Source organism: Amphiura filiformis, chromosome 14, assembly GCF_039555335.1.
Source record: "Amphiura filiformis chromosome 14, Afil_fr2py, whole genome shotgun sequence".
Classification (NCBI taxonomy): Eukaryota; Metazoa; Echinodermata; class Ophiuroidea; order Amphilepidida; family Amphiuridae; genus Amphiura; species Amphiura filiformis.
This window is the reverse complement of record NC_092641.1, coordinates 57,077,333-57,138,280: the sequence shown is the minus strand read 5'-3', so window position 1 is coordinate 57,138,280 and position 60,948 is coordinate 57,077,333. Positions and strand designations below refer to the sequence as shown.

At 36.6% G+C, this 60,948-nt stretch overlaps 1 protein-coding gene across 5 annotated transcripts; it reads left to right on the top strand.

Annotated features, from left to right (window-relative positions):
• The first annotated feature begins 245 nt into the window (after positions 1-245).
• On the top strand, positions 246-41,434 carry LOC140170347 (uncharacterized). 5 transcript variants are annotated; one of them, XM_072193714.1, is made up of 5 exons: positions 246-480; positions 2,644-2,880; positions 3,516-3,661; positions 38,854-39,085; positions 41,191-41,404. In XM_072193714.1, the coding sequence occupies exons 2-5, from the start codon at positions 2,647-2,649 to the stop codon at positions 41,371-41,373; spliced, it is 795 nt and encodes a 264-aa protein (XP_072049815.1). In that variant the 5' UTR covers positions 246-480; positions 2,644-2,646; the 3' UTR covers positions 41,374-41,404. The 5 variants fall into 5 exon arrangements, with proteins under 5 accessions (XP_072049815.1, XP_072049818.1, XP_072049816.1 ...); XM_072193717.1 differs by lacking the exons at positions 2,644-2,880; positions 3,516-3,661; positions 38,854-39,085; positions 41,191-41,404 and adding exons at positions 14,647-14,892; positions 16,290-16,435; positions 18,114-18,330; positions 20,277-23,186 and having other exon boundaries at positions 248-480; XM_072193715.1 differs by lacking the exons at positions 38,854-39,085; positions 41,191-41,404 and adding exons at positions 6,048-6,261; positions 8,490-9,911 and having other exon boundaries at positions 256-480.
• The last annotated feature ends 19,514 nt before the right edge of the window (positions 41,435-60,948 follow it).

Below are 60,948 nucleotides of genomic sequence, written 5' to 3'. Positions count from 1 at the left end.
GAAGTAGGACCATTCACGTGCCATTTTGAGGCTATCCATCAAATGGATTAGGAGCAAAATAATCTCCATTGAAGAACATTGTAGTGGAGAAATGCGTAATCAACCTTACTCTGGACAACCCGCGCATAATGTTCGCAGTGCATCTTGGGGATATCCACAGAGCCCTATATTGGAATATCGGATCCGTAATGTGTAATGAACTATAGTAGTGTTGTTGTTAATCTAACCATAACAAAAAAGAGAAAAAAAGAACAGAACATAACATTTCAGTGTGTAACAACTCACAAATTGGTAGCCATTAACTTAATACTACATGGGTGCGTTGCCTTCGGTAATGTCGTTGTTATTCATTGAAGAGCGTATTGAAGCATCGGAAGAAAACCAGAACGAGTGAATTGTGCACTTTGTTACGGTATAGGCCCTATAGCTGGTTGATTTCTCATTTTACATGTTTTAAGGTTTACAGTTAAACTGAATTAGGTAAGTTTATACAAAATCTTGTTTTAACGATATAATAAGAATTCACTTGGATCTGACTAGCCACATAGATCAAGGCCCCATGCAACGCCATGCAGTCATGCTATATCATAGATCTTGTCAATTTTAGAAAACCATGGGTATACCTGGAAACTATTACGTTTCGCTCCCTGAAAATAATTGATCAAAAATGAATTCCCTACTGAGGTTAATATCTGCCAATGAATTGACCACGTCCCCAGGCTGTCATTATAGCTAGAGGCAGTATTATGACACAAGTGGGTCAATGAGTTACATAAAGATGACCTTGTGTGGTATTTAGTTCCCAGGAAGTGAATTTTGCCTGAGGCAATTTGTGGTTAAATGTTGATCCCTCACTATAAGAGTTATTACCGTCCATTTGGTTGAAAAAGGATGTGAGACATGATCAATTCTGTTCAGGCATTGAAACCTAATGGCATTTTGTTGTTATCTCCAAATAAACATCCGTACAATCCCCTAAAAAAGGAGAAAAAGAAAGTTAGGGAAGAATTGTTGATTTGTATAAAACAAAAATGGCCACTTATGCAGGGCTCAAAACTCAAAACCATACAATTGTATTGCTCTCATCCTAAGGATTTAGAAAAAAAAGTGTATTTTCGATGCATAATTCTTGAGTCAAATGTCAACTTTTCAGCTCCCAAGAGGTAAAAACATCAAAAATGCTCTGATATTGATAAAAAATATTTGTTTGGAAACATCTTTTAACCAAAGAATAGTTTGCCCTATCTCAGGTATTTTGATTACAGTGGTATGAGACTCAACTGTAAAATATCGCCGATAGCACATAATAAACACTTCAACACTTGTATTTCTTTACTTTACACGTACAAATATAGGAGGTGTTGCTTAAGACTAACACATCAGCACGTTTATATTTTGGCAACAACTTCTAACATTCCAACGTATTTATATTGCTGATTATGTAAACACAGTCGAGTGTTTATCATTTCTTATCAAAAGTACCCTTGTAAACGTACTGTAGTGGAAGCAACTCCTTTTATACTTGTACGTGTAAAGTACAGAAATATTAAGTGTTATTAGTGATTTTTTACAGTGTAGTCCTAGTGGCAAATTGGAGTCACAATCCTAGCACATTCCGTAAGTGTATTTTTTTAAAAGAAATGTTCACATCTTCAAGTATAGTATGATCTCGTGTAAAAACAAACGTGTTTGTGTGACTATCGGGTAAAAAGAAACGATATTAGGAACTACAACCAACCTTGTTCGATCTTTGGATCGACCGTCGATGCTGCTTCAATACTTGTAATGAATGAACTATCAACTAATTAATCAGAATTAATGATAAATTTGTATTGATCAATTATCATTACATGCATAGATTGATACATGAAAATCATAACTAAAAACAGTCAATTAAATGATTTTATACATAACAAGGATCGACCAAGCATCGATAGTCGATCGCATATGGAAAGGTTTCTATACAAAAACGATTCTCTTATAAACCATCTATGCACAGTTTCCACCTCGATACACCTGAGCACACATTTTCGTCCAAGAGCTGCCAAGCAAGTAGTGAATTGTCTACACACAGCCTTTGATTACAGTACACTGTTCAGTGCATAGCATCGTAAGAGCTGTGGAGCTTCTAGTTGGAAAATGGGCCTGTGTAATTGGTTTTTGTCGAAACCTCAAATGTACCCTTCATTCAATCAGAATTTCTTTTTATATCAAACGAAAAACCATTTTTGTCATTAGGTCAACAGATAACGCAATTAAATGTTATAGCAAGGCGGCAAATGTGGTAAATCTGTTAAAAACTACCTATCCAAGCACAATTTTTGACCAAAAAGTCAAAACCTCAAGTATTCCTTACAATATTTTTGAAATCTTATGTCATTAAATGAAAAACCACATTTTTTATATTGTTCATAATATGGCGTCATTAGAATGAGCAATGGCCAATTCTCTTTAAACTGCCAATCTTATGCAAAAAGTTACTATTCGCCTGTTTTGTCATATTGTTGTAAATTCAAAGAACTATAACTTTGCTAAAGAGCGCTTAAAATTGATATGAAAGATCGAACTAATTTGTTTCTATGGCCTTATGGAGCCTACAGTAATTTATCTCAGGTGAACATCTCATGCTTTACCTGTTTACAGACGATGAATTCAAACAGGCGTCAACTCGCAATCAACTCATCGCCCAATAGTGAGCCAAATGGTATGCAGTGTCGTGTGATACTTCTATGCACTTGTGTCATTAGTTTGGTCATCATTTTGTTAGTGGTCATAGCTGGTTTAATAATTGGACTGGCTAATGGGAGCAGTGGATCTACGGGATCAGGATCAGGAAGTGGTGGGAGTCAAACAGGAACTGTGCGTCTCAATCCTCAACAGGTAAATATGTATAGCTTGCCATGAACATTGAATGGTTGGCTATTTTGCGTAGGGTTTTCCCATTGAGAAAAAGGATTAGCGTTGTTCTTGTTATTATTCTTCTTCCCAATTTTGTTATTGGGCCAAATGTCACATTTATACGATTAACAATTTATCAATGGCATTGAAATGAAATGATCATTCTTTAGTTAAGTTTCATACCCATTGTCTTCATCAAGATTTATCAATTTCATTAGCATTTACCCACAAATTATAAGATGTTTATTTCAAGTGCGAGTAAAAATTTCTGTCAATTGTATGTTCCCGGCTCGGATCACTTGCACTCACTAAACAGGTATACGAAAGGATGAAAGAAATTATGACTTCTTATAATCTTTGAAAAGGTTCTTGGCTGTCATGTATGTAGAACCCTCAAGAGAGAAGGGTTCTTGAAAATTGAAGACCCCAAATGGTTGTCCCTTTTTAGTAGCCTATTCAGGTCTAAAATGCTTCTTTGTAGCCTTTCTAGAACCATTTTCTGTTCTTTTCAGAACCATTAATGGTTCCAATTACAGAACAGTTCAAGAACCGCTTTAGATTCTACTTAGAACCCTTTTTCTAAGAGGGTGTCATCAATATTTTACATTGTCTTTTAGATGGCAAATTTGGAAGCTAACTATGCTCGCTTAATTGCTGATATGGGAGGTGTGTTCAGACCAGAATTATTAAGTGAACCAGAATTCTACACACGTGACCTGATTGGTGGTTTCACAGCAGAACAAGAACAGCAATTTTTGTCAAGGTAAATTTGGTTAGCTGTAGTTTGCAATCTCACTTTTGTAATAATAAAAAAAATCAATTTTGACTGCTGATATGACGGAAACTTACACGAGATCCAACAATCAGTTATTTTGGTGAAAGACAGATTTCACACCATAAAAGATGGCCGATGGATATCAAAGTTTCACGGGGAATAACTCGCTGAATACATGAAGAGAAATAGACAGATAACAAAGTATAACTTCACCATAATCTTTAATTCCGCATCATCAAATATAAACAGTCTCACAACATAAGTTATGGATTGCGTACGCTTGCGGTGTTTCTCCTTCGAAAGTTGGTCATCGAATACGCACCTTTGTTACATAACCATTAAGGTATAGGACATTTTTTTTTTTTGATATAGCCCCCATATGAAATTTATTTAATTATGTTTGTACTCTCTCAGCTAGCATTGTGTGTGAATTTTACATCCGAACTAAGTGCTATTCTTTTTTATGGGAATTTTAGTGTCTAAAATGGCTCAAAATGAGGGTTTTCAATATTGCCGTCCATTTCTAATCATCACCCCCATAGACTTTACATGTAAAATAAAAAGGCTCATAAAAATTTAATAGCACCTAGTTCTGATGTAAAATTCACACAAAATGCTTTTTGAGTGATTACAAAGATAATTAAATACTTTTCATGCGGGGGCTATGTGGATTTTTTTTTTTAATGTATTCCTTGTACAATGAAATTTCACAATAAAAATATCCATTGGAAACAAAGGTGTACGAAGATTCGTCGTCAGTCGGGATCGATGAGAGAAAGACCGCGGAGCGATATATTTAAATAATTGATTAATCAAAAGAAAATAGCGTCATAACACTGATAATCTGTTAATACTACCGTATTCTATAAGCCCCCTCTAATAAACGCCCACCATTTTTTTGAACCAAGCTGTTCCATAAATGCTGTAAAAATACCATACAGTACCCGTATTTCCGAACATACAATCCCCAATTTCAAGATATTCATGTTTGCGGCCATAGTTATTGACAGTGTTTACAGTATTTGTAGAAATGACATTTTTCACTCAGTACGCCAGTGACCATCTTCTATTATTATGCATGGTCGATCGATCTGTGTTGAAATCAGCATAATTCAGAAATTAGCCTTTTTGCTTTGAAATTAATTTTGTCGGTCAAATAATATGCAAATATTGAATGTTTATGAGTTCAATGGTAAGAATATTTACATGAAGTGAAATATGGACTGTTCCATTTAACTTGGCTTTGCCGAGTTGAATGGAAATATATGTTTCCATTGAACGAATAACAACATTCAATATTTGTTTTATAAAACTCATAAATAAGTTTCCGTGCTTCCACTTAACTTTATAAATCATCAGAAAAACTAAATAAATTAAAAGATATCTAAATACACCCATATCTAAATTGGCGAGCCGAGGTGGATACCTCGCGCTTCTGTCACGTTGCTATGGTAGCTCCGCGTCCGTGCAATGGAAAAATGACCATTATCAAAGACCGAATTGAAAAGACTAGTTTGCGTCTGACGTCAGAGCAAAGGTGCGACGTGATTGGTTACTGACCTGCGCAGTACGGCATTTTCGGTGTAGTTGACAGGATGTCATACGCAAACTAGTCTTTTTTAATGTGGTCTTGAATTATATTGCACGGACGCGGAGTCTATAGTCCTTTTGCAGTTGGCAGCTAAAAATAGCAGAATATAGCAAAATAGTAGTTGGCCAATCAAATTAGTAGAAACTTCGTAGGAGTTACAAATTCAGTTTTCAATTTTAATGTCGTATAAAAACATGCTGGTGTTAATATTTGGCATGAAATTGTATCTTTTACTGTAGGAATTTTGATTTTAGATAGGCCTTAATTTCGCCCGTGAGGTGTTTTTTTTGGAATTAACTTTTTAGCATTTTAAACTAATATAGTTTTCTACAAAATATTTTCCCCACTTCTAAAGGCACATTGTGTGGGTATGTAGTTTCGTCAGAATATCTGTTTTGATTTCACCTTTTCTAATTGCGACTGCCAAAATGTCCAACTCAGTACTTAATTTCTAATATAACCAGCAGAAATAATCGTTATTTATTATTGTGGCTTGTAAAATCATCTATCTATGGGTGCATGACCAAATTGGTAGTCGGAATTGAAAAATGGTGCAATCAAAACCGACATTCTGACAAAACTATGATATATATAGCATATCATGATGTGCTTTAGAAATTGGGGAAATATCTTTCATTAGCGAAATATGTTACTTTGAAAAGCAAAATATTTGACCTAAAAAGAACATCACGGGGCAAGTTGAAGCCTGTGAATATCGAAAATCTTACACTAGAAGCCTAAATTTCATACCTAAGTTTAACACCAGTTTAATACTTCTTGCAGTTGCGGTAATCCGGATGTATTCCGACCACGCAGTAACTTAAACGCTATACCGGAAGGTGACACTTCCTTCGGGATCTTTACAAGCTTTGTCACTCAAAGGGTGCAAATCCCATTTAATCGTCGGAAAAGGCAAACCAGCCGCGTTTGTCCCGGTACAGCTTCCCAGAACACCAATCTGGTAACAGTTACCGGACAAGCGGCACAACTGTTCCATGTAAGCTCGTATTGTTTACTCTGTTCGTTTAATTTATGTGCGTGTTTCGTTTGTTGGATTTTTGATTTGTTTTGTTTAGTTTATTAGATTGTCGTTGATGACTGTCTATTGTTTTTGAACAATCCCACAATTTATTTCTTTTTTCTTCTTCTGTCAATCTGCTTCTTCTCCCACAAGCAACATCGTACAGTAACGCCCCTTGCACACGTGCATTGTTGTTACTGTTTGCTTTTGGGGTGTTCACAGATTTATGGTCAAATGTCATTAAGGGGTCACTACTTCCGATTTAAGGCCCAAAAAAGTGATTTACGCTCAAAATGCTTCTTCTTCTATTACATAACACAGAGACGCCACTTACACACATGCATTGACATTAGCCAGTGTCTATGGGTGTGTACAGGTTTGGGGTCAAAGGTCCTTAAGAGGTCATATCCGAACTAAAACTAAATACCAACCATTTTTATTATCCAAGAAAAACACACCGCAGTTACGGTATGTTCACACATGAATTACATGAGTTACCAAGTGTATATGTGGTATTTTTTATATGAGGTCAAGGGTCATTAAGGAGCCACTTCCAGTAAAAACATAGCAGAGAGCCGGTTGTTGTTACCCAGTGTATATATGGTATAAGGGACACCTTCATAATGCATCTTCTGCAACAAACAACATAGCTGGGTGACGCCAATTACACCCAACTGCACACATGCAATGACATAAGCCAGTCTCTATAGTGGTGTTCACAGATTTGGGGTCAGAGGTCGGTTAGGGGTCACTTCCGGTCTAAAAACAAAAACCGTCAACAATTTTCAATTCAGTGCAACGACGTCACTTTTTACACACCAATTGGTCTGTGGGTGTTCATAGATTTGGGGTCAAAGGTGTTCAAAGATTTGGGGTCAAAGGAGTCGCTACCAGTCGGCTACAACAAACGACTGTCTTGTCCTGTCTAGTTGTTGTTTTTTGTTGTTGTGTTGTGGTTTTGGGGGTGTTTTTTGTTTATATGTTTGTTTTTTGTTTTTGTTTTTGTTTTTTGTTTTTGTTTTTTGTTTTTTGTTTTTTGTTTTTTGTTTTTTGTTTTTTGTTTTTGTTTGTTTTTGTTTTTGTTTGTTTGTTTGTTTGTTTGTTTGTGTGTTTGTTTGTTTGTTTGTTTTTTCCTGTGTTTTCGGTAAAGATGTACAGATGTAAGCCAATAGTTTTGCCAATAGGTTTTTCCAATTCCGGGTCCCAATAATAATTTTAGTCGCAGCCCGGAGCCACACTTTTTGTGCCAAATTACAGTTTATTTCTTTGCTGAGGCTACGTTATGTTTGGGATGCATATAAATTTAGGTGTATAAAGACTATGTTAGGATAATAGGTCACAAAGAATGGGTAACCTAACACAACAGCCCAAATCTGTTTGATTTGCAGATATAAACTAATCGTTCACCCAGATTCTAGAAATGAGTTAAAAGTTATAATCAAAAATTCAATTCTTTTTAACACTCCAAATCGATTCTTCAATGAGCTTTCCAGTACCGTTCGGGATTACCCCCAGATCGCGGGGTAATCCCGAACGAGGCCATTGTCTTTGTTTCATCATATCTTCTAACTATTATTAATTAATGTTAATGAGAACGTGCTTATAATTAATGTATTGCCCACTGTTCATATTGGTATGGTGACAGAGCATTTTCCATCATTGCTCTTTTTTATGGAATGGCTTGCCTACCCACATTCGTGACTCTGCCAATGTCCAAACGTTCAAAAAGAATCTGAAAACTCACCTATTCACCTAATGTTTCCTCCCTCTTGCATTTTTCCTTTTCCACGGCGCTTTGTTTTTTTTTTTTCCTTTAAAGGGGCTCTCTAAGTCTGTGTATTATGTATTATTTATGGTTTATTCTAGCTTACGTTGTTTTAATGTGTAGTAATAGGCTTAAATGAAAAGGTGTTCGGGATTACCCCACTCTCCCCTATAGTCTTCTCTTCATTTACTTACGTCATTCAGCCCGCTGCCTTGAAAATCAAATACTCTTCGAACGGGTGAGACCCGTACGAGGCCGCATTTTACCAACACTATTTCTCTTTTTTTTCAGGAGAAATACGAATAAAAAATTGTCAACTTGTAATGTAATAATTATTCTCTTCGAATGGAGTTAAACTTGTTTTGCAATAGATATGCCTTTTAAGCACATACGAGGCCGAGGACTCACTTTTCGTATTGCATTTTTATACAACTTTCAGTTAAACGATCACATCCAGTGGGTCTTCAATGAAGAGTGTTCCGGCAATTCATGTCAATCAGTTAGCTGTACTTGTTCAAAAATCGAACGTGAAGTATCCGCCCACGTATTTATTGTGGACACGGATACACCGTCCACTGATGCAGTGTGGAAGACAGTCACGATCTACAGCTGTTCGGCCACTATATAGTTGTTGGTTCTTTGCAATTCATAGGCTGAAGTGAACCACTTGGACGTACAGGTTGAGTCAAAAAGAAGTAAACTCGTGTTTGAGGGGCTGTAACTAGAGATCTATAAGGAATATGCTATAAATGAAAATATTATTGAAAAGAGCAAACTCTACACATCTAATTAAAAAAGAATTGATGCAATTGCTCACAACAAACTAAAGTCTCCTATGCACATTGAGTTTGTTCACATTCTTATATACTGCTCCCTTACATGGATGCTGATAAGCTGTGGGAAATTGGAGACGAAAAAAAACGACGAACTTCAGTGGGACTCTTAGTTTCATGATACTTCGTCGACAGAAACGTGTGATCTCGTGCTGTAATTTGTGGTGCCATGTTGTCATTTGGCCCGTTTCATTATAATGTACTGCAATGAGGTAAAATTCATATTGAAAAGAACCCTTTAACATGTAGGAAATATTGATCGAAACCACATCTGCCACGTAACTTTATTTGCATTTGAATATCGCGCCTTACTAATCAATATTATTAGCTACTTGGGAAGTGAAACCGTGTGCAGCTACAAAAATGGGTGGTTGTATTCAAATGACTATATTTTGAGTTTGCTGTGAGCAATTACAACCATTTTTTTTATTTAGACGTGCTGACTTTGCTTTTTCCAAAGATGTTTTCATTTTATGCAGATTCCTTACAGATGTCTATTTACAGCCCCTCAAACATGAGTTTACCTCTTTTGACTCAGCTTGTACCTACGACCCATGAATATGGAATATACAGTGCGCAAAAGAATTAAGGTATCAGTTATGTTCATCCCTAAATAAAGACAAATATGTCGAAATTAATATAAGCAGCCAATACCTGTACCTTTCAGCTCTGATTTAAAGCCATAATGTGTGATTTGCTCCACAGCAACGTCCTCTTTTTTTCGAATTTCTACTTTTTGCACCATTGTAATGGTGCTAATCAATGGAGACCACCGCGCTAGTTCTCTTGTTTGAGAAGGCTTTGTACAAATCAATAGGACATGCAATCGAGCAAACTGCAACTTTTGAATTTGCATCTTCCATGTTTGTTTTTTTTGGTTTTTTTTTTATCATCGTGTCTTTATTTCTTGAACAATTTTAACGAATGAGATCTTAGGATGTACAGGGGTAAACATAACTGGTAATATTTATTTTGCGCACTGTATATACAGAACATGTATACATAAATATCGGTTTATGTAAAAAGTATAATTATAAAGGGCATAAAACGATTTAATAATATTTATAAAGATTTTTGAAACTTGCTGCACAATATTCTTAACATTATGTTATTTTATGTGTTGACAAAAATATTTTACAATAACGTTTTGACAACAAATGACGTTCTTGTAATGTTTTTCTTTTAAAGCGTTTTGAAAAAGTTTTCACGACCTTTATATAACCCGGCATTTAAATGTTATAACACGTTTTGATCAAAACTAAAAACACATTTATAACAGGTTATAAAAATGCTGCATTGTATTATAGACTTGTGATTTAATATTCTATAGCCAGATAAATAAGTAATGTGGGTCTGAGCTGAATGGACTATGTTTTTTCTTTTCATATGATTATATTCTAAATAGTTAAATATATCACATTATCATCGGTCAATTTAAAAACATTTCGGTGAAAATGCAGTTAAATATAATGTGTTGCAAGAAAACAGCAATCGCAGCTGAGTGTATTGAACTTCCAGTTAGTGTATTGAAAACAAAACCTGAGTTTTACCTGACAACAAATCGAATTTTCTTGTAATGGCAACGTCATATGGGGTACTGAGCATGCGCAGATCGTAAAAACGTGTATGAATGGAAACGCTGCGGTATTTCATATCGTCGGGTGCATCACATACTGGTCTATCTTGAATTTTTGACTTTTTTGAGAAAATTGGTATATAGTTCTTTTTTACGGAGCTCTTCAAATACAACAAATTACAGACCTCAATTTTTCTTAGATAATTAGTTATAAAATGTTTAATTTAAACTATCTATGATTTTTCAAAATACGTATTTTCACATACTGACCTATCTCGAAAAAAACACGCATTTCTAGAAAATCGCAATTGAAAATCTTCGTATTAAGTTTACCTTTCTATAATTTAATTAGACTACGGATTTTCATGAAAGTGGTTTTAAATTAAAGCATATACTTAGCAGATTTATTTAAGTGGAATCTTTAATTATATTTACGTATGTAATATTGCTTAAAACTACACTTAAGTTGTAGTTCTGTGTCGATCTGTGAAATCGTTAATTTCCCGATATCGTATTGAAAGTGCATTACATACTGGTCTATCTCGAGATAGACCAGTATGTGATGCGTCTAAAGTCACATCATTGTTCGCGAAATCGAGATAGCCCCAAGATAGACCAGTATGAAACGAATTTTAAATACGATATCGGGAAATTAACTATTTCACATACAGAACTACAACTTTAGTGTAGTTTTAAGCAATACTGCATACATAAATATAATTCAAAATTCCACTTAAATAAATTTGTTAAGTATATGCTTTAATTTAAAACCACTTTCATTAAAATCCATAGTCTAATTAAATTATAGAAAGGTTAACTTAATACGAAGATTTTCAATTGCGATTTTTTCGAAATGCGTGTTTTTCGAGATAGACCAGTATGTGATGCGTCCGACGATATCGTTCAAGTGATATGCTTAGCTTGAGTCGCTCGGCCTATCTCGAACAAAATTTGCCATGCGTAGCTGTTGAAGAACGAGTGGTACTATCACGGCAATTTTTGACACGAAGATGTAGGGATGATGACGCTGTGCCCCACTAGATGAGATCAGAAGAAAAAATCCCTTTTTTGACGTATATTTCGTCACCTTGAGCATGTTGAGCTATATTTTGTCAATAGCAAGCCATTTTTCAGTACCCCTTTAAGACCTTCTTATTACATAGAGCTAATAAGCAGCTTGTCATAAATGAACAGCAGCAAAGGTGGGGTCAATTTTCAGACCCTCGTGCATTTGAACAAAATATTTGTTCCTTTTTCACGGACCAATGATAATGCTTCTATGCTATTTAATGTGTTAACTACTTGTCAGAATCGGTCAAAAAATCAAACATACTTCGCCCCCCCCCCTTCATAATACCAGATCCCTCTATTTGGCCCAGATACAGAAGTCGCATCAATTTCGAATAATATTTGACAAAAATAACAACGCTAGGAAAAAATATGTTCTCGATCTAATATTGTGGAAAATGTATTAGCAATAAATTTTAACATACATTTTGGTAATTCGGTCAAATTTCGGTCAAAAGGATGGGGCATGCAGCGCTACAGAAAAACTTGACTATGTACTGCACCCCGGCAATATGGGCTCTGAACCCACCACTGAATAGGGTTTGGGTTATGGCAGTAAGAGTTATAGTTAACCAAACAGAACGGGGGAGTGTCGAAGAATTGGGGGTCAACCGTAATATCGTGAACCTTTTGTATATGTGACTGAAGCGGAACAGGCTTTTTGTTGTATGACTGAACTCTATTCAGGAATACGGATCTAACACGGGTCAGTGATGTCAATAAAAGAGACACGAACTAGACAAGAATTGAATTATTTTCCAATATAAGATATATAAGGGATATCCCATAAACCATCACCAGTAAACAGTATAAGCAAATAATTATTACTCAAATGTTGAGTAAAAAGTGAACAGAGCAGCCAAATGAGTAACTTGAACTCAATTTTGATTAAATTGTACTCAGGTAAACATAATCAATATTGAGTTCCATTTGATTCATTTTATTGCTCTGTTTCCCTTTCCCCTCTATAAACTAGATAAAACATTTCGCTGTTCTCTTCTCCTATTTTCCTCCCTTTCCTCCTCGCGTTTACTTTCGTTTTCATCTGCCATGTTTCTTTCTCCTCTCTTCATTTTCTCTTTTTAACTGGCTATGCCACTGCCCGCTCAGATCGGGGGACTAACCGCTAAGGTATGTTAATCCGAAAATAAGGTTTGGTAGTTCGAACAAAGGGGTTTACTGTTCCGAAAAATAAAAAGGAATAATTCGAAAGTTAGAATTGGGCTTGAGGTTAGTGTTAGCGTTAGGTTTAGGGCTCTGGTTAGTGTGCGGGACTAATGAACTTCCGCACATTCGGCTCTTAGACTAGCGATACAGACCATTATCTGCCACAGCCTTTGACATAATATAAGACCAGTAAACTGGTGCGGAAGTAGGACCAGTCACGTGCCATTTTGAGGCTGTCTATCAAAAGAATTAGGAGCAAAATAATCTCCATTGAAGAACATTATTGTATAATGTTTGTCCACTTTTAAGTACGAAGTAAGGTACGCACATGTTACGCAAGCGTATCGTCCGTTGTGTGCGCCTAGCAGTGTGTTCATTCCTTTTGACATTTACGGCACGCAGATACGGGGTAGTTTACTGCGAACTTTACTTCGTACTTCAAACTACAGTTCAGAAATAGTTCAGCTTGCTTCAAAATTACGACTAGCCCCGGACAAAATGTTCGCATGCATCTTGGGGATAGGAAACAGGAATATCAGATCCGTAATGTGTATAAATGAACAATTGTTGTTGTGAATTTAACCTTAACATTAACAAAAAACCCAGAACATTTTAATACATGTAGGCAGCACAGCTCACAAATATCGGTAGCCATTAAAACTACAGTGTATTTGGTAATATCGTTGTAGTTCAAAGACAAATATTTTGAGGCATTGGCAGAAAGCAAGGACGAATGCATTGTCTACATCTCTACAGTGTATAGCTAGTCGATTTCTCGTTTTTAAGACTCCAAGACTCAAATAGGTAAGTTTGTACAAAATCTTGTTTTAACTATAATAATTCACTTGGATCTGACTAGAGCTGACAACCACGTAGACCACATCCCCATGCAATGCCATGCTATAGACTAGTCAATTCCATAAAAACAATGGGTGTGCCTGGACAAAATCGGATCATTGATGTTTTTTATTTTCAGTTTCTCTATAACTGCTACTTTGCATAAAACAAAAATGGCCATTTATACAGGGCTCAAAACTCAAAACCATGCCATTGTATAACTCACATCATAAGGAGTCAGATAAAGTATATTTCGAAAAGTCAACTTTTCAAAACTACTCTGATATTGAGAAATTGAGAAAATGATCTCAAAATGTTTCGCTTAGAAAATATTTAAACCAAGGAATAGTTTGCCCTAATATCTCAAGTGTTTTGTTTACATGGGTTTCAGACTGCCAATGTAAACAATCACTGATAACGATCACATTTCAACGCGTTTATTTCTTTACATTACACATACAAAATAATATGGGAGGCGTTGGTTACGATTAACACTATAACACGTTGCAAGGGTATATTGATAAAATTACTAACACTCCAGTACAGGCCTTGCAATCGCCACCAATCGCCTCAATTTCTAGTGAGCGAATTTCCACTCGCCATAGACACTAAATATCACTCGCTGTGAATCACCCAAACTTTCAATGCATTCGATTTGTCGTAATAAATTAGCATTAATCCCTGAAAACGAAAGAGAGGGTGTCAACAGTGCGTTAGTGTTTCATATTGGTATGAATGATCTCAGACCTAGAGAGTAATTCGACCACTACATACTACAAAGGTAAAAAAAGAAACGATATTAGGCACGAGAACCAAATTTGTTCGATCTTTGGATCGACCGTCGATGGTGCTTTGATGCTTGTAATGAATGAACTATCAACTAATCAGAATTACTGGTAAATTTGTATTGATCAATTATCATTACATGCATAGCTTCAATACATGTATATAATCATAATTAACAATCGTCAATTAATATTGATTCGTAAATATTAAGGATCGACCAAGCATCGATGGTCGATCGAAAGATCGAACTAATTAGTTTCTATGGCCTTATATAGCTTACAGTATTTGAATTATTTTAGATGATTAGTTCATGCTTTCCCTGCTTACAGATGATGTATTCAAACAGGCGTCAACTCGCAATCAACTCACCGGCCAATAGTGATCCAATTAGTAGTCGGTGTCGTGTGATAGTTCTGTTCACTTTGGTCATCAGTTTTGTCATTTTAGTGGGCATAGCTGGTTTAATTATTGCACTGACTAGTGTGAGTGATGCGACGGGGAGTGATGGTCCAACGGGATCAGGATCAGAAGGTGATGGGAGTCAACCTGGACCTGTGCGTCTCAATCCTCAACAGGTAAATATGTATATGTATAGCTTGCCAGGAACACCTAATGGTTGGCTATTTAGCGTAGGGTTTTCCAATTGTGAAAAAGGATTAGTGTTGTTCTAGTTATTGTTCTTCTTCCCAATTTTGTTATTGGGCCAAATGTCATTGGGAATATGGAATAAATCAGGTGGATCCAAAGCATTTGGAAAAGAAGCCTTTTCATAAACACCTGCAAATGGATGAAGAACTATCAATTTGATACAGCCTGTAAAGAACAAATCTGGTTTTGGTCATGCTGACCACATGAAATAATTGAATATATGAATACAAAAGCCACCTAAGTCCATACTTTGGCCAAATTGAGTTAAGCATGGGAAAGTGTTGCTATACATAGGCCTGTCATATGTATGAAAGAACAACTCAAATTCATCCTCTGTGTCTATTGAGCATGTGAAAAATAGCATGTATGAAAGAATCAACCGAAGTCCATGATTTGAGTCTTGTAACACATTGATTGAAATCCAGTATGTATAAAAGTCCACTTGTAACATCTTCATTGCTGGAGAGTGACTTTTGAAAAAAAATGGGTTTAATCAAGGAAAGTGTGTGGTTTATATTACATGGCAGAATGCTTATCAACATTATACATAACTGTGTGCTTTATTTTGTATTATCTTACTAGTGGTAATACCATTCCAACATTATTGTCTTGTATATGATTCAAAAAACCACCCAAGTCCAGAATTTAAAATGAACCCCACGAAGTCCCTGAAATGCTAATCGTCATACCTAATACAGTTTAACCCACCCATTTGCACGTACAACTCACCATATTGACCAGGTAAATCTAACTGAAGGAATTAAAATGATACACAGGTTTTACTCTCAAAATCACTTCCCATGGACTTGGGTGGGTTTTGGATTCATGTATTCAATTATAATATAGCATTTGGATGAAACTATGAGTACTTCTTCCATTCCTCAAATGCTTCCACACATTTATTCACTTAACAATTTATCAATGCCATTGAAATAAAATGATCTTTCTTTGGTTTAGTTTCATACCCATTGTCTTTATCAAGATTTAGCAATCTCATTAGCATTTAACCACATTATAAGATGTTTATTTCACACGCGAGTAAAAATTTCTGTCAAATGTGTGTGCCCGGCTCGGATCACTTGCACTCACTAAAGAGATATACGAAAGGATCCAAGAAATTATTACTTCTTATACACTTAGAAAAAGTTCTTGGATGTCATGTATGTAGAACCCGGAAGAGAAAAGGGTTCTTAAAAATTAAAAAATTCTTTGCAGAACCATTTAGGGTTCCACTTACAGGACAGCCACAGAACCGTTTTAGATTCTGTTTAGAACCGTTTTTCTTAGAGTGTAGGTGACGTCAATATTTTACATTCTCTTTTAGGTGGCAAATTTGGAAGCTAACTATGCTCAATTAATTGCTGATATGGGAGGTGTGTTCAGACCAGAATTATTAAGTGAACCAGAATTCTACACACGTGACCTGATTGGTGGTTTCACAGAAGAACAGGAACAGCAATTTTTGTCAAGGTAAATTTGGTTAGCTGCAGTTTGAAGCCTCACTTTTGTAAAAAGAATTCAGCCCTAATTTACAGTTTAAAAAATCTCAATTTTGACTGAGAAATGTGACGTCCATTACACTGTTAATACTAACGTATTCTATCTAAATAAAACCCCCTCTAATAAACGCCCACCATATTTTTGAACCAAACTGTTCCATAAATGCTGTAAAAATACCATACAGTACCCTTATTTCCGAGCATACGATCCACAATTTCAAGATATTCATGTGGGCGGCCATAGTTTACAGTATTTGTAGAAATTCCTTTTATTGTTTGTGGAGCACCGCACCACTCCAACAGCCGATACTCGCGACGTTTTTAACGGGTATACGTTGTATTGTTGGTCGAAGCAGCAAAAACAAATGTAGTTCACAGCATCTTGCGAATGGTAGTGAGGTTTAGCAAAAATTGCATTGCTCAATTCATAGCGAGCGTGTAGAAGAATTCAAATATCACAGATATACTTTTGTATGTCCTGTGGTTGAGTTATGTTGTAAAGAGGGCTGAAACAACAACACTTTTGTAAAACGTACATAACTCATTAACAACAATAAATTAAGCAAATTTTCAAAGTATATGGTTTGAAGAATGAACTTTTGCAAAACACCAAAGTGTTATTTTTCAATAATATATTGATTCAGATAATAAAAATCGAGAACGGGAATTATCATTGCAAAAAAGACATCTATTTAACGCCCCATATGCAACCATAGTATTTTGAGTTGTACGATCATTATGTTGGTGATAAATTAATTCCTAAAAAAGTTTCAAGCATAAACAAGTCCCCTGAACACGGCCATGTGGAAGAGCAATAATTTGGGATAATTGAACACGTTTTACCGTGTATAAATAAAATTGTGATAATAATAATAATAATAATAATAATAATAATAATAATAATAATAATAATAATAATAATAATAATAATAGTAATAGTAATAGTAATAATAATAATAATAATAATAATAATAATAATAATAATAATAATAATAATAATAATAAAATATACTTCATTATTATTTATATCAGGCTTTTGAGCGATACAATAAAACTGTATATTGTACAATATTTGCAAAATACCCGGATGCAATACAATATTTTTTTAAATATTGTACGCGTACGCGTGGTGACAGCGCAACGCGTCATGATACAACAGCAAAACATTATACAGACACCGTAACGGCTCACAGGAGATTTCGGACTGTACATGTATAAACAAGTAAAATCACAAACTTAATTCGCGTCAATTCTGGATGATGATAACCTTAGGAAATATAATCCACATCTACAAATAAACCTTTATAATTTATATAATTACGAAATTATCTTTGGAGAGTAAAGAGCAGAAAATAAGAAGGTCAAAGGGTAAGCTTACATTACTTTAGGCCTACACATTGGTTAAACCCGGTGGCTAGGTAAGCTTAAATTTTCATATCACCGCATAGCAAAAGCCTGATATAAATAATAATAATAACATTGAATGGCTTATTTTCGTGTGATACAAGAATATATTGCACTCGATAGAAAAATATTGCACTCGTCTTCGACTCACTCGTCTTCGACTCGTGCAATATTTTTCTATCTCGTGCAATATATTCTTGTATCACACTCAAAGCCATTCAATATTATATAAATACTTGTTGCAGTTGCGGTAATCCGGATGTCTTAGACGCCATACCTGAAGGTGACCGAGACACTGACACTTCCTTCGTGATCTTTACACGCTATGTCACTCAAAGGGTTCAAATCCCTTTTAATCGTCGGAAAAGGCAAGGTACCAGCCGCGTTTGTCCCGGCACACCTGACTCAAATACCAGGCTGGTACTAGCTACCGGACGATTGGCACAACTGATCCCTCAGATTGTAAGTTCGTATTGTTTACTGTGTTCGTTTAATATGTTTGCGTGTTTTGTTTATTTGTGTGGGTTTTGTTGTTGTTGTTGCTGTTGTTGTTTTTTGTTTTTGTTTTTGTTTGTTTTGGGGTAACTTTGCTTGTTAACGTGCACGGATGTAAGCAAATAGAATTGTCCAATTCCGGGTCCCAATAAAATTAAAACGATTTAACCGCAGCCCGGAGCCATAGGTTTTGTGCCGAATTATTACTGCTGAGGCTACGTTAATACAAAACATTTGAGCCGCATAGGTTCATTAGGGCTATGTCGGGACAATAGGTAACCTAATACAACATCCCAAACTTGTGACCTCGCAAGAAAACGTCATTTGAACCCATCTTGATATCCGGCAGTGTTGCCGATGCCTTAAAATATAGTTATAAGCAGTGAAAGCACAAATGCGTGGCGAATCAACAATCGACCTTCCAGTCCGCGCCAAATGTCCTGGGGTTTAAACAAATGTTACGTTTAGACAACGGAGGAACACGTCATTGATAAACCATCCAATGCGTACCTATTAATCGAAGGAACCTCAAAAACGTGCGGTTTTTGAGTCCCATTGTAGCATGCGTACAAACTCATTTACTCTCTTGCTTACTGCATATGACACAATGTTTGCTTGTTGTACTCTTGCGCATTTACTTCTGTCACCTCTAAATCCAAGATGGCGTCCAAATTGATCTTCACTTTGACATACTGCAATATTTTGATCATAACTTTCAATATCAATACATTATCATGACGCGATTGGTATAATTGAAAAGATAATTAATATGTCTACATTTTGATACCAAGGTTAACAGGGTACGCGAAACTTGACAGTAATAAATTGAGCCACAAATCCAAATTACAATGTTATACATTTACATTTTATTGCATATTTCCAAAAATATTTGAACTATCGAATTCAAAATAATATAAGTTTCCCATAGAAAACACACGGGCATTATTGAAATTGATTTAAAAATAAAAGTTCACAAGATGTGATCGTCATATTTTCCAGAATGAAACTTTATCGGTTTTGACCCTATTAAGGCGTCCGTCTACAGACCGGAAGGTCGTGGGTTCGATTCCCATGCCGGCACATTCCCTTCCTTTTTTCAAGTTGGGTTGTGTGCCGGTCGGGATTTGTATTTATTTGTTGTCATGTTTAATTGTAACACTTTGGGTTGGTAAACTGTTCATTCTTTCTTATTTAATATATTCAGTTTCCTCTCGTAGCGAGCAATCGTTCCCCGTTGTGTTTATTTGTTCTTGTGCAGGATGCGTATCCCTACTTTACGAACTATATTAGTTTGAAACTCTAAAAAGTTAACACTAGCAAAAGCTCATGGCAGGTGTTCGGGCCTATAATAATACAAAATCTTACACTATAATTTCATGGCTAATTTTTACACCAGGATTTTTTCAAAGGGAATATTCAAGAACTTTGTTTTTATGTGACATTACTGAAAAAAATTAAATTGTTGTTTTTATTTTACCACGAAAATTAATTTCACAGCAAAATGGTGTATCTCAGAATTGTGTCGATTTCAGTGGTCAGTACCGTCCTGAGTGTGACTTTTTGTCTGGAGAGTGGCAAAATCAAAATGTGGCCCATTGTGCATTTATAGTTCAGGATCGGCCCAGTGCTCCCGGGATATCAATAGTTTCATTCTATTTGAAATGAAAGTTGATACACATTTGGGTTCATTTCGTGCGAAATTTGCAATTTTATACCAAAATCAAGCTGTTTACCGTATGTGAATATTGCAACAGTATTAAGAACTTTTATCTATGAGCTGTTACGAGGAAAATCGCCCCTTGTTTATACTACCACTGCGCCACTGCGCCACGCCACTGCGGCCCTGTCTATTTCTGAAACATACAAGAGGCTGAGAATTCACTTTTCGTATTGCATTTTTATACCATTTTCAGAACGATTGGGTCTTCAATGAAAGGTGTTCATTCGGCGGTTCGTGTCAATCACGTAACTGTAGATGTTCAAAAATAGGGCGTGAAGTAGTCGCCGATGTATTCGTTATAAATCCACAGTCCACGACTTCAGAGCGGGCAATGGTTACGATCTATAGCTGTGCGGCCCTCGTATAGAGATGAAGTGCACCATTCGGACGTAATATAAGGCTTAATACACTACCCATGAATATATAATATACTTATATATACATTATATACATGTATACATCGGTTAGAGAGTATAGTGCCGCCGAGCCCGGGGGTAAAATGAACGCACGGGCCCCTTTGATCAGCGATGATGGGGCAAGACTTCATGCAGTATGGATTTCAAAACATTGTCTCCGGAGTATTTCTTCACCTAGAAGGCTCATTTAATTTAAGCTAATTTATTCTTTATTACTCATGTAAAGTGCTATTTTAAAATCATCTTTCTTTATTTTTTCATGACATTTTAAATGAAATGTACCAAGGGTGGTTGAGGATTAGGGGGAGGAGGATTAAGGGAGGGACTGTATAAAGTCTATGCAGAATCATAATTTTTCACTATATCATTTTTAATTTTGCAAACCTTAATGGAAATATTAATATTTGGTCTCATTTTAAAGAGAAAATGTTGCAGTCAGATATTATTCAATTGATTATACTATAACAAAACCCTAGGGAGAGCGAGTTGGCGCAGCGGTTGTTCCCTCGCCTTGCACCACTGAGGTCCTGGGTTCAAGCCCCGGCACGCCCAAAGACTCGTGATCACTTAGTTTATCCCGATTCCATGCGAGCTCTCCCAGGTTTTCTCCGGGATCTCCGGGATCTCCGGGATCTCCGGTTTCCTCCTGCTTCCAAAAATCGGTTATTAGTTGTTTGGTTATCAAACAATTCCTTTACCCAATGGAATTTGGGGAGCTGCACAGATAATTGGCGGATGTTACATGTAACCTCTAAGTGCGGATAGGTTTGCGCCAGGTTCGGCGACAACCAGCATAGTTGATGCGATCTGATTGTGATGATTCACTATGACAGCGAAATTACGAACCTCCGAGAGCTGGGAAAAGGCGCTATATAAATACCAAAATTAATTTTATTTTATTTATTTTATTGTTTAAGAAAATGCACGTCACGTGACCATCCTGTTTGTTGTTATGCAAGACTCGGTAATTTGAAGTGTGAAGTTGCACGATTTCATTGCATACGCATTTAAAAAAATCTTTTGAGCCATTCACCCTAGCATAGTAAGAGTATACATTTTTGGCAAGCTGCTGACTCTAGGAATCTAGAATTACATGTATGAATAGTATAATGTCTCACAAAATAGGCCCTAATATTTTCTTCTTTTTTTCAGTTTGAAGTTAAAATGATCAGGTATAACGCATTCAATTAGACAAAATACGCGCGAAGCTTACAAAAAATTGCAATTCGAACGTAGTGACTTTTGCTCCCGTGTTTGAACTTATTGGAAATTGCCAATTTTAAGCTAAATGATCAAATAATGAACATTGAAGGACACAATGCACGCGAAAATTTGAAATAATGTGTTTCCACGATTAAGCTGCACTCTCTTCATTTCTCATTATATCGAGGATGATCATTGTGGCAAAAGCAGAAAGTAACATAGTTCAAGTGAAATAGGCCTATATTTATTAGAAAGTGTGGGTCTTTGTTTTTACGGGCCCGCTAATTTTGTTTCGTTTTTGGCGGTAAAAGATCAAAGAAACTATTGGACCCGTAAAGGCAAAGAAAAGATACCGAAGTGGGCCCATAAAAAAGCAAAGAAAAGATGGGCCCGTAAATGGAAAAAGAAGGGACCTCAGAGGGCCCGTAAAAAGCAAAGAAGAGATGCCTTAATTGCAAGGTATCTTTCCGTCACCTTTTTACGGGCCCCTGAGGTCCCGTTTCCTTGTTTTTCACCTTACCAATAGTTAAGTATGTTTTCTTTACTTTTACGATCCCCCTTGGTCCCCGAGCACCGAGGTAACGCAAACCCTTCCCCCCCTCCCCTGCCGGCGGCACTGAAAGGGTATAAAGGGTATAAAACGATTTAATATTATTTTAAAAGGTTTTTGAAACTTGCAGCACGATATTCTTAACCTAATGTTATTTAAGTGTTCACAACTAAAAATATCTTATTTACAATAACATTTTGACAACATTTTTAAGTGACGTTCTTGTAATGTTTTTATCATTTAAAGCGTTTTGAAAACGTTTTCATGACCTAAACCAAAAACACATTTTATAATACGTTTATAACATTTAAAAAACATTGTTGTGCTTACCAGTCCGGTCCGACTGCCTGATCAGGAAATACTGCCGTATCAGCAAAATGGTATCCCACAATGCAATGCTCTATTTCTTTTAATATACCGTTATTTCTTGGTTTAGAGTAAAGAAGTAGGTAAAATATATAAATTTATCAATGGATGTACAATCAGTATTTTAGTTAAAATAAAGGTAATTTGCATATTTAAATCAAATTTTTAAAAAATCGTTAGAAATTGTTTTGTTATTTATATTATTTTCCTCCCTGTGGAATTGGGTTTTTTTTCGCCCGGTGAAAAATTGTCAACTTACATGTAGCTCATGTGTGTCAAAGTAAAATTTCCACCGATCTTTTATCAAATCACCATGAACAATTTAGTCTTTAGTCTGTCAAATTCGGAAGGGTTACCAAAGCCTGTGTTGCCTGCGAAGGCAACATACTGCCAAACTCGGCAGTATTTCCTGATCAGGCATTCGGACCGGACTGCTTACTATAAGACTGATTTACTGCAGTCAGTACAATAAATAAGGTAAGCAGTTTGTGAATCATGACCTTATAGTCAAGGTGAAGGTCGATTTCCAAATTCAAGGTAACCATGAATGAAACTAAAACCGATAAAAGCTACATATTCCAAAATTGTAACCTATTTATTGGTTTATAAACATGATGCATGTCATAAGTGCACTGCACATAGTCGGCTAGAACTTGCTTATGAGTGTAAAGTTGGGTATGACTATTGACATCTGAGGTATATTGAATAAGAATATAATACCTAGGTGCCCAGTGGGCATCCGTGCGCTTTCCGAAAAATTCAGGGTCAAAGTTTACACAGGGGTCAAAACTCAAAATTGTTCCGATTTGTTTCAAACCTATAGAGGCCCTGCATACTTTTATCGATTGACTCCAAACAAAGAATTTGAACAGGTGTCCTTCACCGTAATCACGACGCAGTGCAGTTCATTCAATCAAAATAATGTTGTCATCAACCTATTTGATCGTAGTGCATTTGTTATGTGTGTGAGACGAACTGTCGCGGTAGATTGCAATCATGCTTTTTTGAATGCATTTGAACCCTCATGGAGCCCAAATTTCCATCTGAAGCAAACCTTTTCGATAGTAACTTCAGATTGATTGGCCGGTTAAAATAAAGGTAGGTCAAACTTTATAGCTTTGAACCTAATAGATGCAATTTTGAGTTTTGCCCCTGTATAACCTTTGACCTCATAAAAAAAGGTGTCTACTCGACTAACATGGCGACAACCGTATTCAATCATGGTGAGTGCCGCGCGGACAATAGAGCTTTATACGGTAAACGTTGATGGAAACTGAAAATTTCAACTTTTGAATTTGTACCTTCCATCGGTTTTAGTTTCACAACTTGCTTATTCCTGTATCACTTGCCATATCTCAAATTAAAGAAAACCTCCATGCGGTCATTATAGTTGTTTTTTGAAATTGATCTTCACTTTAGCTATGAAGTCATGAGGTCAAAGGTTATACAGGGGCAAAACAATAAATTGCAGAAGTGAATTGCTGTTTTCTTTCTTGATAATGATATGGGCAGGGAAGTGCCACTAGGTATGGGCTACTAACTTTTGTATAGTCTATATTTTTTATTGCATGATGCAGTGAGTCATCAAATGATTTATTGCGTGATGCAGTGAATCATCAAATGATGTATTGCGTGATACAGTGAACCATCAAATGATGTATTGCATGATGTTATGAGTCAACAAATGATTTAATGCATAATGCAGTGTATCATCAAATGATTTATTGCATGATGCAGTGAATCATCAAATGATTTATTGCGTGATGCAGTGAGTCATCAAATGATTTAATGCATAATGCAGTGAATCATCAAATGATTTATTGCGTGATGCAGTGAATCATCAAATGATGTATTGCATGATATGAATCATCAAATGATTTATTGCATGATGCAGTGAGTCATCAAATGATTTATTGCATGATGTTATGAGTCATCAAATGATTTATTGCATGATACAGTGAGTCATCATATGATTTGAATTATTGCATGATGCAGTGAGTCATTGAATGATTATTGCATGATTCAGTGAATCATCAAATGATTTATTGCATTATGCAGTAAGTCATCAAATGATTTATTGCGTGATGCAGTGAATCATCAAATGATGTATTGCGTGATGCAGTGAATCATCAAATGATGTATTGCATGATGTTATGAGTCAACAAATGATTTAATGCATAATGCAGCGAGTCATCAAATGATTTATTGCATTATGCAGTAAGTCATCAAATGATTTATTGCATTATGCAGTAAGTCATCAAATGATGTATTGCGTGATGCAGTGAATCATCAAATGATGTATTGCATGATGTTATGAGTCAACAAATGATTTAATGCATAATGCAGCGAGTCATCAAATGATTTATTGCATGATGCAGTGAGTCATTGCATGATTGTTGCATGATGCAGTGCTTTAAAAAAAAAGACCGTAAACACAGGTTGCGATACATGTTGTACTTAGGGAACAAACCAACATTTCGATGAAACGTCCTATAAACGAACGTGTTGACAAGTGTTGACAATTCAACGCGAAATATCAACTTAAGTACATCATCAAACTTTTGGTTTATTCCCTTATTAAAGTATTTTAGAAATGGGGGATTATTAATCAATTGCTTAATTAATACTTGTCTTTTGGCTACTTTTATTAATCGCCTGTTCAGTGTATGTATGTCGGGAAAAAATTATATGTTGTATTTGTCAGAATCACATTGATAATAAAATCTAAAGAAGCCATGACAAATGGTAGCATATTTTCAAATGTCTCGTCTTTTCAGCTTCATTAAAATTCCAACAGTAAACATTTGACATGTTCCATGTTTTATTTGGAATAGTTCACAAAATAAACTAAAGGTTAAGCTTTCAATGTTCTCCACCAGTTTCAATTTTATCAATACATTGCTTCTATGCGGGCACAATATTATACAGTCTTAAGACTCGATAGTCTGAAAATAAGCTTTGCTAGGCCGAAAAATAGGATCGCTAGTCTGAAAAATAACAAGGATTCGGTAATCCGAAAGTTAGAGTTAGGGTTAGGTTTAGGTATAGGGTAGGGTTAGGGGTACATACTGGCAATGTTTTTGGACTAGCGCGTCTTTACTCTCTCCACGCGGTTGTCGTCTACAGATGACAAATTCACAAATTTCAGAATTTCATGACTTTATTTGGTATCAGGATGAAAAATGCATTAGTACGAGTATAAACAAGCTTAGTATTGGCTCAGAGGCTCTTAAAAATATCTTGGACCAGAATCAAACTGTGTGCAGAATTCAAAAAATATAGTTGGTGCTTATTTTGAAAGCGGGTCTTGTGTGTTGAAAAAAATACCACTTTTTCCCACCAAAACCATACTTGGCATGTCTGTTATTTGGGATGAAAGAAGTAAAATAAGCTCAGGTGCCTTAGATTCAAGATGGCGGCCAAAATTCCACTAAAATTCCTAAAAACTCATTTTTACAGTCATAGAATATTAGGAAACTATTTCCTTTAACTTTAATATACAGTTATCGGTTGACATATGCGCCCAACAACTCACCATGTGACCCAAAATGACCCAACTCTCTATGACTACCTTTGAAAAATAAACGCAGCCAAATTAAAAAGTCGCCACGAGTTCCATCCCCATTTAATCAGAGTCTGATGAGTTTATGGCAAAATAATTTTAAGCGCTACAGAAAAACTTGATGTACTTCGCCCGGCAAGTGTTATTTCTTTCTGCAACCATAATGGGCCGCAATGCGATAACACATAGTACATACATGTAATTAATAGGCCTATGAGGCTAGATATAACACGAGTTTATTACCATTATTATTTCCTCTTACTTAATAAAATAAAAAGAAATCGATAGAATTAAAATTCTATAATGGTTTACTTGGGGTTCGAACCCACAACCTTTGTATCCATAGTCTAATGCCTACACGACTGTGCTATGATTCGTTGTGCCAGAAAGGTGTTTGTTTATGATACTTATTGATTACGGAATAAACTGCATACACACACTATACTATTACTAGTATAATAAATACGAATATAATCCTAACCCTAACCCTTACCCTAACTCTAACCCTAACCCTAACCCTAACCCTAACCCTAAACCCTAAACCCTAACCCTAACCCTAACCCTAACCCTAACCCTAACCCTAACCCTAACCCTAACCCTAACCCCCTAACCCCTAACCCTAACCATAAGACCCTAACCCTGACAATAATGAACCTTGCCTCGGACTATGCGGTTAGTGATATATTGCGGCCCATTATGGTTGCAGAAAGAAATTACGCGCCCGGCAATATGGGCCCTGAACCCACCACTGAATAGGGTTAGGGTTAGGGCAGTAAGGGCTATGGTTAGAGTTGGGTAAGGTTTACCAACAGAACGGGGGAGTGTCGAAGAACTGGCGGTCAACCGTAATATCCTGAACTTTTTTGTATATGTGACTGAAGCGGAACAGGCTTTTTGTTGTATGACTGAACTTTATTCAGGAATACAGATCTTTACACGGTTCAGTGATGTTAATAAAAGAGATACGAACTTGACCAGACTTGAATAACTTTCCAATATAAGTTATATAAGGGATATCCCATAATCCGTCACCAGCAAACAGTGCTTGAAATAAGCCATACACAGCAAATAATTATTACTCACCTGTTGAGTATAAAGGGAACAGAATAACACAATGAGTGAATTGAACTCAATTTTGATTAAATTGAACTCATATTGAGGAACAATTTAATCAATAATGAGGTCCATTTGATTCACTTCGTTGCTCCTTTTCACTCAACATTGAGTAATTTATACTATATATTTATTATTTAGAATGGTCATTCGGGCCATTAATTTTTAAATCTAGGGCCCCTAGTCAAATTGTAAAATTGTTGTCTTACACTGGTCAAAACATTCTAACACTACTGCAGTACCGCAAATAAACAATAAATACCGTACCTTCCCGTTTCCCTCCAACTAAATAAATAACTTCTACATAGCGATATTACGTAAGATCATCGCGTTTCACTCCTTTTATTCTTCTATCTTCCTCACTTTACTCCCCGATTTTTCTCTCGTTCCTTATCTTATGCAATATTTCTTCCTTCTTTCTTTATATTCTCAATTTTACTGGCTACGCCACTGCCCTTGGCCTGATCGCTAAGGCTTGTTGATCCGATAGTAAGGTTGGTTAGTCCGAAAAAAGGTTTTGCTATTCCGAAAAATAAAAAAAAGGTTTAAGGTTAGTGTCAGGTTTAGGGCGCTGCTTATTGGATCAGCATATGTAGACCATGCCACAGTGTTCGACATAATACCGTAAAAACTCGATAGTTAGCATATGTGCTTAATTACTATCGAGTGCTTTTGAAAACATGAAATTGTACCAAAGTCCGACGTTCTACCAACTGAGCTAATGGGGTTGAGACACGCATTTGCAGGTTTACTTGTTCGTATATAACTATGTGTATCGATGATTTGCTCAAAACCCTTTACACTTTTGTGGATGGGATCTTCATGTTTGCATGTAAGCGCTCGATTATTAAGCACATACTAGTATGCTAACTATCGAGTTTTTAAGAATGTTGTTAAAATAGTGTGGAAGAAGGACCATTCATGTGTCATTGTCAAATAATCTTCATTATTTTCTGAATATTGTAGTTGAAAAACGCATACACAGTCTTATCAAAATTAGGACGGGCGCTGGACAAACTTTTCGCAGTGCATCTTGGGAGATATCCACAGAGCCTTATAGGCCCGGCATATATGGTTCTATGGAATATAAGATCTGTAATCTGTACAGAACTAGTAGTAGTATATAGTTGTTGCTAATTTAACCATAAGAAAATCCATTTCAATAGTTATCACAAAATATTGGTAGCTATTAAGACTACATGGGTGCGTTGCCTTCGGTAATGTCGTTGTCATAAGCATCGGAAGCAAGAACGAATGTATTTTTAGTTCTGCACAGTGTATAGCTAGTCGATTTCTCGTTTTTCAGACTCCAAGTTAAACTCAAATAGGTAAGTTTTACAAAATCTTGTTTGAATTATAAGAATTCAATTGGATCTGATTATAGCCATGTAGACTAATTCCCCATGCAACGTCATGCTATATTAGCAGTCAAGTTAGCTCAATCGATAAGGCGTTCGACTATGGTGCGAGAGGTTGCGGGTTTGAACCCTGGTGGTGTCTAATATGCTCTCGTGGAAAAATTGAGTTAGCTTGAAATTCCCCTGGACAAGGAACTCACTGCTAATTTGTCTCGTTGTAACCCGTACGAAACTCGGGGAGCTGATCCTGGTTGCGATGGTTATTTGTGGTTCTAGGGTGTGCGCTCTTGAAGCAGCAAAGTCCCTGATTTGTTGTTTAATGGTTTATGGAATGATGTGGGCCATAGTGGTCAGCGAAAACCTGTAAAGTGTGCTGAGGCTTGTGGATAACGTCTAGGCGTTGTGCCTGTGCGTAGCGCACTATAAATCACTGCGCTTTTTTTTTATATATAGACTAGTCAGTTTAAGAAAAACAATGGGGATACCTGGACAACATTGGAACATTAATGTTTTTTGTTGTTTCTAAAAGATCTTCCCTACAATATATCAAAACAAGAAGAAAATAGAAAGTTACGGAAGAATTGCTAATTTTCATAAAAAGAAAATGTCTACATGTACTTGTACAGGAGGCGTTGCTTACAATAGTAACATTACAACACGTTTACAATGGTATTTGGTAACAATTATACAATCACTCCAACGTGTTTATATTGCTGATTATGTAAACACCTTGTAAACGTACCGAAGTGTAACCGTAAGCAATGCCCCCTACATTTTCCGTGTTAAGTACAAAAAAAACACTTCAACGTGTTTATTTTCGTGTTTATTTTTATGTTATCAGTGATTTTTTTACAGTGTAGCTCTAGTTGCTTATGGGAGTGAAAATCCTAACACATTCCGTTAGCCCGGGTCCGTAAGTGTATGTTTAAAAAGAAATCTCCAAATCTTCAAGTACATGTAATATGATCTTGTGTAAAAACAAACGTGTTTATGTGACTATCTGGAACAGTATTTGAATTATCATCATTCATCGCACCCATAATTGAGCGCAAGAAGACTGTAAGTCCACTTTTATTGGTTATTGAAGTTATTGGATGAAGACAAAAATTTTGACAATTTGTTTTGACACTTGGCCCCATCCCCATAGGATTCACGTGAGGGCTCAAGAGGGGTCAAAAATGAAAAATTGTCCAATGTCGTCAAGAGACATGTCAAATTACTTGTCTCATCACAACAATATATAATTGAAAATATGAATACAAAACCCACCCAAGTCCATACGTTGGCCAAATTGAGTTAAGCATGGGAAACTGTTGCTATACATAGGCCTGTCATATGTATGAAAGAACAATTCAAATTCATCACCTGTGTCTATTGAGCATGTGAGAAATAGCATGTATGAAAGAACCACCCAATTCCGTGATTGGAGTCTTGTAATACATTGATTGAAATCCAGTATGTATAAAAGTCCACTTGTAACACATTCATTGCTGGAGAGTGACTTTTGAAGAAAAAAAAAGGGTTTAATAAAGGAACGTGTGTGGTTTATATTAGGCTAATGAAAGTCAATGTTATGTTTAGCGTAACATTTTTTTCAAACCACAATGAGGCAACTTTTTCATTATTCATTATTCATTATTTTGCACCGTTTCATTAATTACAAAATAGCAGCCACTTCATCAACACTTGTCGCACTATATACCCTCCAATATTCTATTAAAACAACTCTAATCAACAGTAGGCCTTTCTTGAAGGCATATGAACCAACACATTTGTATTAAAAATATTTTTCACCATCCAGGTATTTATACCAGCTTTCTTACCAGTTATAAGGCCATAAATTGTTAAATGACTGTCCACATTATTGGTCCCAAACCAGCCCTCCTTGGGGTAATGGCCAATTATAGTTCAATTTGATAACAGAATCTTGTTTTTAGTTCTTTTTTATGTTGGAATAGGTTGATTTATCATTGGCATTTGTGCCTGTGTCCCCACTGGAAACTAATTGTGTACAAAATACAAAATAATGAACTGTTTTGGGATTTTGGCATCACAAACGCGGCCAGAAAATCCAAACGCGGGCGGGTGACGCTAAACATAACATTGACTTTCATTAGCCTTACATGGCAGAATGCTTATCAACATTATACATACCTGTGTGCTTTATTTTGTATTATCTTACTAGTGGTAATCTCATTCCAACGTTGTTGTCTTTGTATATGATTCAAAATGAACCCTACAAAGTCCCTGAAATGCTAATCGTCATACTTTATACAGTTTAATCCACTCATTTGCACGTAAAACTTACCATATTGACCAGGTAAATCTAACTTAAGGAATTAAAATGATACACATGTTTTTCTCTCAAAATCACTTCCCATGGACCTGGGTGGGTTTTGTATTCATGTATTCAATTTATCATACATTTTGGGCTCGGTTAATGAATTAGAGGGTCACTTCCGGTTAAATGTCAACTGAGGTCAAATTTTAAAACAACCTTCAAATTCAACAAACAAGGTGTCAAATTGCACATAGATTACCAATATGGTTAAATATTTCCAACATCTGGATTCAGTTTTGAGTTATAAGCTTTTGTTTCAATCCGAGAGTGATAAATCGATCAATACCGATCAATATTACAGATATTACTTGATTGATATACAAAATAATTCTTCTTGCCTATACTCATGTACCTGAGAAGTATCAACATTATGGCTTTTTTGTTTCCAAATTATCTTATTTTAAAAAGTTGAATATCTCAAAATGCCACTTACGGTCTTCTTCCGCTCAGGTCTTCAATTGAAGACCGAATTAAAAAGACTGGCTTGCGTATGACGTGCTGTCAAGCAGACCAAAAATGCCGTACTGCACATATTAGCAACCAATCATACCGCGCCTTTGCCCTGACGTCAGATGCAAACTAGTCTTTTATTATTTCATGTTTTACAGACGATGTATTCCAACAGGCGTCAACGCGCAAGCAACTCAACGGCCAATAGTGGTCCTATTGATAGACAGTGCCGCATGATAGTTCTGTGCACTTGTCTCATCAGTTTTGTCATAATTTTTGTACTGGGCATAGCTGGTTTAATTATTGGACTGGCTTGTGGGAATGGTGGATCAACGGGATCAGGATCAGGATCAGGATCAGAAGTTGATGGGAGTCAACCAGGACCTGTGCGTTTAAATCCTCAACAGGTAAATATGTTTAGTAGATGAGTTAATTTACGTATGAGCTAGACAAAAATGGAACACCAATGTTTTTGCTTGCTGGTGAACATCCTCCTGAACAACATATCCAAAAAGGGCACAGGGTAAATGTTAATTTGCATAATTATGGCCGCTAATGCAGGTCTCAAATTTCAAAATTGGGGGAATGTGGGTAAAAATCATCTAATTGTATTCCTCTCATTATTAGGATATAGAAAAAGTATAGTTTGATCAATCGCCGATGTATAGTTCTTGAGTTATAGGCATAAAGGTCAAATGTCAAATTTTGGTCTCCATCATTACCATGATTATGTACAGGGGTAAAAATAAATCAAAAATGATCCGATTTCGCTCAAAGTGGTCTCAAATTGTTCCGCTAGGAACAACATTTTAAACAAAGAATAGTTTGGTATATCTCAGGTATATTGATACCTGGGTAACATCACAAAATAGATCAAGATAAAATGATTCAATGGTCTATGAATTTGTTTCCCTGTTACCCTGTAACAAAACACCTGATACGGTTGATAGATGGAATCTAGAACTGTATTCATTTTTAAGCAAAGTTGAACACTGATGGCGCTATTTATCTGAAATCTTATTTGTATCAATACAAGGCGTACACGCTTGAATAATGGCATTAAACATCATAAAAATGAATAACATAATTATAGCAAAGAACGTTTCAAACTACTTTTCTATCATAAAATGAAGGGAATAACTCATATTATTGGGCTAAATTAATTTTAAATGTAATGTAAATAGCGCCCTCAATTTGCACACAAATGTATTATAAATTACCCCAAAAAGCAAGAAATATATGAAAAATTTGATAAAAAAGAAAATCTTAAGTTAGAAATAGTTAAAAAAATATATGTGTATATTATTATTAGCGTGTTAGCTGTTGGTATTGTAAAGGTCTAGAATTGAAAATTATGTAATGTTATGTTAGAAACATTAATAATCACATCAAACAACCGTGCTGAGATGTGGCAAAGTATTCTTTTGGTTAATTTCTTTTCCAAGCGAACAATTTGAGACCACTTTGAGCGAAATTGGAGCACTTTTTTTTTACCCCTGTAAATAATCAGAGAGACCAAAATTTGACATTTGACCTTTATGCTTATAACTCAAGAACTATACATCTGAGATAGGTCAAACTATACTTTGTCTGAATCTTAATAATGAGAGGAATACAATTAGATGATTTTTTTATCCATATTCCCCCAATTTTGATATTTGAGGCCTGCATTAGCGGCCATTTTGGAAATATGTAAATTACATTTTTTTTTTCATTTAACATATGTAAGGTTCCACATACAGGACCGCTCAAAATGTTTGGTTCTATTTACAACCATTTTTCTAAAAAAATATTTTACATTCTCTTTTAGGTGGCAAAATTTCAAGCTGACTATGATCGCTTAGTTGCTGATATGGGAGGTGTATTCAGACCAGAATTATTAAGAGAACCAGAATTCTACACACGTGACCTGATTGGTGGTCTCACAGCGGAACAAGAAAAGGAAATTTTGTCAAGGTAAATTTTATTAGCTGTAGAGTCCCAGCTAACAATTTTTCGTTGTTACAACGTTGTCTAAAAGTTATATAAAGTCGTACAAACGTAATATATGGACGTTGTAAGTACGTAAATCTGTGAACTCGTATTCGTGTCGTGAAAACGTTATTCCAGAACGTTAATGTAACGTCATTATGACGTTGTTTCGACGTCAAGTTGTGAACGTCGAAACAACGTCACTATGACGTTATATCAACGTCCGAAAATCACAACACGAATACGAGTTCACAAATTAACGTAATTACGACGTCCGTAGATTACGTTGTATCGGGTCAGACCATGACATTTACACGGCGTTGTAATAACGTACTTTATACGTCGAAACAACGTCATAAATTTGCGTACTAACGACGTCCGGAGATGACGTTGTATCTTGGTCAGTTCATGACTTTTAAACCACGTTTTAACCACGTGCTTTACACGTCGAGACAACGTGATTTTAATGTTTTAAAAGTCATTATATTAACATCCGGCAACAATGATGCTCAATCCCAAAAAGGGAGAGCGTATAAAAATTTAAAGTTTAGAACTTCAGGAATAGAAGTCGTTACTTTGAGTTTCACGCCTAAAGGCGATCGTCAAACGACACAATGAGAAAATGTTGGCTGGACAACAAACTCCTTGGAATGGAAGAATTTACATTCCATGGTGTCAATATCTAAACTATTTTTCAGATACATATATGTGTAACGTTTTATGAACGTATTATTCAAACGTTGTCACCAGGTCTGGTCAACGTCGAAACAACGTCATTACAACGTCATAATGATGTTATATCAACGTCCAAAAATCAACGTCGAAAATAACGTTGTCACTACACGAATACGAGTTCACAGATTTACGTATTTACAACGTAAATGACAACCTAAGTCCAACGTCCGCGAATGTCGTGAAAACGTAGTGTGTTAGCTGGGTGAAACCCCACTTTTGTAAAAAATTATACAAAATCATCCGTATTTAATTTGAAGGTCTATAGCCTATATGTGGGAATCAATTCGGTAAGTGCGAAAACAAATTTTAAAAAGCGCACTGATTTATAGTGCGCTACGCACAGGCACAACGCTTAGACGTTGATCCACAAGCCTCAGCACACTTTACAGGTTGTCGCTGACCACTACGGTCCCAAATCATTCCACAAACCATTAAACAACAATTCAGGGACTTTGCTGCTTCAAGAGCGCACACCCTAGACATTCCACAAATAACCATCGCAACCAGGATCAGCTCCCCGAGTTTCGTACGGGTTACAACGAGACAAATTAGCAGTAAGTTCCTTGTCCAGGAGAATTTCAAGCTAACTCAATTTTTCCACGAGAGCGTACTAGGCACCGCCAGGATTCGAACCCGCAACCTCTCGCACCATAGTCGAACGCCTTATCGATTGAGCTAACTTGACTGCTAACTTGACTTCTAATAAGACAACGCCACGTATGAAGATCATGTCATAAACATTTTGGTTTGATAAGTGCTTATTAACAATATTACTTATTAACAACATTTCTTGGTAAATACCACCACATTCATACTGTACTGGGAGATGCCGTGAAATTATGCTCAAGAATTTTCATACTGAAGCTGATTTTACTTTACTGTGTGCTAAATAATTCATAAGTGTAACTAAAATTGTGATGACCAAGTTTGATGTCAATCCGACAATCAATACTCAATTAATTGACCTCGAATGACCTTAAACATATTTGGCGCCCAATGATGATCACATCCGATAAGTTTCATAACAATCCAAAAATCTATACTCAGTTGACCTCGGACGACCATGACCTGACATTGTTCGTGCTTACATCCACCAAGTTTCATATCAATTAAACGGACCATCAGTAATGAGAACATGCACCCTGAACAACAAACCAAACATTAACTCCTATCCCCGTCAACTCTCTAATTCATTACTCCAAACGTTTGCCTTTTCCCAATCTTTACTGCAAAGAAACACTGCAATTTTATATTTTTAAAGTTGAATGGATAACATAATCAAAAAATATAATATGAAATAAAATAAAAAGAAAGTGGCGTCATAAGTTCAATTGGGATGTCACTAGGCGCGCGTGAGCAGAAAAGGTAGGAATCAACATTGATTTTATTTTTTATTACATAATTGAATTAATAAATCAGTAGCTACCTACCTATACTGCGCTAAAAAACGTATCCTTACACTTGGAAGAAAAATCCTAATTTTAAAACTACACCATATTTGGGTAAATTTATTTGTTTAATAGGTCCACTAAACTAATCCGGCACATTATGACACCCCATTGAATTCAATGTGATTTCAAGAAGCGAAGTTATAAGCATTTGATTAGACGAAGGTCCAATTTTAAAAGTGACAAACCTGGCCTATTCTAATCTAGTTTGAGAGTGGTGAATGGCTAATTTATGCGTGTCTTTAATTTAAAACAAAAGGAACAAAAGACACCTGAAACAAAAGAATTGACAAATAAAATGAAATTTATGAAACGTACAGGCAAGTAAAAACTGGAAAAAACTGATTTAAATAAAGCTTCATTGAAGAAACTGTGTTGTCTCTTTGTTGCGCTTGTTGGAATCTTTTTTTGCACCGTGTATAGGCCAGTTTGTCACTTAAAACTGGACCTTCGTCTATTCAACTGCTTGTAACTTTACTTCTTGAGGTCACATTAGATTTAATGCGGTGTTATAATGTGCAGGATAATGCATCTATGAAAAAAGTTTACCCTAATATTGTTTAGTTTTGAAATTGTGATTATTTTTCCAAGTGTAAGGATACTTTTTGGCACAGTATATTTATCAGTGTAGGTCAACTAGGGTACATTGTTAAAGGGACATAGCCCGATCGCTAATAGCCTCGTCCCAAGAACCCCAGATTTTACCGGAAGTGATATAAATTTTGGTATCAGAAGAACGATACTATTTTTTTTTCATTCACCCTGTGAAATGCAAGGGATCAAAGATATTTAGTTTGAATTATGAATGAAAAGGTGCGCCTTTTGGTCAACCAATTAATTGATACATAGTGTTCCTAATGGGCTAGAAAATTACATTTTTGTCTCTCATATCAAAATGCATTAAAACACCGACGTGAAACGTCACAGATGGGTGATATACAGTAAGTCAAACAATGAAGGTACCAGTTGTGTTCACCCCTGTATCATCATGATGCAGTCATGTCTACAGTAGAATTCATCTCGACCTTTGCAGGAATTAACCCCATTAAAAGCTATTAAACCAAGATAACACTCATTGAAACAGCTCAACTGATTAAATCGGATCTTCTCTGGTTGTGCACAAGTGTCTGTTTTCATGTGCGATATCGCAATAAAGCTGGTATTATAGCTTCAGTTGGGTAACCGATTATAAAGGAAACGAAAGGAAACAATGGTAGTGTACCTTTGTTCACGAAATGAGACAATTGCCTGCTTTTTGTAAAGCAGCATTCTTGAAAATGAGCAACATAATGATTGTTGACTTAACACGGTTTGGAAATAATTTCTTCATATTTTTGGTGTTATCTGTCGTTTACATATCCTTCCTAAAACACAAAAGTGCGACCCTCTCCAAACATCTAAATTAGCTAAAAATTTAGGACATGTTAAAAAATATATTTTCTAGAACTTTAGAAGAGTACTTTTAATATTGGCCGGTTATTTTTCACACAGCGACGTTAACTAGTCATATCCCCATACTTTTAACGTAGGGCTATTTGTAGAGGTTACGCGTCAATGGGAAAGAGCACTGTGTATTGTGTATAGGAAAACGGACAGTAACTGCAGTATGTATCCTAAATAAAGACAAATATGTCCAAATTAAAACAAGTAGCTAATACTTGTATCATCATACAGTTATTGTTGCCTATACTGTATACACATAACACAGAGGCACTCACAATAGGTAATTGACCTCTACTGGTAGCGCTGTGTTGTAGGTATAGGACGGCAACTTGTTTGCATCATATATCAAAAAGTATAAAACCTATAATTTTAGTACTTGCTCTATAGTGAGATTACTTAATCTTTTTAATGTGTCTGCATTTTTAACCCGATACAAGTTTTGGTAACGGGGGACCATACATTTTTGTGAGAAATGAAAACCAAAAATCTTGTCCAAAGACCTGGGTTTGCCGCAGTTGGAAGACGGGTGTCACGAAACTGTTTGAGGTACGAATCTACATCTACATCTACAAAATACTCAATAACGTTCCTAAAAGCAATATCTAATTGTATTTAGATACTTTAGATATCTAATTGAATTTAGTACTTTCTGTCAATCAAGGCTTGATCTATACTCTTTATGCCAGCCTTTAATTCATTAGCATGATTTCTTTTCTTCTGTCAATCTGCTTGGGATTTGCCATTTGGTCTAATATCCATCTCTGATTTAACACCTTATTTATTGAAATTGGTTGAAACAGTGATCTAATCTAACCTAATGAAGAAACGAAATCAAAAGTTGCACTTTTGTCTTATAATCAATGAAAGCACGATGCTACTGTAGTTATAACGTGCTAATGAATGGAAGCACGACGCTAGTTCTCTTGTTCACAAACACTTTGTGTACAGATCAATAGGACATAAATATGGACCAAAGTGCAACTTTTAAATTGACATCTGCCTTGGGTTTTTGGATTGCCGTGTCTTTAATCCTTGAACAATTTCAACGAATGAGGTCTTAAATTCTAGGAGATGCAGCTATTTGCTGCTGGTTCAAATTATGATATATCTGTCTTTGTTTAGGATATACAGGGGGTGAACATAACTGGTACCTTAATTTTTTGGCTTACTGTAGGTCATTCAATGAAGATGAAAACTTTATATAGTAAAATCGGGCCATGCCTCTTTAAATACTAACACTATAATGAACCCTAAAACTCCTCACAAGTGAATAAATGACAAGAAACTTATCAAATTTGATAAGATTTTATCAAAATGCATACGTTCGTGTCTTGAATAGGTTCTTATAAAAAATGACCAAAAATTTAATTTGAATAGTTTGTCTTCTCAGGGTATAACAGAACCTTTTCAAATTGAAATGGACAATCTTGTCAAAAATGAGTTGGAGTAAATAGCTACTTGTTAAATTTAGCTACTTGTTAAATTCATTTTGATAAAATTGTCGGTTCAAATTGACGGTATGTGCCTGTCCATAGGCACCCTCTTTTGAAGTCGACTATACCCGACAACCCCTTTTTTAAATAACGCTTTGTACCCGATAGGCCCTACTTCGCGACGCCGGTATTCACATACCCGTCACCTCTAAAGTTGAGTGCCCCCCCCTCGGTGTACATACGTGTAGCTAAGGGAGCGTAACCAAGCTGGCTGCGGAGGAGACGAAATGTAGAGTTGATGTGGAGATTGACGTCTATCATGTCTGTTGATCTGTTTTACCTTACTACCGGTATTCTAAAATATTTTAATACATGTTACAGTTGCGGTAATCCGGATGTCTTCCGTCCACGCAGTCAGTTAGACGCCATACCGGCAGGAGAGGGGCAACTGGGTACTTCTATCATTCCAGGTCTTGGTGGAGATTTGGCTCAAGAGACAGGTCGTCAGAAAAGGCAAGCTAACTCCCGCGTGTGTCCCGCAACAGCTTCAACAACGTATCTGGTCGCAGTTAGCGGAGGTAGCAACTCGTTGTCAGCGGCACAAATTGTCCATGTAAGTTCCTATTGTTTTCTTTACAAGCCTGGCCTTTAGGCCGGCTTGTATTGTTTTTGCCTGATTTCTTTTCTTCTGTCAATCTGCTTGGGGATTTGCCATTTGGTCTAATATCCATTTCGTTTACATCCATTTCGTCTAAACCCATTAGGCTGCGATCACATAGAAGTATACTCTATACGGTATTCGGTATTCGCTATACGAATTATGCTCATTCGATCAGGCTGAGTTCACATAGGAGTATGTGATCACAGCCTTAGGTCTATATCCACTACGTCCAAAAATCATTTGGTCCGGTAACCATTTGGTCCGATAACCATTTAGTCTAATAACCAATAAGTGGAGTGACCGAATACTTAGAGCACTGGACTATGAATCTCCTATTAATCGTTTTGTGGGTTCGAGTCCCCGCGCCCCGCCCCTTTGTGGTTGAATTTTCTTTTTTTCCTCTTTTTCTCATTTTATCTTCCTTTCTTTCCTCTTTTTTCTCCTTTTGTTTTTTTTTTAAATTTTTTAAATTTCTTTCTTCTTCTTTCTTTCTTTCTTTCCATCTTTCTTTTTTTTTTCCTTTCTTTCTTTCTTTCTTTCTTTCGTTCTTTTTTTTCTCTCTCTCTTTCTTTTTTTCCCTTTTTTTCTTGTTCTTTCTTTTTCATTTCTTTCTTTCATTTTATTTGATTGATTCGCTGTCTGCAGTGATTGATTGTTTTTAACTTTATATAATTCAGACATTTGTAGGCCTCGTTTTTCTTTAGTTCCTTTCGTTAAAGTTCTTTTGATCGCATCAATATCTTGTGTGGCCACCATTATTGGCCAGAACGGCTGTACATCGTCGTCGCATAGGCTGCTCCCAATCAGTCGTGTATTGGCCAGTTTGTCACTTTTAAAACTGGGCCTTTACGTCCAAGCAAATTACTTTGCTTCTTCAGGTCACATTGGATCCAATGAGGTGTCAAAATGTGCAAGATATCACTCTAAATTACAAGGATTAATTTTAAATCTGTAAGATTTAATTTTAAATCTAATACTTGATTGGTCCCTAATCACAACCCTTTAGGATTTATTTTTAATTCTTGAAATTTAGAGTGATAAGTGCATCTATTGAAAAAATAAATTAACCTAAATATGGTTTAGTTTTGAAATTAGGATTTTTCCAAATGTAAGGATGCCTTTTTGGCGCAGTGTAACTTCCACTGGACTGTTTGTGCAGAAGCTGTAAAAGACAGAAATGATAGAAAAGCCGGAAAAACAGGAAAGTGTGGAGTTACGAATTAGCGAGTTGATATGAACTTTTTAAGTTCCCATAAATTAACGATCTGTTAGATTGTCATTAAACTTGGTGGATGTGAACACCAAATTATTCAGGTCAAGTGAAGGTCATCACAGACCAACTGAATATTCGGATTGCCGTGAAATTGGGTGGATTTTAAAGTAAGCTGTATCAACTGAATAGGCCTATATTATATGAGCATCTTGCTTCCATGTATATGAAAAGATGAGATAGGCCTAGATGAGATGCCGTTTTGTTTTTCAAGAAGGTCACGTGATGTTATCAATGCCAGACGATTTGTATGGAGTTAGCGAAATCAAACCGGCGGCGGAAGAAGAGGTAACTTTAGTCGTAACCTTTGTAAACCCGGCCTTTTGCCATTAACCCTCCTGGATGAGCTAAATTCTTGGACGGGTGCCTTCATGAATTATACACTTAAATATGCCTTTAATAAAGGCTACGCTGATATGACACGGCACTAGAGTAGCATGCTTGGACTTTTTGTAGTCAAAGAAAACATTCGCCCAGTGAGCATTTAGTTCGATCTATTTTTACTGGGATATCTGCGCGCGAAGCGTGTGAAAAAATGTCAGTCTCATGCTATTTGAAGTGCAAGTTGATACACATTGGGCTCATTTCGCGCGAAGCTCGCGAAAGTTTACAATTTTATACCCAAATCAAGGTTTTTACTGAATGTGTGATTATATAAGTAGTACTAAGAACAATATTTTTTGCGCACATGCTCCTTCCCCCGACCCGAACTAAGGCCCGCTTTCTTTCTTAAACGTATCGAGGCCAATGATTAACTTTCCGTATCTTTTTTTTATACAATTTTCAGCTTAACAATCAGATCCAGTGGTCCTTCAATGAAGAGTGTTCTGGCGGCAGCTCGTGTACATCAGGTGGCAGCTGTAGTTGTACAAAACTCGCGCGTGAAGTATCCGCCTACGTGTTTATTGTAGGCACGGATGTTGCACAGTGGAAGACAGTCACGATCTACAGCTGTTCGGGCGTTAGCTAATTTACTTAAAGGGAGTCTCCGGCAATCATAACATTATGCCTTATATGTTAAAAAATAATTATCAAACACGAATCACATGGTTTTATTTAAAACAAACTCATATTGACCATAAAACGAATAAAAACAGTCGGCTCTCAACACGCGATAATCAAATTCCCACGCCGAAATGATCTAAGCGCAATGACGTAATGGTTTGTGCTCAATTGTCGTCAGCCTTCATTGTATTACTAGGACGTCATTGCACTCGGCGATTTCGGCGCCCGGGATGTTTGAATATTGCCTGTTGAGAGACAGATGTTTTTATTCGTTTTTATGGTCACTATGAGTGTTTTAAATAAAACCATGTGATTCGTGCTTGATAATTATTTTTCTTACATATTAGGCAAAATGTTGTGATTGCCAGAGACTTCCTTTAATTTCATTGTTGTATATCCAAAAGTTAACATGTTCCTAGTTTTACTATTTTTAAACAATAAGCCAGATGGGTATTAAAAATATTCGCAATGCATTGTGGGAGAGTTTTTGCAGTTGAATACGTTGAAATCCAACCTATTGAAGATTTTTTTTTTAAATATAGTTTAAATGTTTTACTAGAATTTAAAAAAATGAGAAAAAGCATCCATATTTTTTTTATCTCACAAAATATTTTAATGATAACATAATTACGGTAATAAATGAATGAATATAATTGACGACCGTGATTGATTGCTGACCTGCGCAGTATTGTCATTTTTGGTCTGGTTGACAGGACGCAAACTAGTCTTTTTAATTCGGTCTTAAAAACTACCAAAATTGTCCCGCAGTGCTTGCTTATTCTTAAGCTAATGTGGATAAGGCTTCACTGAGGCAATATAAATAAATTATTTTGATCTTTCGATCGACCATCGATGCTTGGTCGATCCTTATTATTTATGAAATCAATTGACTATTGTTAATGTTGGTAACATATGAATCTTAGTATGTGTTGATATTGACCAATATAAATATAGCATTAATTAACATTAATTAGTTGTTAGTTCATCAATAACAAGCATCGAAGCAGCATCAATGGTCGATCCAAATATCGAACAAATTAGGCTCTGGTGCCTTACTACCCATGATTATACAATAATTGCATACTAAAAAAGTATATATAAATGTCGGGTTACAAAAAGGGTATATAACAGGTATAAAACAGTTTTTGAAACGTGATGCAAAATATTCTTAATATTCCTTATTTCCAAACATTGGTCAAACGTAACCACTATGACCGCAAGAATGTATAGCAGCTATTTTAAACTGTTGCGATTTGGTAGTTCACAGCATCTTGGGAATGGTTGTGAGCTTTTACAAACATTTTTTTGATCATTTCATAGCGAGCGTGTAGAAGAATCCAAATATCACAGATATACTTTTGTAGGTCCTGTGGTTATTATGTTGTAAAGAGGGCTGAAACAACAACCCTTTTGTAAAACTCATTAACAACAATAAATCAAGCTAATATATTTCAAAGTATATGATTTGTGTTATTTTTCAATAATATATTGATTTAAATGTGTGTGTTTTTTTGGCTGCTTCGACCAACAATAGTTACCTCGGCAAATGATGGGAAATAAATAAGTTATGAAACTAAAACCACAATAGCTAATCTTAACTCTATAAGTTCAAAACATTATTTTCTAAGTTAAATATAATAAGTTCAATTCTTGATATGGGCTACTCATTTTTGTATAGTTTATTATATTTACTAATTACATTATGCAGTGAATCATCACATGACTTATTGCATGATGCAGCGATTCATCAAATTATTTATTGCATGATGCAGCGAGTCATCACATGATTTATTGCATAATGCAGCGAGTCATCACATCATTTGTTACATGATGCAGAGAGTCATCACATGATTTATTGCATGATGCCACGAGTCATCAAATCATTGGTTGCATGATGCAGCGATTCATCAAATTATTTATTGCATGATGCAGCGAGTCATCACAGCATTTGTTGCATGATGCAGAGAGTCATCGCATGATTTATTGCATGATGCAGTATATCATCACATCATTTTATTGATTGATACAGTGAATCATTAAATGATTTATACGCAATGCAGTTATCAGGCTTTATAAAATAGATACCATAAAAAACGGGTTGTGGTACCTGTTGTACTTTGGGAACAAACCAACAATTCGATGAAACGTCCTATAAACGAACGTGCTAACGTTAGGATGCTCATCCGGACTCCTCTTCCAATCTGAAACATAAGTGTGATAATCATGTGAAGTGTTGACAATTCCAACGCGAAGTATCAGCTTTTTGAGCATTTTCGTTTGTAGTACATCATCAAACTTTTGGTTTATTCCCTTATCAAAGCACAAAGTATTTTAGAAATGGGGATCATATACTAGTTACTTAAGTCTTTTGTACTTCTGTTATTAATCTCCTATTCAGTATAATAGTATATTGGAAAAAAATCATTGTTGTATTTGTCAGAATCGCATTGATAATAAACTGTAAAGAAGCCATGACAAATGGTAGCATATTTTCAAATGTCTGGTTTTTTCAGCTTTATCAAAATCCTTAAAATTTAAACATTTGAGATATTCCATGTTTTTTGAAATAGTTCACAAATAAACTAAAGATGGAGCTTTCGAAGTTTCAATGTTGTCATTACAAATTACTTCATCGTGGAATTCTAAGTTTCGCTAGTCCGAGAATAAGGTGTGCTTGCGCCAAAAAATAGCATTATCATGAAAGACAGGGATAAAAAAGACTAAATCGCGTCTGACGTCAGGGTAAAGGCGCGCCGTGTTTGGTTGCCGATCTGCGCATTGCGGCATTTTCTGTCCAGTTGTCAGAATTTTAGACGCAAACTAGTCTTTTCATCTCTGTCTTTCATTATTGTCCGAAACATAAAAAGGATTTGCTAATCCGGGAGTTAGGGTAGGGGATAGGGTAAGAGTTTGGGAATGATTTGGGGTTATGGTTATGGCGAGTTCTTCAAGTGACTTCTTTCTTCTTTTTCATCATGCAAGGTCCGCTATGCCCTGAAAAAATGATCGCCACCCACAAAGTAGGCCTACACTTAGAGATGTGACCAATTACCTGTGCTTCAACTTGTTTGGGTACATCTTAGCATCAATACTGCTTAGAATCAAAATTATTTGCACAATTCAAACAATAATTGGTTCTTATTTTACAAGGTGGGTCTTGGTGGTTCGGGATGTATTTTGGATTTGAAGGGTTAAGCTGAATTTATACTCGATCGCCGAGCGATTGCGATTAAACGCTTTTGAAAAGCGATGAGCAATCGCCGAATTTTGCGATGCATCGCCCGTCGCTTTTGCATTTATACTTATCACGGCGATAGCGATTGCAGACGACAATTAAAATGTTCTAAATGCCTCAAAATACATTTTTAAAACATCAATTGCTGTCAATAATTATTGCTTTGAATTAATTCATTATCAAAAGTTAATAATCGAGAAAGATAAATTAATTAGCAAAATAATAGATCCAGTTGGTTGGAAATGATTGGTTGACTCATTTACGTGTCAAGCGATATCGCTGGGAAGTTGAGATTTCTTCAACTTGCAAAAGCGACGTCGTTTTTGCCTCCGCGATTTGAACCGATTGATCGGCTTGACGCTCTGGAAATGTAAGTAAACACTGAGCATGCGTGAGAATCGCTTTTCTGCAAAAGCGATTGAGTATAAATTCAGCTTTACAAAGGGATCAAATTTAAATGTTAATCAATTTTGATTAAAAACCATACATAAGTGTTATCTCGTCATGAGGATTACAATAAGTATAGTTGCCTAAGTGTTATTTACAGCATTGCCTTGATGTTATTGCTGTTTTGATTCGCGAGTCAATAACGTCCTTACCCTTATCCCAGAGAAGATATATTACCCTCCCCAGAATCCTTTGCAACATGACACATCAACTCATTACATCATGTGACACTCCTGCTACTTTATACAGGATCCCGTTGTTTCAAGTTGAGAACAGACTGGCTAAACATGGGTCGATAAACAGAAATAAGCTTAGAAATAACCATATGTTGCAAGATGTGGATGTGCTCTGTACATTGAGGTACACGTTGCACTTGATATCAAATCAGTACAGAAAATTGATATTGACGAAATGCATTGTGGGAAGTGTAAGATATCTTCTCTGTTAAGGGGGTACTACACCCCTGGCAAATTTTGTGCCTATTTTTGCATTTTTCTCAAAATTATAGCGCATTGGTGACAAGTAAGATATGCATAGGGGCAAGGACTACAACTTCTGCACTTGAAATTTTATTTCAGCACAGACAAATGAAATGGTTGTGGAGTTACTGTCAAAAATGAGGGAAAACCAATATTTGATCAATAAATCAATAACTACTTGCCATGGGTTGCTGAATTTTCAGTACAGTAGTTGTAGTCTTTGCCCCTATAATATACATATCTTACCTGGCACCAATGCGCTATAATTTTTGAGAAAAATGCAAAAATAGGCACAAAATTGGCCAGGGGTGTAGTACCCCCTTAATATCCTACCAGAATTCAATTCAACAGAGACGTCAAGGCCTAATACTCTGTCCTGCGTGCAAAAACGTCCCATCGACTTTGCTTGTGACTATTGTGTGGGAAACATATTGTACTGATTTGTTGAAAGAACAGATCCGGGTTCAAGTTTTGGGTATGGTTATTCAAGCAAGCAATGTTCATGTTTTTTAAACTTGCAAGCACTTTTTTCTTTTTCTCTTTTTCAATTTTTTCGCTGCAACATATTTCACGAATTTGGAAAAAATAAAGTCTCCTAACTCATAACACCAAATCGGAGCAACCGATTATTAAAATCGTTTTACTAAAGCATGGTTATGCAGGGGCGTAGCCAGCATTTTTGGTCGGGGCGGCAAAATAAAATTTCGGAGGCACATACGAAAATAATCAGGATGGAAACAGAAAGGGCTTTATTTTTACAATGTGCGCAAAAAGTGTGTATTTACACTATTTTGGCCTATGATCAGGCTGAATTTTGGTTAAAAAGGGGGCTTCTTGCCCCTTTTCTTTTCCTTTTCCCTCCTGATTTTCTCTTTCATTTCTTGTCAGGGGGCACTCTGCCCCACCCCCCCCCCCCCCCCCCTCCCGCTGGCTACACTACTATGGTTATGATGATATTTTCTGAAGTTGTCCCACTGAATCCCAGAGTAGGTTCACGGTTGTCGGATAGCATGTAGAATAAAGTTGAACACTGATGGCACTATTTATCTTAAATCTTGTTTGCATCGTTACAAGGGATAGACATTTGAAGACCTGAGCGCAAGAAGACCGTAAGTCCACTTGGCCCCTCAACATGTATACACTAAAGTTACGTATAGTTTCTTAGGATTGTTTAATGTTTAATACAATGTTCCAGGGTAAAAATATCATGAAAGATTGTGAAAGATTTGTTTTGGCCCCTGAACATCTATAAAACATTACCAAACTATACGCAACTATACGCAACATAAGTGTATACATGTTGAGGGGCCAAATGGACTTACGGTCTTCTTGCACTCATGTCTTCACTAAAAAAGAGTAGTTTGAAAATGTGCTTACATTTTTACTCCTAGTATTAAAGGCATCAAAAGCATTTTAATGCTGCCATTATACATGTACAAGTGAAGTTCACTTGTAGGGCCTACATGTATAATGGCAGCATTAAAATGCTTTTGAGGCCTTTAATACTAGGAGTAAAAATGTAAGGACATTTTCAAACTACTCTTTTTTTATCATGAAATGAAAGCAATAACTCATATTATTGAGATGGGATAAATGAAATTTAAAATAATGTGAATAGCGCCCTCAATTTGCACACAGATATATTTATAAAATGAATAAAAATTACCATAAAACGCAGAAAAAGAAGAAAATCTTGATAGAGAAAAGAAAATATAAGTTAAAAATAGATAAAAAGATATATGTGTATATTCCCAGCAAACACAAAAACGTTTTAAAAACGTTTTAAATAAGTCATATTTTGGCTTTTGGTTTAGGTAAAAACGTTTTAATAACATTAAAATGTCGGGTTATATAAAGGTCATGATAACGTTTTAAAACGTTTTGTATGAAAACACACTACAACAATATTTTTAAATGTTTTCAAAAAATGTTATTTTAAACTATTTTTGCAAACATTGTTGCCAAATATTTTGTCAATACTTAAATAACATTATGTTAAAATATTTGAACCCAGCAAACACAGAAATGTTCTTAAAATGTTTTTTCAAAACCTTTTAATAACATTTAAATGTCGGGTTATATAAAGGTCATGAAAACGTTTTTAAAACGTTATTGCAAATATTTTGGGCAAACATTTTCGCAAAATATTTTTTCAACCCAAAAATAACATTCTGTTTAGAAATGTTTTGTCAATCAAGAATGTTTTTGGAATGTTATTAAAACGTTTTTATGACCTTTATATAACCCGACATTTAAACGTTTTCTGTAAAACATTTTGTGTTTGCTGAGCAATAGATTATCAAAAAATGTTTTTAAGGTTATGAAAACGTTTTATACCCTTAATATACCCTTTATATAACCCGACATTTAAACGTTTTCTGACAACCTTTTATAACCTTTTGCGAATGATGTCGAAAACGTTTTGTGTTTGCTGGGTTAGTGGGGTAGCTAGCTGTTGGTATTGTAAAGGTCTGGATTTGAAAATTATGTAATGTTTGTTAGAAACATCAAACAACCGCGCTTTGTGACATTCTACTCAACGACGTGCATTTCATTATCATGGTCCTTCGTGGCCTCTATCTGCTGTCTACAAATCTTTATTCATATGACCCCGGGTTACCCCATGGGTCACATGACTAGGTTTTGACCGCCCCATCTTCACTTTCTGAAGAAAATGTGGGATACCAAGGTGAGTCAATATTTGTTGAAAGAACTGTTTAAAATATCTGTTTAGCAAACTCATGATTTTTGAATTTTACCTTGAAGCACCGCACCCTCTTGCTGACTGGGTCAGGGCTAAGATAAAGATAAAGGAGATGATCCTGTATAAACAGTGATCGGAGTGCCCATCTCTCTTTCATTGGCGATTGGTCCAGACTCCTCCATGTAATGTTGCTATAGGGGGATCGCTACACCTCACACAACGAGTCTGTTACCTTCCCAGCATTTAAGAATGCCAGTACCCATTTATACACCTGGGTGAAGAGGAGTAATCGAGATAAAGTGCCTTACTCAAGGACACAACACGATGGCGTCGCCGGGGCTCGAACCCTCAACCTTACGATTATGAGTCGGAGCTCGGCCATCGTGCTCACACTAGCGGGCAGGGCTAGCGGGTGGAATAATTGGCCCATTTTGGTAGGTTTCGTTATAATATTTAATTTCTGTGATACTAAACATATAAAAAGGTCTAGTTGAATTCAATTATTGTAGTTTTTTGTATATTTTAATATTTTATCAGTGGCGTGCGTTTAAGTTTATGACTGATTGGGGCCAGTTCAAAGGAAACGGGGGAATAGACCCTATTATCATAGACCCACGTATAGACTCACTCAATTGGTCCGTCAGATAATATTAAGGGAACAAACCAAAAGATCGATGACGTCCTATAAACGTAACTGGTTTCGTTTAGGGGGGAGGGGGTAAAATTACTCGATTACGTTTGTACAAAAACATTGGTCTGAAAAAATATGTCATTATTATTATTATGTCAAAATTTTCAAAATTTTATTATTACGTTTCTGGCAGGGAGGGAGGGGGTCGGCTGAGAAACGAAACCAGTTACGTTTGTAGGACGTCATCGATCTTTTGGTTTGTTCCCTAAGCACCAAGAGGTAACGATAATTTCTCAGGTTCAGTTAATAACAATAATAGTGTGTTCATGTTCATATCCTGATCCGGCATACATAATATATTTCATTTGATTTTTAATTGAAAACTACCAACTATATAGGCTATAATAGAGATTCGTTATTATATATTATTTGTCGTTGCCGATGATTGTCACTTTTCTTGTATGTAATTATCCCAGTGCAAGCAGGACTCGGGGTGAGTTACCATTGACTTATTGCCATGTTTAAATCAAAATATAAAAATCAAACTTGTATACATTTTGTCTGTTGAAAATATCACATATTATTATCTTACCGGCGTGTTTTGGTTTACACGCGTTAATAACAGGGTTGTACCAGGGTCGTGACACTCGTATTTAATCTATTCCCTGTACAAAAATTGAAGTCACTTCTTGGGAGATGATTGGCAGTTGCTATGAGGTTGCTATGCTTTTAATTAATTTTTAGCCTCAATTGCTATGTGTACTGTATCAATATTGGCATTAACTTATCCTGTATTTTTTGACTGGTGGTGATCTTGAGTCAAACTTCATGGGAATAATGAAACTGATGTTTCAGCGCTGTGACGTCGAATTCCATTCCACACGTGGAATTTTTAACAGCAATCGAGTCAGCCATTAGAAACAACAAGCTGAATACAGCTGATGAATTAAGAACTAAGGTAACTGCTTGTCTTACTAACACCCAGGTTCCAAATTCCATCCTCAGTTAACAGCGACGAGAAGCTATTAGAATACTCGGTAAATATGAAGACATCATAATCTTGCCTACCGATAAGGGCCCGGGCGTTGCGCAGTAGTTTTAGACAAACCTAAGTACCATAAGAAAGTATGTGAACTTTTGAGCGACACCAAAGCATATGAACTTCTGAAACGCGACCCCACTAGCGGTTACAGAAAGAAGGTCAGTGATAATTTGCAAGAACTTGAAAGAGCTGAAGTGATAGATCGCCATTTGTATCATAGATTTGTATCCTGGTGAATCGTTGCCCAGATTTTACGGCCTTCCCAAGATTCATAAAGAACATGCTCCACCGAGACCGATTGTCAGTAGTGTGGATTCGGTTACCTACAATATAACAAAACATGTTGCAGGCGGGATAGGACACGTGACACGTGACGTTCGAGGCTGGCGAAAATACAAGGCTGACAGCTCAATTCAAAATACACGGTTAGCAGTTATAAATTGAAAAACAACATACTTACAGTGCGGTACATTGTCGTACCCCAACGGTTTTAGAGCAAGATAATTTTGCTTTGACACCACATACCAAATTTAGAATTGTTTGTGAAGATATCATAATTATGTGTTAATTCAATGGCGACATCAAAAATGGCGATATCGCATCCGCCGCCGCCTGACATGTTGCGTATGTAATTGGCCCTCTGGTTAGCTCTGGTTGGGAAGTCGGAGCTTCACATCATCAATTCACAGGACTTCGTCAACAAGATCCAGGACATACAGTTACATGACGAGGATACTTTAACTTAGTATGATGTGTCGGGACTTTTTACATGTGTACCACCAAAGGATGCGGTAGACGTCGTACGCGATTGCCTAACGAAGGATAGAACAGATCTTAGTGCATCGCAAGTGTGCGGATTATTGGAACTGTGCTTGAACACTACCTATATCATCTATATTGGCAAATTTTATAGACAACGATATGGTTGCGCGATAGGATCACCTGTGTCATCGATCGTGGTTGATTTGTTCATGGAACAGCTTGAACGCTCAGCTCTAGATTCGTTTACTGGTATGCCACAGACGCACTGGTTTCGCTATGTCGACAATACCTGGGTGAAACTTAAGAAAGATCAACTTAACCCCTTCTTGAACATATCAATTGAGTTAACTAGCACATCAATTTTACCTAAGAACCTATCAAAAACGAAAACTTGCTCTCCTGGAATGTTCGGTTCACGTCAGGAAAGACGGCAAAATTGAAACATCCGTATATCGGAAGGCCACACATACAGATCAGTACGTAATGTTCGACTCTCACCACCCTTTAGTATACAACAAGCTCGGAGTTATTCGCAGTCATAGAGTCATAGAGCGGACACCATCTCTTCGAGACCTTGAAGGAGGAGGAACACAATCATCTCAGAAGTTGGTTCATCCTAACGACAAGTACAAACAAAGCAATAGTCTATGCTATTCAATGCATGGACACTGATTTCCAGGACAGACATCGGCAAACGCATGTACCAACACAGACGTGCTAGTACTAGTTGCGGGGATTCAGCCGTATACACGCATTTGGATAGCATAAATCACACCTTTGACAACAAAGACGTTGTGATTTTGGACAGAGAACACAGGTAGTACGAAAGGGGCGTCAAAGAAGCGATCTACGTAAAGAAAGAACAACCTTCGCTATACAGGGGAGGCGCGGTCTGCACCATAACTTGGCGGTGCCTACAATTCTGTCATCAAGAACATTTCTAACAGGTTTGACTCAGATCATCAGACGGCCTGAAGATGCACCTAGGATAAGGTGCGATACCATAGCCTCTCAAAATAAAAGTGAGCCGAGTTGATTAGTTTTATGATTCCAATTGAATACTAACCATATACCGTATAAAGATATTAATCAATTTGTCAGTGGTAATCACAATATCATGATATAGCTGTTGAAAAGTTGATTACTTTTGGGGTTCGGAAGCTTGAAAATGGGACTGTGAAAATGGTATTATCATCAAAGATAATGTATTAAACTCCATGGCCTGAATCGAATGTATATTTTATGACGTTTTTAGTTTGTTACCAGTGATTTGAGGAGACAAAGGTGGCAACGAAAGTCATATTTTAATACTTGGTCTCTCTCTCTGTGTCAGGTGGCGCTGTGTAGCGCTGCTGTGGTCTTCACAAGAGTACGCCATCTCACTCGATCCGATGCCAAGTGTGTTGCACCTTGCATTCCCTGGTTAGAAACCAGCTTCACGTCATTAGTCCAAGATGTTGGTGGACGTCCTCTTCCTCGTTTGCCTTCCATGGCCCCTTGCAAAATCTGTTTTTCTACACCTCCATGTTTCCTGACAATATGGCCAAAGTACTTCAGCTTTCTCTCCATTATGCCGCTTCTGATGGTTAGACTTGTACCAATCTTGTCAAGGATCCAGGAATTTGTTCTCCTGTCTTTCCATGTCTGGAAATACTTGGTCAATTCAATACTTGGTCAATTGTTGGAAATAAGGGCCAAAAACATGCATTTTTAGGTTGGTTTTCGTATGCTATAACAATCAAGCCCAAAGACTTGTATCAAGACTAATTTCAAGTTTTGCATTCTAATAGTTTGGAAAACACATTTTCTATTTTTTTTATAACCAATTATCAAAACTAACATAAAATATTAAAATTTGAGCTAGTCTATACTCAAGATTTTGAATACTTAGACTTGTGCCAAGTCATGAAATTTTGTAATTAAAATTGTAAGAAAACATGCCAGTATTGAGCACATTTTCTTTCAAATTGGAAAAATATCAAAATTTGACTTTTGTTGCCAGTTAGAACTAACAAAAGGATGAGGATTTAGCTAGGACTTAATACTAATTTTCTAATTCCAAAAAGTTGTTGCTGTAGCTTGGTCGGTTGGTCTGGATTTTTTTTTTTTCCGTGTGGCTTTTTTGAAGAAGCCTTTGTATGCCCTGAAAAATTGCCAAAAGCTTGAAAATCTGTACAAATTGCTGCTACATTTTTTCAAAAGAAAAGAGCAAGGGATGCGACAGTGTTATTACTTCCTAAAAGGTGTAAAGAAGTAATTACATGCTTATGGTGTAAAAAATACCCTTATTTGTTTAGGGTGGCAAATTGTGATTATAATACTTGCTTAACGGGACGGGCAATTTTAAATCAATTTGCGAAAAGTATTTTATATTAGTGCGCCCGCATGATCCCAATTAGCTGTTGCTTGTTTTTTGTCTGCTGGTCGCCGGGGATGAGGGATAGGGTTGGGATCTTGTTGGCGCATCTTTTTGTGATGCAGTGGTGGCCCACATTGTGCGGCGAGCAGTGGCGTAACTCCTATGGGCTCTGGGGGGCCGCGCCCCCGGGCACCCGGGCTAAGGGGCACCCTGGCCAGGCCTGGATACACATGCATTTCGACACGATAATACTTTGTTATAGGAACGAAGTGGACACCTTTACCTACCATGGAGAGAATTAATCTTCATTTGGGTGCCCCCCTCAACACAAAATTTTCGCGCGCGGTGCACCTTAACTTGTCATTTGAAAGACCGAAATTCAACTTGATTATACCAAATTAGTGGTATTTAAGCCTGACATTTCGCGTGCCCGCGCGCAATTGTTTTAGGAAGAAGGGGTATTTTGTACTCTTAGTAGGGTCATATTTGGACCTCCAGTGACCATCATTTCTGAACAGCAATTTTTTGATGGATTCTTGTACTTTGGGGTATTTTAAACAAAATAAGCTCCTATGTCCCTCACCAAAGTGTGGGCATTAGCTGGGAGAGGCCAAAATCCAAAATGGCCGCCGCCTTAGCCATTTTGAAAAAGTAAATTTTCGGTATCTTCTGAACGCTTTGGTCGTTTGAAGTCATTAAGGTGTCATTTTCGACTAATTTTGTGGTGAGAAATCCATTAAAGGCATTATTTTACCCATTTTGGCCATCTTCGTCATCAAATCCAAGATGGCCGCCTTTGGCTGTACTAGAAATACATTAAATTATTCAGTACATTGAGAAACAACTCATAAAATGTATTACTAGTGCACTTAATTCATCGTTTGTATTATAAATTGAACACCGATTCAATGTTTGTAACATTTATTCACAAATGAGATCGTCTGCTACTGAAAACAATCCAAAATGGCCGCCCATAGCAACCAAAATCCTCATAGCAACGCATTAAAATAACAAAAAATCAATTTTTTTTGACATATATATGCATTTATTATACCTATTCTTAGTAAATCAAGGTTGACTGATTGTAAGAAAGTGAAAAAAGAATGGTCATAGGGGTTGAGGTAAACAAAAATTCAAAATGGCTGCCCTTAGCAACCAAAAACATCACAGTAATGCAGTAAAACTACTGAATACTCAACAGGTCAAAAGTGCATGATTTGCATAAAAATAAGTGATTTTTGACCTTAATGTGTATGTAATTAGTCTTATCCTAGCAAATCGAGGCCTATTAATTAAATGAAGATACCAGTTTGATCAAGGAGGTCAAACAAGTCCAAAATGTTCAAAATGGCCGACCAAAGGATACCATAGCAACCACATTTTACCTAGCAACGCAATAAAATGTCTATAAATCATGACACTTTTGATCTGGTTGAGTATTCAATGTGCCTATTTCTAAGTAAATCATATCCTATTGATGGAATGAAGATAACAATTTGGTCAAAGGTGGTCAAACTACTGAAAAAATATCCAAAATGTTCAAAATTCCGACCAAAGGAGACCATAGCAACCACATTTTACCTAGCAACGCAATAAAATGTCTATAAATCATGCACTTTTTGACCTGGTTGAGTATTCAATGTGTCTTTTTCTAAGTAAATCATATCATATTGATGGAATGAAGATAACAATTTGGTCAAAGGTGGTCAAACTACTGAAAAATATCCAAAATGTTCAAAATGGCCGACCAAAGGAGACCATAGCAACCACATTTACCTAGCAACGCAATAAAATGTCTATAAATCATGCACTTTTTGACCTGGTTGAGTATTCAATGTGTGTTTTTTTCTAAGTAAATCATATCCTATTGATGGAATGAAGATAACAATTTGGTCAAAGGTGGTCAAACTACTGAAAAAATATCCAAAATGGCTGACTACAAGACAGCCATAGCATTTACCAAATTCCACATAGCAATGCAGTAAAATTACTATAAATCATGTACTTTTTGACCTGGTTGAGCATCAAATGTGTCTTTCCTAATACATGAAAGCATGTTGATGGAATGAAGATAGCAATTTGATCAAAGAAGGCCAAACATATCCAAAATATTCAAAATGGTTGAATAAAGGTGACCATAGCAACCAAAATTCAAATAGCAACGCTGTAAAATTAATTAATGAGATTGTCTGCTATACCTCGTAAAATTTAGAAAATGTATATATTTTTTTATATTTTAAAAGTCATTAGCCGTTTTGAACCAAAGGGTTGTTTCTGCTAATTTAGTGATAAAAAATCCATTCCAGGTACTATTGTTAGGTTTCCTGGCCATCTTCATCATTAAATCCAAGATGGCCGCCATCAGCTGCACTACTAGAAATCCACTGAATTTTGCAGTATGCATTGCTGATGGATTTCTCAGCCATTAGTCGAAAATGACACCTTTTAATGACTTCAAACGACCAAAGCGTTCAGAAGATACCGAAAATTCACTTTTTCTATTTTTCCTTCGGCGGCCATTTTGGATTTTGGCCTCTCCCAGCTAATGCCCACACTTTGGTGAGGGACATAGGAGCTTATTTTGTTTAAAATACCCAAAGTACAAGAATCCATCAAAAAATTGCTGTTCAGAAATGATGGTCACTGGAGGTCCAAATATGACCCTACTATCTTGCTCCCGGGCGCCACAACCTCTAGCTACGTCACTGCAGCTAGTGATAAATCTTGAAAAGTAAAGCCATTGGAGGAGATGAAAACATTTTTTGTTAACATGAAGTTCATTGAAAGATGAAATTAATTTGATCGGAAACACTACTTTTTTAAAAGTTATTCGGTAGGTATACATGGCTTTCAATCAAGGGCATATATAGCAAGCTTTCTTGGTCGGGGGGGGTAATATTTGAGGGCAAAAACGAAAGCAATTTTGCGCTTGCATAATTTTGACCCGGTATTTTCAGAGGGAATTACACATATACCGGTTTTCTTAGAGAGAGTATGTACATTTAAGTCTTTGATCTTCCCAAAAAGGCTTTATTGAGACAATGTGCGGGCGTAGCGAGCAAAATGTTTGTATTTTACGCTATTTGGGCCCATGATCTGGGTGGAAAGGGCTTGTACTTTGATCAGCTCCTAATCGGCGGGCCTTATAACATCGCGGATTAATATCAAAATATTTTACTTTGAGAATTGTTTTGTCACACCTCTCCAGAAGCATCACAAATTACTAATGCAAGTCCTATACTTTGTCTACTTTCTTTAACACACAAAATATAGGCCGGACAGGTCAAATAATGGCTCTCTTAACGTGGGCCTACTTTTGGCGTAGTGGTAAAAGCCTAACAAGTCCCGCCTATTACGAGCTGATCAAAGTATAATAGGGACATTGTGCGAGCGAGCAGCGCGCAAATCTTTTGTATTTTGCACTATTTTGGCCCATGATCGGGATGAATTTTGGTGGAAAACGGGCTTCTTGTCCCTTTTCTTTTCCTTTGCGTTCCCGATTTTCTCTTTCAATTTTGTCGGAAGAGCACTTTTCTCTTTCATTTTTTTGTTCGGGTTGGGGGGGGGGGCTTTGCACCATGCACACCATTGGTTAGGGGCACCCGATCTACTTTCGCCCCCGGGCACCCTGAACCAAAGTTACGCCACTGGCGGCGAGTGGGAGGGGGAGGTCGGGTTGACGTCCAGAATGGGGCTGGGTCCGTTTTCGGAGGGTCAGAGAGATGTGAAGATCAGTGGATCCCAAGCTATTTTTTTCAGTTCTTGCAGATAATTGGCTCTTCATTGATGAGGTGCTGTTCGGAGAGTCAGGTGACGTTGGAGCGCAATGGTGCGGGCATGCAGGTATGTGCGAAAGTGGGAAGTTTTGGCCTTTGACCTCTGTTGGCTCGGTGCGCCAATGGAATCCCAAAGGGTTTTTGCTGAAAAATGAAACTTGCCATGGAGGTCTTTGATTTCAGGCTTGCTCGGACTTGGGATCTTGATGGCGCAGTCCGTTGTGATGCTTTGAGGTTTGCACGAGGGCGCTTTTCATCAAATCGTTGGATTTGCTGATTTTTTGCGCCATCAGATCCCAATTTTTTTTTCTTGGTTTTTGTGATGTAGCCATTTGGTGCTTTGAAAAAGTGCAAAATGCAGGTTGGGATGGTGATGGCGCGCGATGTTGTGCACCTCCAAAGTTTACCATTTGCAGGTGGGGCTCGGAGAGGCTGAAGTTTCAGGGATTTTGTAGAGCTGAACGAGGGTGCTGTGCGAGCTCGTGTTTTACATGCGAGTTGTTGGTGCTGATATGTGCCAAAGTTGTTTTTTAGAGACAGTTCTATTTTTTTTTGTATCACAACCCCCCCTTATTCATGTACATAATAAGGGAGACTGGCTCTTAAATTACTTGTACCTAGTATGTGTATAATTTATATGGTATTAATTTTATGACTTTTATGTATATTTTTAAATACTTTTAAATTCATGTTTGTTGTTTATCTGTGTTGTATCCTGGGCAGCAAGGGAGAACAGTGCTGGTCACTGATTGCATGTCCCAGGTTAAAGAAGAAATAAATAAAATAAATAAATAAATAAAAGTTTTTTGATACGTTCATTAATTTCTCAAAAAGTAAAAATCTCAGTTTAACAAATAACAGTTCAAATGAAAGCCATTATTGGGGGCTAATTGTTGTATCACATTAAAGATCTGACACCAATATAAGCATTTCTATCGGTGACCCAAGTTCATGGTCATATTTGCTCACGCACTTTTTTACAGATGGCCTGGAATTTCATATTTCGGTTTCAGCGATTGCCCAAAAAAGGTGGTATGTTTTTGAAAAGCGTTTCCGCTTGGAATGTAGATAGTTATTCTTGCTATTACTGTTCGCGATTTTAATTTATGCACTTTTTAGCTGACAATTTTCCATGCATTTTACCGGTAATTCATCGGTAACTTAAGCTGGCCCGACATCCGTCTCATTTCGATAGTCAAAAACTAATCAATAATCCTATTGTTGAAGTGGATAATAAGCTTCTACCTTAGCTGGCTATAGAACTTTTAATAGCTCTGGTCTTTGTTTGCTTATATTGCTAAATTCTGTTCAAGTGGTGGGTTACCAGGCATTGTATTTTGTACAGGTATGCACAACCAACAATTAACATTGAGAGAACTTTCTTAAACCTCGTTGACTTGGGGATGATTTGAAATGACCGCCAATTATGACTGTTTGATATTTATTGCCAACAATGTGGAAAAAGAGACACATGTAAAAACGTAAAAAGCTATAATTTTGTTGAAGGAGCAAAGTTTAACAAACCATAACCCCGCTTCTGGATATCGTTTGAAGTCAAATGATATACCATTTTTAAGTTTATGATGTTTATTTTTAAACACGAAATAAAATAAAATTGACCGGCGGAGGAATTTACGGCTCATTCGCCGTGGACGGTCACATATAGTCTTGGCTCAATGTCCGTTACTGGTTGGTATTATTAAAATTAAACGATTTTCATTATTAATTTTACCGCAATGTTTTCCCACGCAATGTTTAAATATATTCCAAAAATGGCGTTGCTTTCGGTGACGCATTAATGACAAGGTTATCCTAAGATGTGTGAGAGTTTCTGACACTATATTCACGGGTTTCTACTAGCTATACAAACATATGACAAATTTGGCTGGTTTGCGATAAGCTATACCATTTTCACCCTGATGTGGCGACTAGTGACATCAGTTACGGGAGAACATCACTATAAGATTCCGCGGCCAAAAAGTGTAACCCGTAAAATAGTCCTCATAAAACGTAGAAATTGAGCTTTTTATTACATTTTTCAGCAAATATGTGTCTGAGATGTTTGTTTGATGATATTCTAAAGCTGAAACGGTTTTGATGATTTTAAATGTGTTCTGGTTGACTAATCGTGCATATCATACTATCGATGTAAAATCCCAAGAATTGAGCTTTCAACAGCTTTGAAATGACGGGATGGGATAAAAATGTCAAATTTGCAAAAAACTGACATGGGCGATCTATGTGCAAAAGAAAATATATTAAAGCTTTTAAAAGGATCATCCCATAACCATGCCCAGTTTCATTGCTCTATCTATTGCAGGGAAATAATTAGAGAGATTTCCGAGATGCTTTTTTGCACGTATTTCAATGGTGTGCCGAATTTCATTACACTCGCTAGCGTTCGATCAAAGACGCCGCATAGATGCGGGAGCAAAACAGCCGCTGCTTCAACGCGTTGACGTCACTGCCACATCGGGGTGAAAAATTATATAGGTAATATATAGATGACTATGAAAACTGTTTAATGAGAGTACAAGCGCCGCCCGGACTGTGAAGGTTTCCGCATACCAAATATGGGTTTAGCCTATTTAATGGCCTTCAGGCCCTATGATTTATTTTTCGAAAAGAAAGCCTAATCCTGGAGCCTAATCAATTGAGAAGGGAATGGATTTTGTCACAATAATATCAAAATTAATACTTGTCGTTTATAACAAGAAGGAATGCATCACGAATTTTTGATATCCAGCTATAGTATTTTAATTGATTTACACTGAACATGAAGCTATAATATCTCTACTATATAGCTTCATGCACTGAACATTTGCAGACCGACCTTCTCCATGTAGCGAGTACCACATTAGATTGTGTTTACAAGAAACAATAAGCGCCACCTCCACGAAATTTCCTATATGCCAGCAACTTTGATGATAAAATATTATCTACAACCTCACACCTGTTTTTTAAGACCTCTCTTTTATCTATTGACCTCAAAGAAAGAATTAGAATTATTATAATAGAATCCCTGACCTGATGCAACGCTTTATTAATGAGTCGCTGGGGGACTAGAAATCTTTTATGGTTGAATGAACAGCATATGACCACTACACAGGTCAATAGCCTTATTGTGATAAACAAGAATTTGTTTGTTTGGTCTTCATTCCTATTCGCTACTTGCACGGTTCCGCCATTATGCACTATGTGCGGGGAGAGCCTCGAACTGGCAGCATACATGAAAGGAAGAATTATGTAACTTTACACAGAACGTTATGACTAGTTCAATTCCCATTCATGTATGCTGCCAGTTCGAGGCTCTCCCCGCACATAGTGCATAATGGCGGAACCGTGCAAGTAGCGAATAGCCACATCCCTGACGGTGAATTTATTTTGGGGTGTTTTTCGGAAATCCATGTTCGCGGATGACACCCCATTGTCAATGAGTAGTGCCCCCACACCAGGAAAAAAAGTGTTGACCTGACATTTAAATATTATTACAACGTTTTGAATAAAAAAAAAAAAAAAAAAAATGGCAGCATGGCACATAGCCCTAGAACTCAGGCCATAGTATCCGTTTTTACTTCCACTAGGGCAGAGGCACTTACATTGAAAAATTTGTTGGAGATGCTTGAACGATCCAGTACAAAAAATCAATGCTTGATCGAACCAATACAAATGTGTGTCAGGTCACTAATTAACATGATAAAACCCACATGAGAACACACAATCGCCAGTCATTTCTAAAGACGCATTTATACTCAATCGCTTTTGCAGAAATCTGAATCGCACGCATGATCAGTGTACTAAATCGCCGTCGTATTTGCCTGCTGAGCATGCGCATAAATCGTTGTTTTTCAAAAGCGACACGTAGGCCTATATTGACACCCTCTGTCGGTCACAAGCCAGTTAAGCGAATGCCCTGGTGCCGTGTGTCATTACCGCTCATGCACTGATCAACCACACGATAAAAAGTTCGGGAAGCACCGTAAGAAAACTTGGCAAGTGGTGGCAAGAAAGTTTCGCACCACGTACGTCGAAGTTCACTTTTCAAAGGGCGAACTGTTGTTACGAAAATCAAAACGACTGGTAAACATTTCTACTAAATGACCTC

Bases quoted from the DNA above. Each gene is read 5' to 3' on its own strand.
- LOC140170347 (XM_072193713.1), top strand. From the start codon at position 31,565: ATGCAAACTAGTCTTTTATTATTTCATGTTTTACAGACGATGTATTCC. The intron at 33,399-38,853 runs GTAAATTTTATT...TACATGTTACAG, and splicing joins GAAAAGGAAATTTTGTCAAG to TTGCGGTAATCCGGATGTCT. The intron at 39,086-41,190 runs GTAAGTTCCTAT...TACAATTTTCAG, and splicing joins CAGCGGCACAAATTGTCCAT to CTTAACAATCAGATCCAGTG.